The 59,097-nt window shown below is 45.1% G+C and overlaps 1 protein-coding gene across 1 annotated transcript; it reads right to left on the bottom strand.

The window, feature by feature from the left end:
* Positions 1-14,307: 14,307 nt before the first annotated feature.
* Positions 14,308-37,378, bottom strand: SLC49A3 (solute carrier family 49 member 3). Its single transcript, XM_038125082.1, has 10 exons — positions 37,197-37,378; positions 29,146-29,304; positions 28,057-28,276; positions 22,263-22,339; positions 22,008-22,145; positions 21,370-21,486; positions 19,676-19,828; positions 17,725-17,882; positions 16,624-16,736; positions 14,308-15,179 (listed from the first exon to the last, which is right to left on the bottom strand). Exons 1-10 carry the CDS (start codon positions 37,323-37,325, stop codon positions 15,025-15,027), a joined length of 1,419 nt encoding a protein of 472 aa, XP_037981010.1. The 5' UTR covers positions 37,326-37,378; the 3' UTR covers positions 14,308-15,024.
* Positions 37,379-59,097: the final 21,719 nt, after the last annotated feature.

The raw sequence follows: 59,097 nt of genomic DNA, 5'->3' as shown, positions 1-59,097 counted from the left end.
TTTTGATGCTTTCATTTTCTTTTAATAAATTTTAAATAGATTTGGAAGGCTGAGACCACAAGGGGCTGGTGTATTCTCCAGCTGCAGCCTGGACTGATTTAGCTGTATCTTAATGCCCTCTCAACCCTGTCACTAGATGGTAGGTTGTGTTCCTGGGGGTGTGGGAAGGGTCCTCAGAGCTGCTGGCCCTCCCTTTGCAGGCTTGCTGGTGTGCCTCACGTGAGCTTTCATTGACCAGCTGCATGTGGAACAACTGGGCACAGCCTCCTCTGGGTTCTCCCAGTCCACTTCCTACTCCCCATCAGTAGGAATGGGGACAGAATAGAACTTGCTGCTGGGACCCCATGAAGGCTGGCCTGGGAGACACCCCTGGGTGGCATCAGGGCCAGGGACCATAGAGGGACTGTCCACCCACTCTCCAGCTGCACTGCTGACCTCCAGTCCCATTTTATATTGGGCTTTCCCACTGAGCTTGTGTGTGATGGTGTCAACAGGCCGGTGGGCAAAGCTCCTTGTGTGCCTGCGCAGGGAGGCCCATAGAAGCTGGAACAAAGCCTCATTTGGGCCAAAGTAGTGCAGGCTGGATGGGACAAGGCACCATACTGTTGCTGCTTCCTACCATCCTCAAAGAGCTGCCCCAGCTCCCGATGCAACTATGACAGCAGGTGGTGGAGAAGAGCAAGGTAGAGGAGGGATGCTGAGACATAGTGCAGGAGACGCTCACTGACCCCAGGGCAGTGGCCACATGGCTGACGGCAGGACTATTGCATGCTGTGGGAACTAGGGGCAGCAGGAGGTCCTACTCTCAGATCTGATAGTGCTGGAGGGCAATGGAGACTGGGGCAGCTAAGTGCTTAGGAGATCATGCATCAGATTTTCTGTGAGTTTGATACATGACCACAGCTCCCTGCAGGGGAGAACACTTGAGCAGAGCCCATTGCAGAGTGTGGGAAATGGATTTGTAGAGTCCTCAGGGCCTGACAGAAAGCCCACACAGTATGCATCTGTATGCAAACTTTGAGACAAGAAATGCGGACTTAGAAATGCCGAGGAATAGGACAGATATCGTTGAGAGAGAAATGGAGCTAGAAAAAAGTTTCAAAGGATGGCCTTGCAAATAAGACTAGACACTTTGGAGAAATAGAACTATGAAAGATGCATTGTAGTAGGACCCACAAGGGGTAGTTTTAGATGATTTGCTTTAAGGCAACTACAGCATGGTGTGGCAAAAAGCTGATAGGCCAAGAAATGCTTATAGTGTATTGCAATTGGAAAATCGTCAGCTTCCAATTGTGATGGCATGAATTATAACATCTGTATTGTCACAACCTTTTCATGAGACTAAAAATCAAATAAAAGTTCTCCCATCTATGGGTCAGGAAAAAGGCACTGTCCAACAGCAGAGATACCTGTTCCTGCAGCCAATTGTGCTGACTGGGGTCCACTTGTACCAAAACTTCTCCTTTTTCTCCTTCTGTACTCCCTGCATATCCCCACAGCAGAACAACATGGAGCATAGTTTTGTCCATTATTTTTGGTTTATAATCAGGTTTTTCTTAAATTTCTCTAAAAATGAAAGCTTTAATCAGAGTACAACTTCACACATATTGCAGTTCCGGTCGCTGTACTCACCTTCAGCTACTGGAGATGGCTGTCTTCCCATTGATGGATAGAGCGTGGGGACTGGGAGCAGCTGGGTATGCGGGACCGCCTCCTCTCAGATGGAACATATCCCATGGTGCCCTGTGGGCTGGAATGACATGCTCCTCAAAGCTGCCATCCCCCCACATACCAAGTACAGGATGGAGGTCACCCGCCTCTTGCAGAGGGGACACTCAGGCTTGCTCCCAGCCCACTGCAGAAGGCACACTTAGCAGAAGCAGAGCAGCCAGGCAGTGCATAGCTGGCCTCCTCCCAGCTGTCCAGGCAGATGGGACAGCAGTTGTCCAGCTCCATGGCCATGCTTGCCATGTGCGGTGGGGTCTGAAGACAGCTGGGGATGACAAACCACTTCACTGCCTGTCAGGGACACTGCAGCAGCAATTGTTGTGCTACAAAAGTGAGGCCACAGTTGTTGTCTGGCCTAAGGATGGATGGAAGTAACACCCATGTCGCTCAGGAAAGAAACCTTCCCTGCTCCCCAGATGGAGTTTTCCCCTCCCAGATAATTTCTGCTGCTGCAAGAACGACTCCTGAGAGCCCCGGCTGCCTCAACTGAGAGCTCCATCTTGCAAATGACACACAGGGGCACAGGCTGAAAGTCACTGACCTCATGAGGCTGGAAAATCCACACATATTATGCCTCTCTCCAAGTAGGAGACCTGGTGCTGCAATATCCCACTTTGAGCATGCAAATGCAGAGAGGCAGAAACCAGGGGCTTTGCAGTCCAGCTCCTTTTCTGCACTCCTCAGCTCTTAATCGCATCTCCAAATCAGGCTACGAGTGAATTCTTCGAAATGCCTGTGTTGCTTTGCTCCACAGACAGCCATTTAACCATGTCATCTGGCAAAAGCAAGTATGTCTGACAACCACATATACACCACGGAGTCTAGAAAACATAACTTATTGTACTACTGAGCTGCAACCAGGTTCGTTGTTGGGATCACTGCTCACATGGGTTTCATCATCAGTGCAGGGACCTGAAGGTGTATTTCTCTCACAGGCCGTTGTCAAAGAAGAATACAGCAAGAACAAAATTATTGTGCACGTCTGTTGTGCTCCTCCTCTCCCATGTCCACCTGAACTGTGCTGCCACTGCAAAAGGCTTCCCCACCGAAGATAAAACCAGCCATTCTGGCTGAGATCCTATAGTAAGGATGTACACCTGGCCCTCAGCTTTGGATGTTTTCATTGTTCAGTTCCCATCACCTACAGAAGCAGATGACATGAATACAGAAACCAGGATTTTTCACCAAAGAGCTGGGAGGCAGACATTTTCTCTCACTGCCATTTCCCTGTGAAACGTGGGATGGACTGCTGTAGACTGGGGCTTATAGACAAGGTCCATGTCAAAGCTCTGTCTAGTGGTTCAGGCTGTGTTCTGACCTTGTGAAGTTACGTGATTTGTTCCTCTTCTTCTTGAGGTTTTGTCTCCTCTGGGTCACATCGGTATGACTCAGCAAGTTTGCAGCTGGGCATCCTTCCTCTGTGGATGGGTTTGTCTCCGGGTGAGATAGCTTTTTTTCTACCACCTTTCACCATACTTGCTGCTGAGTTTGCCCAGTCAGCCCTTCTAGCACTGACTTGACTTCCAAGCCAAACTAAGCACCTTATGCTGTCAGTGAACAGAGATAAAGGACAACTGGCCACGGTCACACTTTTAACAGCTGAGCAAGAAGAAACGAGGATGAAGAAAACACTTATAATGCAGGAAGTGCTAGAAAGTGCTTTATCCCAGGAGTGGTTTGGATGAGTTATGAGTGATTCGGGGAAGTCTGATAAAGGTATCAAGTGCTGGAGAGAATACAGTGCTTTGTTCAGAAGTTACATCACTAGGGTTTCACCATGCATTTCAAGTTGCAGGAGACAACTCAGTGGGTTCAGCTCCTCTCCAAGGAAGGCAGATGACACCAGGCCACACATACACAGGCCAAGTGACCTTGCTGGTGAGGCTTGGGATGCTGGAGAATAGGAAAGTACGGCAGGATGTGAATATACCTGGCTGGTTAAGCAGGGAGCTGGGCTGGGGTGATCTGGGTGCTAGGATGAGGAAGCCAAGGAAGTGAGCTATGGAGGGGTCCACTCCTATTGCTGGTGCAAAGGGAGGTAGATGGTGGCAGGAGGGTCTGCATGAACTAGGGATCTCATGGCTTCCCATTCTTGCAGACAGCAGATGCCTTGTGGGTGAGCTGAGGTGACAGTGGAGCTGCCACCTGAACTCTGCATGCTCCAATGGCACATGGAAAGAGCTGCACAACAAAAGCAAGGTGCAAGGAACTCCAGCCCTGCCAGGCTGGCCTGCAGTAGCCTCTCATCCCCAAAGGCTCAAGCTCTGATTCTTCAGCCCCTGCTCTGTCCTTTCCCCACACAAGAGGAAGAGAATCATAGAGGCGTAGGGCACCGCACCAGAGCTCAGCTGAGAGGGTGATTTCCCCTCCTCGGGTGCTGGGGTCTGCACCACCGGGCATGGTGGATGATCAGCTGGTGAGGGAGCAATGCCAGCTCCTGGCCCTGCTGACAGGGACCCCAAGAGGGGGTCTGTGCTCACGTGCAGTGCTTCTGGAGTCAGCCTGCACCCTTGAGACCAGCAGATCTTCTTATCTCTTATATTTCCCATCTCTACATTTCTTATCCCAAATCAGTTTCCACCTCCCTCTTTCCAGCTGTGCCTCCTTCCTGCTTCCCATCCCTTTTCTTCTTTGTTTCTACCCCACTTCTGGTTTTTCCACTTTGGCCCTCTCTTTCCCAATTTCTTTTCCTCCTACTGACAGGCCCTCAGGCTCGTTTCTGTATCCTTTCTATATATTTTCTAAGCCCTTCACTTCCCTGTCCACAGACTTCTTTCTTTATCCCTGTCTCCCTTTTGCTCTCTCTCCCTTCTCCTCCTCCTCCTCCTCCTCCCTTCCTTGTTCCTATTTCATTCTCTCTATCCCCACTCGTCTCACCGTCCCTTTTCCTCTCCCGGTCCCCTCCTTCCACTCTCGTACACATCCCCACTCCTCGCTCCCTACCCTTCTCCCTCTCTCCCTCTTGTCGAGGCGACAGCGTCCCTCCACCGTCCCTGCCTCTCCCCGTGCCCGGCACACGCCCGCTGTCCCCCCGGCGCCCGCGCCGCTGCGGGCACAGCGGGGCCGTGTGCGCGGCCTGCGGAGCCCCGGCGCCATGGTAGCGGCCGCTCCTGCGCGCTGCCCGCTGCAGCGGGGCCTCCGCCTCCCTCGCTGCTCCCGGCGCGGCCCGCGCCGCAGCGCTGCCCCTCCGTGGCGGCCGCCGGCACCCTGGGCACGGCCTGAGGCGGGAGCGCGCCCGCCTGAGGCGACACCGTGGGGAGCCGGCGCTGCTGCGGCGGGAGACGCTGAGGCGGGAGGCGCTGAGGCGCTGAGGGACGGGGGCGGGATGTCCTCTGCTGGCGGGAGCCGGGGAAGCGGCAGAGACGCTCCTGGAGCGTGTCCCTGCAGCGTTGATCCAGCTCATCGCCACACGTACCCTCAGTTTAAAAAGGCTCCCCACACTAACTGGGGGCTCTTGGTTATGGCTGGGCACATGCAAACCGACTCTGGTGCCCCCGGGAAAGCCCGAACCAGCCCCACAGCCTCAAACACCAGGAGCTCTGCTTGAGGCCCCCAAGACTCAGCCTCACATAATCACAGAAACACAAAATGTTCTGAGTTAGAAGGGACCCACGAGGATCATCCAGCCGAGATCCTGGCCCTGCACAGCACTGTCCCAGAGAATCACACCATGTGCTTGAGAGGGTGGTCCAAATTCTTCTTGAACTCTGTCAGGCTTGGTGCTGTGACTATTTCACTGTGGAGCCTGTTCCAGTGCCCAAACACCCTCTGGGTGAAGAAACGTTTCCTGACATCCTAAACATCCCCTGACACAAGTTCACCCTGTTCCCTCAGCTCCTGTCACTGGTCACCAGGAAGATCGGTGCCTGCCTCTCCACCTTCTCTCACAAGGAAGCTGAACAATGGGATGAGGTTTTCCTTTAGTCTCCTCCAAGCTGAACAGAGCAAGTGACCTCAGGCACTCCTCATATGGCCTCTCCTCAAGGCTCTTCAACCATCTTTGTATCCTTCCTTTGGATGCAAGAGCTTCAGGACCCCAAATCCCTGCCTGACTAAACCCTGCCTGAGTTGTCCTACGGCCCCAAAACATCCCTAACCCTACTCTAGTCCCCTCCCTCTGAACCTTGCTCAGCAGCTTCCCCCCCCCCCTACCTAAATGTCCCCAAACACCCCCATTCCCATGCCAGCAGTTCAAAACCGTCTTAAGTCCATCTCCAGGGTACCTCCACTTATCCCCACAGCCTACCTGAATATCTCTGGTATTCTCCAATCTTGTCAGAGTACACTCCCAAAACTGCTTTCAAGGCCAAATACTTCTGAATGGTTCTCTGAATGGGACCTGGAAAATGTCATCTACGTGTCATGAATACCTGCAAACCCTACCCAAGTACCCTCAGAACCCCCCAAACCTGCCTCTCAGCTCCCAAAGTTCCCAACCCCTGCTTCTGAACCCCTGAAAGTCCTTCTTCAAAGACCCACAAACCATAATTTCCTTTAAACACCCCATAAACCTTTTTTGTAGTCCACAAAACATCCATAAGTCCCTTCTAGGAGTGACCAAACAAACCGCAAGCTTGTCTATGGCCCCCAAAAGTTCCTATACCCTGTGTCCAGGGCTGCAACCACTAAACACCCTGAAACCTTTCTGTTCGGCCAGGAATACACCTGAAATCACATCCAACTGCCCCCAAAGACTCATCTAAAATGTCTGCAAACAACCTAAACCCTAAACCCTCCCAAGACTTTCTCAGACTTCTCCAAGATCATGCCAAAAGTTCCATACATGTCTCACCAAACCCGAAATATACCATGATGTGCTGTAGCTCCTGCTGGCTCCACAAGATTCCATATCCTGCCCAATTCTACTGAAAGCACCCAAAATTTGGGTTCTTTTCTACAAGGGGAAAGGAGTCTACAAGTCTGAATGGACTGCTTTAAACACTGAGGTGTGCTGCTTTCCCACAAAATAGACTCACAATGGCCATAAAGTTTTACAACTACTTGGCAGGTTCTTTTCAACTTTTCTGTTGTAACTAAGATGCAAGCTTCAAACCAAAGGATTTTGCGCAATGCCTGGCTCCCCCAGGACAGCTCCTCTGCCTCCCCACTCACTACAGTTTTATTCACTAGCCAAGAAAAGGAAAGGTTAACAAAGGTTGAATGAATTATATTCATCATTTGGGCCTTTCTTTTCTCATTTGCCTGTTCTAAACATTCACCCACTTCTCTTTCATTACAAACTGCACTTCTCCTTGTTGAATTTCTTGGGGCTTCTGCCTTGACAGGGTACAACCCTGGGCCAACACAGCAGCAAGTCATGACTCCAGGCAAGAGAAGGGATTCAGGTAGTGAGGCTGCAGCAGGCAGTGCAAGCTGGTAGGAGAGCCGAGCCCTGGGATGTGGGGCACAGGATCAGCTGAGGAGAATTTGCAAGGTTGAGTGGTGGGGAATGGGCTGACCGTGGAGTTGCCCTGGCTGGAAACATATGCCCTGGGATCAACTGCAGAAATGCAAACCTGGAGCAGAGTCCATTATTTTTATGTTAGATTTGTTTGGGTTTTGTGGGTTTTATTTGTTTGTTTTGGGGGTTGGTTGTTTGTTGATTTGGTTTTGTTTTGTTTTTCAAATTTCTCTTTAAATGAAGGCATTTGCCAGTGAGTACAACTTCACACATATTGTAGTTCGGGTCGCTGTACTCATCTTCAGCTACTGTAAGTGGCTGTCTTCCCACTGATGGCCAGGGTGTTGCAGGGCTATGCAGATGCAGCTAGGTACCGGAGAACGCCTCCTCTCAGATGGAACATATCCCATGGTGCCCTGTGGGCTGGAATGACATGCTCCTCAAAGCTGCCATCCCCCCACATACCAAGTACAGGATGGAGGTCACCCGCCTCTTGCAGAGGGGACACTCAGGCTTGCTCCCAGCCCACTGCAGAAGGCACACTTAGCAGAAGCAGAGCAGCCAGGCAGTGCGTAGCTGGCCTCCTCCCAGCTGTCCAGGCAGATGGGACCAAGCACTGAGAGCAATACCACTAACTAAAAACAGCTTTGCATGTCATTCCTTTCTGGCTGTGGCAGCAATGCTGTTGGCTTTATAAAAGCCTTTGGGAATCTCTCTCTAGCCCACAGGCAGCTACAAAAAGATCTTGAAATTACTGTGGAATGTCAAAGTGATAGACTTGGGCAAGGGATGCTTATGCTTCAACTATTTGATTTTTGGATGTGTAATCTTCTCAGTTCTATGTTCTTTTCTTTCTCCTCCAAGCAGGGGAGGAGCACTCATTTGTGGGTTGCCCAGGCTACGAACTCCCTGAGCTGCATTATCATCCCCCATTCCTGCCACATCTGGAGGATCAGCAGGATTGTGCTGGGCATGCACAGTCTGTGTTCCTGGTGCAAACAGTAAGCACCCAGTCAAAACAGGTAGGACGTGCTGTCTTCCCTCACTGTACACAAGAAGGGTCCATGGGAGTGAAGACTGCTGGACTAAGAGCTGAGGACACCTTCAAGACACTTCTAAGCTCCTGAATCCATGTGGAGTTAGCACTCCAGGGATGAAGATGTCTTTGGGAAGCAGAGCCCCTCTGCCCAACTGAAGACTCTGTCCTGTTGCAGGGTGGACAGCCCAGTCATCCCAGATGACACTGGTAGAATGAAGCCTGCCTCTGTCAATACACTAGCTGACCTAAGCAGCCTGAGTGCTTTTGTCTTGTCTGTGCTGACACCAAGCACTGCCCATCAGTACTTCCTCAGCCCCTCCATGTCTCCCCATTGCATACCGCATGCTTCCAGAAACAGCAGCCCCTGAGTGGGACCTCCACTTTTCCACTCACAACTTCCTTTGCAAGGAAAAAGTGGCTTAGGATCAGGTTGCATGATAGGTCTCTTACAGCAGCATCTCTTATAGGTTCTTGTCCTCTGTGTTTCCTCAGTGCAAGACAAGGCTCAATGAAGGCTGTCAGGTTTCTCAAACTTTTCTGAGAATCTGTCCTGCAGGAGCCTGCAAAGGGAAGTGGCTTGGTGACCTGTTGAAGAAGGCTTGGAGTCAACAAAGCAACTCAGACCAGGACTGATACCTGAATATATGTGTATTTATCTATCAGCTGGGGAATTGCAGATCTATTCTGTAACAACACAGTTCTTGCTAATGATTCATTCTTGCATGCTGTTCATCATACCTTGATGATGCTATAGAGGGTGTGAGACAAGAGGGCTCTTGCAGAATGCAACTGGACCCAAAAGTGCCCACCCCCGACTCACCTAAAGATATTCTGTGAAGTTTCATATCTGATAGTGGGGCACATACAACTAGATATCCTCCACAGAACATGTGGCATGTTTGAACTGCTTGACATCATTTGGAAACTGTAAATAGTGATCCTGGAAGTCTGGGTCCCATGGTGCTTGAGTTTCTAGAGGGGATTTGAGGTACATACCACCCACCTGTTTTCTTTACCTGAATGTGGACTTACAGCTATGCTGCTGGCAGAACATTTTCAGTCCAGCCTCCTTCTCACATCAGGATCATTCCCAGCAATGGGTCTGTCACCATGCCTTTGCCAGTGCCAAAACAGCTGTTACTTGACAGTGACTGAGACAGCCTAGCTACAGTACCTATACAGTATACCTACAATAATTTCTTGTTGTCCTTGTTGTCCCTGCCCAGATTTACATCTATGAGGACTTGTGGTTTGACACTGGCCAAATGCCAGGCACCCATGAAAGCCACTCACTCACCCTCCTCTGCTACAGCTGGGCAGAGGAGAGAAAAACTTAACTAGGGTTCATGAGCTAAGGACCAGGAGAAAATACTCCAAGGGCAAAACAGGCTCAGCTTAGAGACACAAGGTGAGTTTATTACTCAAACAATGAGAGACAGATAATAAGAAGTAATATAAGCCCTTAAAACCAGATTTTCTTCTCCCAACCACTCCCTCCTTCCCACAGAGAGCACAGGGAGACAGGGCACAGGGGTTTTGGTCAGTTAATCACCTGAGGTTTTCTTCTGCTGCACAGGGAGTGGAGTCCTTCCCCTGTGAGACTGTGGGGTCCCTTCCCACAGGAGACAGGTCTCCGTGAACTTTTCCAGCGTGGCTCCAAATCTCAGGAGCAGCAGTCCTCCCAAAACTGCTACAGCGTTGAGTCCCTCCCCAAACTGCTGCAGTGTGGGTCACTCTTCCACAGGGTGCAGTTCTCCATGGACAGGTGGCTGCTTCACCCTGGTATCAGGGCTCCCTCTCTCCATTGGGTCTCCCTAAGCTTCCTCCAGGGATCCAACTGCTCTGGCATCGGCATCTCCCCCATGGGCTGTGGGTGGATCTCTGCATCCCCTGTGGATCCCAATGGGCTCCCCCCATGCAGGGATCCCCCTGGGATCCCCCCATGCAGGGGCACAGCTGCTTCACCATGGTTTCACCACAGTCTGCAGGGGAGTCTTGGCTCCAGTGCCTGGAGCAGCTCCTCCCACTTCTTCTTCATTGACCTTGGTACCTCACATGTTCTCACTTCCTCCTCTTCTCTGGCTGGAATTAAAACTGTGCCCCTACCTTTGTTTTGGCTTCTTCTTAAAGATGCTATCACAGAGGCATTACCATCATCTCTAGCCTTGGCCAGTTGTCGGGTCTCCTGCCCACCCAGGGACGCTAGATGTGGGGTTTCCAGCCCCTGGATTGTGGTGACCCCAAAAGATGGAAAAGTCTCTCCTCCATCCCGTGCCTTTAAAGAAAGACTCAGTAGTCTTCTGTTGTCTGTTCTCAAGGTAGTTTATTGTTGGTTATCTAAAAGATTCTTCTCTCTGAACTGCTGTGGCCCGTTCAGCAGGTCAGACAAAGGCACACTGCCCTCCCAGGGGGCTGGTGCCATCTTTTATATCATATATTACGTACTACATGTTATACCTTTTCTCCAATACCTACTATCTACATTGAATAGTGACTTTCTACTCTAGACCAATCTGTGAGTGCCAACATCACCAAAGACATGGAGGTTAGGAAGGAGAAAGAAAGAGGACAGGGCACACCCAAATCCCTCCATCTTAGAACTCCTTACCCCCATGTACAAAACCTGCACCCCTGCGTACAAGGCTTAAAACCCCCTTGTACAGCGCTCAAAAATCTTTCTTTTCACTTCGTGATTACTTCTACTATGCTATCTAACTTGTGTGTGTGGCTTGTAATTCTTCATACAGAGTTAGTAATTTTTTCCACGGGCTAAGATCAAAACCCCACATGTGTCTTTGGCTGCATGCCAGGGTCTCAGAGCCCCCTGCCAGCAGCTCTGGCCATCCAGGGCACCCAGAGGGATGTTCTGGATTCCGACAGCCAGTGACACGTTCATCTTCAGAGCCATCAGGGATTGGCTCTGCCAGACATGGTGGAAGTTCCAGCAGTTTCTCACAGAAGCCACCACTGTGGTCTCCCCTGCTACCAAGAACCAACCCAAAAACCAGCTTTCCTAACTTGAATCCTGGCAGTTCGGACAATCTGTCTGCACCTCTCTCAGGCTACCTCTGCTTGCCTCCATCCTCTGTGTGTTTCCTTGTTGTGTCTGAGTTTGTCCAGGGGTTCCTGGCATCTATGTAGACCTCCTGGCATTTTTTGCCTGAGTTCCTCCTTGCTGGGGTGAATTGCTGCCGAGCTTGAAGGAGGTGATCCTTAATATCAACCAGCTTTCCTTGGCTTCTTTTCCCTCCAGGACTTTATCCCCAAACACCCCAGAAGAAGCCAAGATCTCCTGTCCTGAAGTCCAGGGTAGTGAGCTTGCTGTGCACCTTCGTCATTGCCCTGAAGATCTCAAACTCCACCATTTCATCGTCACTGCAGCCAAGACTGCTCCTGGGCTTTACATTCCCCACTAGCTTCTCCTTGGTGAGAACAAGGTCCTGCATAACACGTCTCCTTCTTGTCTATCACTTGGAGATGTGTTTGTCATTGTGTTCCAGAAACCCCCCAGATTGCTTATGTCCTGCTTTGTTCTCCCCTAAACTGCTCTCAGGGTGGTTCAAGTCCCCTCTGTGGACCTGCCTTCTGAATGTGAGGCTGCTCCTATCTGTCTACAGAGGGACTCATCTGCTCAATGTTCCTGGTCAGGCAGCCTGTAGTGAGCCCCTGCAGTAATGTCACCTGTCCCTGCCCTGCCTTTAATCCAGATCCATGAGCTCTCAGTTGCTTCCTCATCCATCCCAGAGGAGAACTCCATCCACTTCAGCATGTTCTTGGCACAGAGAGCAACACTCTTTCCTCATCTCTCCTGCCTGTTTACAAAAGAGTCTGTAACCTCTCATTCCAACACTTCATAGGAGCGTTGGCTCATAGGACCCACCCCACCTTATCTCTGTGGTGTCTCTTAGCCCATCTCTAACTCCTCTTGTTCATTGCCTGTGGTGTGTGTGTTGGCAGAAAGGCATTTAAGTTCAGTCCCTGATGAAGCCGACTTACTGGCTGAAGTGTCAGTAACTCCTTCATGACTTTTCATGTATTCTCCTCCTGACCTGCTCCAAGCTTGGCCCTCTCTTGTTGACTTGCCATCAGACTGGAAGGACTAAGAGGGACTGAGGTTTCCATCTCCTGGCACCTTGAATTTAAAGCCCTCTTCACCAGCCTGGCAAGCCTATGGCTGAAGATGCTCTTCCCCTTCTCTTACAGACGGACCCCATGTGCCCTCAGTACACCCAGTTTCCCAAGCTGAGTCATGTGGTCCAAGAAGCTGAAATCCGGACTGTGGTACCAGCCTGTAACCATTTGTTGATTTACCTGCCTGAGTGGCCCTTTCAAACACCTTCCCTTTGAGGGGGGGAATTAATCAAACAGCAGTGTGTAATACTCAGTGGACTGTACAAGGCTCAGCAGCCTATCAGTGACATCCCTGCTATGACTGCCCAATAAGCAGCACCACTCTAGAGTATGTGTCAGGTCTCTCAGTACCTCTGAACCTCTCAGAAGTCACCTACTGCTATCACCCCTTGCCTTTTCTTAGTTGTGCTGGCTGTGGTATGGGACCAGATGGGGCTGCCTTACTGGTTGTTATACAGGGAGCAGATGGGGCTGCCTTACTCAGCTCCAGTGCCTCTCATGATGTGACAGGTCTTTCCTCTTCAGTCCGCAGGGAAACAAAGTGGTTATGCAAGAGCACTTCAGGCTTCAGGGAAGTCTCTTCCCCCTGTGGTCCTTGCCATTGCAAGCTTCCATTCTTCTGCATTATTAGCCGCTCCCTTCCGTATGTGCTAGTGAGGGACTTTTTCTGGCTGTTTCGTCATCGGCTTATGGGGCTACTGCAGGCTGAGCTTGGGACCAGCTAGCTAACACCTTCCCAGTCTCCCTGATGTTATGCAGCCTTCTCACTGCCTTCTGCAGCTCAGCCACCTGCTGCAGGAGTTGCACCACCTGAGCATGTGTTCTGCATGCAGGTTTGCTGCCTGTCCCTGCCCCAGAAGAAACATGTCTCTTCCTGCAATCTGAGATCTGTCCTATCTATCCTGGTGGTGTCTGCTGTAAGACAGAACTGCTGTAAGGAGAGGCTGCACTGCAGATCTCAAACTGCAGCCACAGCAAGATTGTGTACCCTTGCCTTTCTCAGAAGGCTTCTCCCTGATTCACTGCTTAGTGGGACCAGTGACATGACTGTCCCATCTCCTCTCCTTTGTCTTCACAAAAACAGAAGGGCTCTAGTGAGACTCAACCACAGCCAGGACTGTTCACCTTTGCAGGAGGCTTTCTGCAGTTTTCCAGTGACACCTACAGACCTAATTGTACAGGTCTCTGCTGGGGTCATGGAAAGGACACAGGTCCCCCATACCTGGCCCATGCCTTAACATCAAAATCCCTCTGTTCTGCTAAGATTTCAGCTTCACATTTTCCATAGGTTTTCCAAGGAAAGGCATGTCTATAAGTGAGATGTGAGATAGATCAGTTATACAGTCTTGAAGAGAAGAGTACACAGCAGAAAGTCTCCTTCAGCTGTGGTGGAAATTACTAGCATGGACACTCAAGCCTCTTTTGTTCTAAACATGAAATGTGAAGTTAGCTGAGCCAGCAGGAGCAGCTGATGCTGCAAAGCAGGTACCTGCATGAGCTGTCTGGCCTCACTGCTTGGCAGTGCCATCACGCCTTTATGGCACGCTGTCAGGGTATGACAAATCATAGAGTGAGGGAGCAACTACTCATCAGGAATCCAAAAAGAGCCTCACACACCTTTATGTCTCATGCATTAGTAAACAGAAAAGTCTCCCCTTTTTATCATCTCTTTTCTGTGCTTGGATAAAGATAATAGTGTCTCAGCTGGTGCAAGGCAGACTCTCTCACCAGGGCAACAGCAGATTTTGCAGACAGCTGCTAACAGTATTTCCTTACTCCTTTAACCTATCCTTGAAAACAGAGCTAACCATAGTTTATCCTAATTTCACATGGTCATTTTAAGAATCTGAGATTAATCTGAGATTTTTACTTCACACATTGTCAGTGTAAGCACACTGTGCACACAATGCAGCACTTTGCTTTGTGCTGCACAGCAGATCCAACACACCCTTGCTATTTTATTTTAAAAATAAAATACTTTTTAAAAGATGATACAGTGAGAAGTTAATCCTTTCTTAAACCACCCTTTATTAAAAAAACATAAACATTTGTAAATATATAAAATTATAAAGTATCAAGTGCTTCTTGCTTCCCAGTACAGTGGAATTCAGAAGTGGAAGGTAAATTTAGCGTTAATCTGTTTGGTGTGTTAGTTCCAGGGCTGCTGAACCGACCAGCTACTATTGCAAAAGACAGCTATCTCATTCTTCTGACAGGTTTAAACAATCTTGTTTCACTTTGGTTTCAGACTTCTTTCCTGCTCCTTTTGACAAACATCAGTGCTTACTAGTGAGAGCACAGCTGGAGCTGTAGGAACAAGCAAACTCCTTAGAAGGATGCAAAGTTTTCCACTGGGTTTGTGGTAGGCACAGCTTTTATCTTTTTGAAACCTTCACCCTTGATCCACATACATGAAAATTTAAAAATGGCTGAAATACAATGCTACCCTCCACAGTGGCATTTCTTTAGGTTGAATCAAGTCAGCTAAAAATTTTAGTTGCGAGCATAGCTGTCCATTGCCACTTTGACCTTTCTGGCAGGACAGCCTTTCTTAACAGCCCAGATCCCCAAATAAACACAAGACTGAGAGATGCACAGCAGAGGTGCTGTATGCTCTAGTCCTTGCTTATTGTGCAACATGACACAGATATCCCAGTGTACCAGCTCAGGATTGGTCCATGCCTACTATCTGAGTCCTGGCCCTTGGCATCCCCTTTTGGCCTGTTTAGGATTCAGGAACATGTGCTGTTGTTGCATCTTCTGCCTTGACCAAATCAGCACTGATTGTCTCAGCATGGAGCCGCTTGTAGTCAGTGTGGAAGAAGATGACGTAGAAACAAGCCATACCACTGCAGAGGCCAGCCAGCACCAGGACTGGAGCTGTGAGAGAGACACATTTTTAGGCAATGAATCCAAAACTCCCCATGGGTGCCGAAATTTACAGGTCAGCTTCCCAGAATGACACATTCTGTCTGACCTCCTGCCAAGGGATACCCCTGAGGACAGGGTGCAGACCACAGTGGGACATTACCAGTTTGGTAACAGACAAATCTTGCTTTACCTAACACTGGCATAGGAAGAGTATTTAAGTAATGTGGAAGGCTTCCAGAACTCTGTATCCTGCATGAACCCCCAGGTTGGAGGTCTTACATCAGAGCACATGTTGTACTTGTAGGAGTGTGCATCTTTCTGTAAGTGTACACATTTGTGTCTTGGGGGGTTAGTGAAAAACATTACAAAAAAGATTGAATCAAATCACTTGAGCTCCACAAGGGAACAGGTCCTCACAGGTAGTGCTTCTTGTAATATCATCTGAGAGCAACGTGTAGAAAAGTACGCTTAACATGAACTTTTATTAATGACAAATTTGTGTTTAAAGAATCTTTTCTGAAGGGAAAGAAAAAGTATATCTAAAAGACTATGCAGCAAAACCTGGAATTAGTTCTAATTTCACCAGTGTTCCAAATGAACATCTTCATCCCCTTCTCCACAGGTTTTCCTGTATGTATCAGACCACAAAAGGAATATGAATGGGTACCTAATCCCAAGATCCTGCTCTGATATGATTAAATGGCAAATTGCAGGCTTTCAGAGATGAAGCAGTCAAATTGCTTTTCAGGGACAGTTATTATGAAGCCTTAATCCCTTACAGCTAGTAGACCTTATTCTGGGGAGTTTCTGCTCAGCCAAGTAGCATATATTTAATAGGTGATGGTCAGCCTTTGCTTATGGTATCTCCAGGTGTCAGTATTTCACAAACATGAACCAGCTGAGAGATCACGATTAGGGTTTAGCCTGCACTGAAAACACTTATGTGATCTCAGTTGCTGTCTTTTCTGACCAGCTGGGAAAGGAAGGGAAATCTCGAGTAAGTGAGAACTAAGCTATATGAGTATGTTACAAATACAGGCAGCTGTGTGTGCAGAATAAAGGGATGTAGCTTTCAGTCAAAGCATTTGTTCTCTTGGCCTCCAATATGAAAATCAGCCCTGGACAATCAGCTACATGGACAGTGTTTTCCCCTCAGAACAGCTGCTTTCTAGTTTTAAGAAACTCAAGTTTTCTGCAGGGTACGCAAGAGGAATTTCAACCCAGAGCCAGCAGTGGCATTCATGGCACCTTACATTTCTTTCTATTTCAATCTTGCAGGATTGGCTTAGCAGGAGCAGCAAGGAGTGCACCATCAGATTCAGAAAGGGGGTTAGAAGATATTCTACAATAGGAATCAGACTTGCAGGGTTCCTTACACTGAGACCTGGAGGAGAGTGGGAAGTACATGGGGTGTAACCGAGTGTCCAGCATAATTTCCTAAGGACATACTTACTTGTCCAGTCCAGGGCTCCATCCTGGTCAAGGGCACAGGTAGAAAATGGATCCTCAGAAACACGGACTGTGAGAGCTTGTAGAAGAATCATTAAAATCACACCCTCAATCTGGCTGTGGGGAGAAGCCAACATGCAGTTATGTTACCTGAGGTACCAGTGCTGCAGACAGGGCCCCCTTCACCAGCTGGAAGAGAATGATGTCTCTTTCTGCAGCACAGTCCTTCTAGCAGAGAAAGCTACTGCTGGATTCCTCTGACCCAGGCATTTGGTTAACTGGTTCTGCCCCACAGGGCGTCCAGGTCAATTTCAGACACAGGGCCAGTGTGGCAGGATCACTATATACTCCTCTGAAGGTGAGCAGGTGTTGAACTACACCCTGTCAAAAACCTCAGGCATATTCACTGGGCAGAGACTTGGAAACACTTCTCACTGCAGGACTGAGGATACAAAAAAGGCTATGGCTTCAGCCTCCTCCTCTTTCACAGCTGTCTGGCAGCAATCACTAAGTCCACAACCAGTAAGAGACAACAGCCTTCAAAGGCAATGTCTGATGCCCCTCACTGACGTTTCTTGCTGCTGCACCTCCTCCTGACACAAACACATGGCATCAGATCACTGGTGTCACTGCTTAGAGCTCCAGCAAGTCATTCCTGCTGAAGTCCAGAGCCAGCCCTAGGCAGGTAAATTGGTAACTGGAAGGACAGTCATTGTCCCTCAACAGAGCACCGGGAACTGACTTGTCCCTGTACTGTTGTGGGAATGGGTGCCTCTATCTGGCATGCAGCCCCCATCTACTTCAAAGGCAGGCGGTGCTGGGCATGATTAAATCATGCTTTGTGCCAACCAAGGGAGACCTTCATCTTCCTTACTGCTTTTCTTGCACCTCTTCCACATAGTCCTCCCTGTTTTAAAACATCTAGCTCTTCAACTCTGTGGCTCAGCCAGCCAGCTCCCCTTGCCAGGGGCATGTGCACAGACACCAGAAAGACATTCAGCAGGATGGCAAGCACTGATGTCTGTATCTGCACCCACACCCCTGTGTGTGTGTGAGTGTTGGAACCCAAGCTCATGTGTCAATTGGATTTAATCTGCCTGCTTACCTTGCAACAAAAATCAGGCCTGTAGATGTGCCCTCTCCTACGGGGTAGGAGCACTCCACAGCCAGCTCCATGGCAATGGGGTAGATGGCAAAACCAAAGAAACCAAAGAGCGAACTGGTGATGGCCAACGTGATGGCCTGATGTCTGAACCGAGAAGTCTGCAGGCAAAAAAAAAAAACAATACCAAAGTCTCAATGTCAGCACTGTTGTGCAGAAAGTCTCTGAACCTTTAACCTGCAGGAAGTCTCTGGGGGTGACTCATCAGTATATTCCCTACCTTTTCCTGAAATGAATTTTTAACTTTCAGCCCTCTAGAGTCAACAGAAGGCTATGAAATGGAATTGAAGTTTGTTGAATTGAAGTCTGGAAAGGATCAGCAGAATTATCTGAAAAGCACTGGTGTCGTTGTCCTACAGTAACTTCACCGGTCAGTCATTTACCAGTAGTATGTTCAACATCTCTCTGGGGCCAAGTGAAACACACACCATTGTCCCAAAGCAAAATAACAATTTGGAAATTATGTTTGCATTAGGTTACTTGTGAGAATTCTGGGTTGCTGCAGCTCAATGATAGGGAAAATCAGTCAGACACACATTTGTAACACTAGGATTTTAACATCAAAAGATCCAAACAAAAAAGCAAACAAAAAAACACCTGAAATATTTACAAAACCTGGAGATTAGATTAGTGCCTAGAACAGCCTTGTCCCTAACTCTGGAGGAAAGAGCATGACCTTGTTCAGCCAATGCTACTAAAGACGAAGTACTTTGCAGGCATGCTGCTAGTACCTCCTTCCTTGACCATGTAAAAAATTCCCACAGAAGAACATAAGGTGTCTGTCCTGGGATGGCAGCAAACCTGGCCTAGCTAAACTGGTTAAGTCAAGGAAAACTCTATGTGTCTGGAATCTAAGTTCGAAGCACAAAGGGATCAAACAGATTTGAATGGGTGATTTTTGTTCTACTTCTTTGAACTAACAGTTCAGCTGTATGGGATGAAGGTGAGGAGGGAAGGGCGGGAGGAATAGGTTTGCTTATTGCTCCCAACATAGCCTTTTAGCTATTCAGTGCTTCACCTGAGTCCAGGCAAGCTGGCTTGTATTCAGATCATCCTCAAAAAAAAAAAAAGCCAGAATACGAAAGGGGAAAATTCAAGGTGTGCTTTAGGCACCTTGTCCTACATTGACAAAAGCATTATATTTGTCTGTGTCTTCCAAATGGAGGGAAGTGTGATCACCCTCTAGTGAAAGTCTGGATTTTTTATCACACAAGAGAAATGCCCAGAATAAGACTACTAGGAAAGCAGAAACCTGCACCATTTTGGGTCCTGTGTGGTGCTGTGTGTTGTGATCAGATTCCTGCTGTGTGATGGCTCCCACTGGCAATGGCTGTGCTTGAGTGCAGTACTTGTAGCCTGCCCCCATGGGTGTAAAGTCTCCAGGTTGTGCATTCCTCTCCTGGCTAAATTCAAATGTTTTCCTCTTCTGCCTCTCTTGTCCCCCTCAAGGAACTACTTCACAACTAGAATATAACTTGGTCCTTTCCACCAATGTTACAACCCTAACATTCACCACTGTTAAAGGCAGGAGTTGGAAAAACATGACACTCTTGTTCATTTTTGTGATATAAATACTTAGCAATTCCCTTTCTTTTTTTGTTTGAAACAATGGTCTCAGGAGTAAGTAAGCAAATACAGTGATCCAGTATGGAGAAGTAAAATTATGCCTGTTTATCCCAAATCAGTCTGTCTCAGGGTCCACAGTGACTGTCAAATCCTCAGTAAAGGGTTTTTCTTTAAAACAAGAAACTCCTAGCCCAAAGAGATAATCCCAAAGCGTAACACAGGGCTTAAAAACCACTATGACACAAATGACCTTGGTTTAAGTTGATGATTTATCAGGCAGCAACAGAGATAAGCCCATGGGAATGGCACAATGCAAGAGAGAACTCACCACTGCGAACATGATGCTGGCAAGTGCACTCAGACAGAAACTGATCTTGGTGGACTCTATGAACTTCCTTGTCCGGTCAACATACATGCCTAGCAGGAAAGCACCCAACAAACCACAGACCGTAAACAGTGCACCATTCAGGCCAGCAAAATCCTGGAGGGCAGAAGAACAAGTAATGAGAAACTAGAGCAGTTAGGAAAGAGGTTTTAATGTCACTGACCCATCTGCCAGCTACCAGTGGTCCACTTACTGAGGTAGGAAAAGCTTCCTTGCCCATTGCAGTAGCTGAGGCCTTCAGAGGGCTCTGAATAACAAATGACAGAGTCCAGATGCTTTTACAAGTGTGTGGGGACAGCAGGGTGACAGCACTCCCAAAGGATGACAAGTCTCTGTACACCTGTCAAGGGAGGCTGGATGCAGAGCCATAGCAGGTCCCTGGCAATAAATACTCCAGCCTGGAGCCACTGGGCTCTTCCAGGGGCAGTCAGGTGCTTTGTCCACACAGGTGGCAACTGGCCCAACTGCCTTGGTACCTGCTGATGTCTATAATTACCCTCCTGGCCCTTTTCTTGCCAGGGACCTGCACTGGCACACCCAAAGCATGTTAGAGGAGACACTGGCTGTGTCTAACTAGAGAGGCAGTGAGCAGTGGCTAGGATAGGGTACATGCTCTGTTGCCTGCAGTGACTGCCCTTTGCTTGTAGCACTTCTTCAGCTCCATAAGAATTCAAATGCAGACAGCAATCCTGAAAGCAGAGAAGCTTTTAACAGACTTGGAAAAACATTTTTTGGGACCCTCAGGGGCACTGGAAGGAAAGGGTATATGGAATAGCTTCTCTGGCTAAAAGGCTAGGACAAGTCAGTCACACAGAGACACAATCAGGATGCACAGAAAGCAAGGCTGCAAAGTTTAAGAGATTTCCAGTTAAAATGGAGTGTGCAAAATGTGACCTGGCTATGGAGCCCTGAACCAGATATCAGATCTGGGAGCATGTCTGGACAGAGACCAGACATATTAATGTACATATGTAACAGCTGGAGAGGTGATTTAAGAGGACTCCCATGGCAATACAAACACCAGGACTTAAGTGCAGCCTGCTGAGAGGAAACACCTGAACTGGGCAGGGGGGGGCTCCTAATATTCAGGAGGGAGAGAGCAGCAGGAACCAGCTGTGCACATACTGTGATGAACTGTAAAAGCAGCACCTGCTGGTGTCATGAGAAGGATGAAGAAACAGCTGTCACAGTACCACTGACCTCTTCTCCTGCCCTGGCTTCATGTAAATATGTGCAGAGAAAAAAGGTGCTTGCTCAGCAGTCAGCTTCACTCTAGGGCGTGGTGCCGGGGCACCATTCTACTCTGGAGTAGGTGACAGAAGGCTGCATAAAGAGCAGTGCTCTAGAGTGGCTTAGAAAAATCACAATATTCTTTTTTCCTAAAAAGTTTTTTGTTTGCAAGTGGGAGCCTGGCCATGGGCAGTAATGAAAATGCAGGTCATCTATTATACTAAGAGTCTGACTGTGTTCTGGATTAATCTGCTGCTTAATCTATATTAGATAACATGAGCAAATAAGATATGAGACTGCAGCATATTCAATTGTCTTCATTCTCCTGTGAGTCCTTTATGAGGGAATATCAGTCTGATTGTTTCACAGACAATGTGGACAATGGGGAGAAAAGGAAGAAGACTCACATTTGAATACCCCTTTTCACAAAGGATCTGTTCTAGCAGAGCTGAAAAGCAGGTGAACATCCCAATTCCTCCTCCAAAACACACTGCCAGAATGATGTATGGCTTGTTTCTCAGGAGCTAAAAAAAGAAATTAATGTAAATGAGTGGAGGAGTAAAAAGGGTTGTCTGTGACAGCAGACTTAAGGGTCAGTGGCTCTGACTCCTCAGTTGAAATTGCTGACAAGGTAACCCCGTGATCATTGACGAAGGTGTGGCTTTGTCCTGGCAGTTCAGCCAGAGGACAAGATACAATGGGGACCATGTTAGGGAGGAAGAAACTCTTCAGTGCTCAAATTCTTCTTTTGCTTTGCCGTGTGCTATCCTAACTGTTACCACATGTGTTCAGAAGATTCAGGTTGTATGCTCCTCTTGGATAAGCCCAAGTATGCCTGTACATAGCATCTGTTGCAGCTTTGCTGTGAGCAGCTTCCACTGCCTGACGAAGGAAGGGATACTGATCTCCTTCAAGGGGCTTCCATGGCAGGTTTGGAGGAGAGGCATTCAGAGTCTGTTTTGTAAGCTGATTGTTCAGCATATCCCTGCCTTGCAGGGCTGCATCCCTCACTCCAGCATGGCAGTCCCTATGCTGCAACACTTACCATTTTGAGCCCTGTGAAGAATGGCTGTGAGTTGGAGTTGGTGGCACTGGCTGATGGAGGCGTTGGCGGGACCTTCTCGTGAATCCCCAGAGTTGCAAGAGCACAGGCTGTTACTGCTGGGACAGCATAAATACCCAGCTATGCAACAGAAGGACAAGACAAGTTACCAGTCTTTCCAGCTTCACCACCTCCAAACAAATAAATCAGCTGGACATAAATCAGCCCAGCTGACTGATTAAAGCAGTTTTCATTTACCATCAATGGAATGTGCTTTCCTTCAGGAACTAGTGCAGGGGACAACAAGTTTGCTATAAGAATGCCCAAGGGGTTGGCTGGAAGGAAATAGAAGAGAAATATTTTTTCATGCAAGCAGTCAGAATCATGTATCCACCCCTACTGCCTGCCAGCATCACAGCTGCAGTTTGCAGCACTGTAATGAACAAGGACAATACAAGGCATATATAGGGAGAAGCAGGAGGGGAACATTTGGAAAAGTTGACTGTGTGATCTTACTCTTGCCACATCTGTTGTCTCACCCCCACGAAATTCATTCTATAAAACGATCTCTCTTCAACTCCTAACTCGTGTAAACTGTTTTTCAACTATGGACTATGATGTCCTCACTCTCACAAGGCTGCCTCAGTAAATGTCTAGCTGAAGGAACAAAATTAAAATGGGTGAATCTGTATCATCTGTCCTGGTGTTACATAGCAGGAGTTACAGAGGTATTTTTCTTTCTGTATTCCCCTATGCTATTAGGCATGTATTTATTGTGTAGAGGATTCCTCTGCTCAAGGGTGAACAGCCACAACTCTCTTAGCCTCTGCTGCCATGACAGATGCTCTTTTCCCCTAATTGTCTTAGTGGCTTCTTAACTGAACTTACACTAATATGTCCATATCCTTCTTATATATAGGAATCTACAACCAGACACAGTTCTTCAGATGTGGACCTCCCTCAAACTGCTGGCAATGCTCTTTATAAGCGTCACCAGGAAGCCATTACTTTTCTTTGTCAAAAGGCCATGAACAAAAAAGTGACACTAGGTCATTCCTGAGACCTTTCAAGCCTTTATACTTCCTTTGCAAAGTCTAGGCAGGTATACAACTTGATCTCTGCTACTTATCTAGTACAAAAATTACATGGCAGCAGAGAATCTTGCAGATTTTTTACAGGAGGAGGCAGTTGCATTATTATGGGGCTGGAGCTGAGCAGTGTGTGAAGCAGCACTCCTGGGACTCAGCTTGGGAACATCCAAAGTTGCAGGCAACAATTTTTTAATGTTAAGGCAACGTTCTGCAAATAGTCGAATAAGTAAAACTGCTTTTCTACTAGTGTGCAGGGATGGGGTTAGGAAAGCCAAAGCCAGCCCGGTGAGTCTGGTGAAGGGCAATGAGAAAGGTCCCCTTACGTACGTTTGCGGCAAAAAGAAAGAGAAATGTGGGCCTGTTGCTGGATGGGGCAGGAGACTCAGTGATTAAGGACACAGAAAACATCAATGTATTCAATGCCTTCTTCACCTCTTCTGTGATTGGTAAGACTGATCTTCAGCCCTGGGATCAGAGGTAAAGTTTGAAGCAATAAAGATTTACCCTCAATGGAGAAAGACTAGGTTGGAGAACATTAAGTAAACCAGACACACAAATCCACGGGACTGAGGATACATCAGTGCTGAAGTAAGAGATTGTTTCCATTGTAAGGCCATTCTTGGTTACCTTTAAAAGGCCACAGCAATTCTAAGAGGCTCCTGAGGACTGGAAGAGAGCAAATGTCACTCCTGTCTTCAAGAACAAGAAGGACAATCCAGGGAACTTCAGGCTTTTCAGTTTTACTTTGTTCCCTGGGAAGGTCATGAAACAATCAATCCTTGCCACCATTTCCAGGCACATGAGGGATGATAAGGTGAAAAGGAAAAATGCTTAACTAACCTGGAAGCTTTTATACAGTGAAACAACTGCTGGATGGATGAGGAAAGAGCAATTGACACTGTCTCTGTAACAACCTTGCAGACAAGCTGATGAAGTACTGTCTAGACAAGTGAGCAGTGAGATGAACTGAAATCTACCTGAATGGCTGGGCCCAGAGGATTGTCATCACTGACATGAAGACCAGCTGGAGGCCCATCATCAGTGATGCACCACAGGGGTTGATACTGGGGCCATACAGTTTACCTGGATGACAGGACAGAATGCACCCACAGCTAGTTTGCAGGAGGAGTGACTTGCAGAAGAGATGGCCATACTGCCACTCAGAGGCCACTGCAATAGACTGGAGAAATAGGCAGAGGGAAACCTTGTGAAGTTTGACTAAAGGAAATACAATATGCTGTACCTCAGGAAGAATAATAACTCATTCACCAGTACCCCCTGAGACTCACCAACTGGAAAGCAACTATGCAGAGAAGGACCAGAGGAGGAGTGGGCAGGCGCACACCAACTTGACCACAAGCCAGCAACACAGCCTTCTGATAAAGAAAGCCACCACTATCCTGGGCTCAGCATTAGGCAGTGTTGTCAGTGGGAGCTGGTCTTTACCCTCTACTCAGCACTAACAAGTCCATATCTGGAGAACTGTGAGCAGTTCTCAGGTTCCCAGTGTAAGAGACATGAATTTACCGGTCCAGAAAAGAGAAAAGATGATTAGAGGACTGGAGCTTCTGTCATGTGAGGAGCCACTAAAAGAGGTGGGACTCATCAGCCTGGAGAAGCTCCTGGAAAGCAGTTTTGCCGAGAAGGATGTGGGGTCCTGGTGGATTGCAAGTTGACTATAAGCCAGCAATGAATCCTTGCAGAAAGCTGTCCAATAGCAAGCTGGGCTGCATCAGGAAGAACAGGAGGAAGATCATGATCCTCCTCTGCTAAGCCCTGGTGAGAAACATACAGAGTGCCAAGTCCAATGCTGGGTTCCTTGATACAAGGTACCAAGTTAGTGGAGCAGTCCAGTCAAGGGCCAAAGACATGACTACAGATCTGGAACATCTCTTATACCTAAGGAGGCTGGGACAGCTGGGACTGGAGAAAAGAACATTGATCAGCAATTATAAAGATGGAACCAGGCTTTTCTCAGTGGTGTACAAAGCGTAACACAGAAAACTCTACCTGAATATAAACTTCTTTACTCAGACAGCTGTTCAGCACTGAAAACAAGATGCTCATATAAGTTGCTACACCTCCATCCATGGAGATGATCAAAACCTCACTCAACATAAACCTGGGCAACCTGGTCTAGACAACGCTGGTTGAGCAGGGTATTGCACAAGATGATCCCAAGAGGTGACTTCCACCCCTGTCTGTTTTATAATGATTCTGAGGCATCATTAATAATCCTATAGCACACAACTGTAGCATTTCTACTCTGTGCTTGTGAAAGTACTAGCTTATGATGCTAGTGAAATATTATGTACTTCTAAGTACATGGAAACAATTAAACTGCTGTTTAATTATTCCAAGGAGATGGATTACATCTCTGTTGGGGTAAAATGCAACAATGTTGGGGCATTGTAGGGGACTGCCTGTAACTAGTCAGCTGTTTCCATGACCTATCAACATGCGCAAGCAGCTCCAGAAAATGTAGATGAGGGTTGGAAAGGTATAGGTGAGCATTGGGCTAAATTTGAAAGGACTGAGACCACTTGAGTAATTACGTGGTTTTAGTTGTCTTTTTTTCCTGGGAAGAGCTATTACATGGCCTAGATTATGAATGGAAAGGAGGCCACCGAGTTAATCAACTATACATTATGATCGAGGGGTCCTGGTGGACTAGCTTGCAGTACTCTGCAGTGGGGCTGTGTGTTTTGTGGTCAGGAATCCCAATGCACTGGGACTCTTCAGGGTGAAGAAAATGCTATACCAACAGACTTCAGTAAATGAAGACTCCTATGAATGAAGCAGAGGCCACTTCACTGGACTCAGACAACTCTTTGTCCTTCTGACACAGAAGAATTTCTTGTGATCTTCAGGGGGGATGAGGTCTTGGCCCTGCACTGCTTCTCTCTGAGTAAGTCTCTACAAGTGATGGGTAGAACAAACACTTGAGCTGAGTCATTAATCATTACATGACACCTGAGTCATAGTAATTTCAGCTGCTCAGCAGGATCCTGGGCACAAGGTTCATATTTATCACAAAAGCCCACGGAAGCCTACCCACAGCATTAACAGCAGGAGGCCGTAGAGCCAGTTTCTGTATGCAGCACTGATACTGACAGTACTGCAATGCTGAGTGCTGCTCAGCATTATTACACAGGAAGTGGGCACTGATAAATTGGAGCAAGATGACACAAAAAGCTCACATCAGCAACAGGAAGAATGGAGACAAGTTTGAAGAAGCAAAGGGAAATTTGGCTGTTAAGTGGCTGGGTGGGAGCCATTCAGTCTTTCAAGACAAAGTAGAGAAGAGCTGATACCTACCTGACAGACAGGTGCAACAAGACTGAACACATAGGGCATAAAGAGCATCGAGATGTTGACATTTGCCATGGATTAATTAAGCACTGGATTAAAAGACTGGGGCTGTGGTAGGTGCTCCTTCCAGACAGTATTTAAATTTTCTTGAAATTAAATCCTGATATTGTATAGCAGGAATTATGGATGTAACCAGGCTTTATTAATGGACGCCTTCCATAGAGCAACATGCAGGTGTTGCAAAAGACAACAATCACAGGCCATTCAGCCTGCACTCTGAACAGCTTCAGGTCTTGGGATTCCACTGTTCCTTGCTCTTCAGGTTTGTTCTTTGTCATAGTTAGATTCATTTGGTTCTGTAAAGACTGAGGATGCTGTGTGAACAAAATGCTCTTTAGCTTCTCTGGCTGCTCTCTCACTTAAAAGAGCCCTTTGTTTGCAGGCTGCAGTCCTTTGGGGCAGTAAAGCACTGAGTGCCCAGTGGTCCTTGGTAATGCTTGTATTGTGCCACACTGACAACAGAGCTCCTTCTCCAGCAGCAAAGGTGAAGGTCTGTGTCAGCACTGGAAAACCAGGTGAGTCATCATATCCACCCTATTCTAGGAAAAGCAGTGCAAAAGTAATTTATTCATTCTGACACCATAGATCCATTCTTGCTAAACAACAGCGCCCATGCTCTAGTCCAGTAGCAGCATTAGAAAAGCTGCATAGGGGTGCTCTTCTTTCCCCATGCCTAACCCTTCCTTACAGCTTCAAAGCAATGGGGAAGGAAGGCAGCTGCTGGCTGTTTTGAGGGAAGGACAGATGGGGCTGCCACACACATACAGGTACTATGAGACTTCACAGCTGGAGCCAGTGAACCAGCCTAATTTCTGGAGCACTTCTCAAGTCCTTGGAGAAAAGAGGAAGAGATTTCTTTGGCTGCTGGGTAAAGCATCACATGAAGGGAGGAAACAGGTCTATCAAGTGCAGTATCCTGTCTCTATCTGTGCCCAAAGGAGCCAAGAGAGGAATGTGACTAGAGCAAGCTTATCTGCTTATCCAGTTTCCCAGATTCCAGGCACTTAGCAAGGCAGGTGTGATTTCGGCATGGATAGTCCTGCCATTTAGCATCCCCAACATATTTGTGCAGACAGACAAGTATATTTTGTTTGTGTGCGCATACATACCAATTAGGAATACATGCTCAGCCTTCCTACTGGATGAACTAGTGGGCAAAATTGCCACAGGAGCCTCACCTCACCTCACCTCTATCCAGTTGCAGAACTTGGCAACTGTGACCACTTGCACAACAATGCAATTTAAGACACCTTCCTAGAAACTGCAAAGTTAAGGCCACTAAAGTCTTAGTAACATTAAGGGCTGTCGTCAACCTATGTGATAGTTAGGCAAAGATGACAACCTGGTCCTGGAAGAGAGGAAGAAGGTTAGGAGTCTGGGTGGTGAGCACTGCACCTGAATGTGGCTTATATCCACTTCTTGTTCATCTGTGTTGTTGCACATCACTACAAGACTTTTGGGTGAAGATGTATTTGCAAGGGCAAATGGCTGAAGTACGAAGGACTTCCTCTGCCTGCTGCCTCTGAAAGGCAAATAAATTGCTAGCAAGTTCTGTGAGGCAGCAATGTTACTTTGCAGCTATCACTTACACATTGATGCAATCATATTTGCTGTTGCTCTCTGGTGATCTGGGAACCATAGTGCTGCCAGCTTTGTTGGTGAAAAGATGATAAGAGGCTGTGCTAATGCAGAGAAGCATTGTCCAACAAACAGGTACCAGTAACTCTGGGAACCCAAGCTCAGGAACTTCAGTACGCTGAACATCCGGGTGATGCTACCAACCATGTTCAGCCATGCACTCAGGACCACCTGCAGTGAGTAGAAACAAACAGGGTTGCTGAAGCCTGAAGGGCAGAACTTAATACAATAGATTAGCATGAGCAAGGTCTCAAATGCACTACAGGAGACGCTGGGTATCAGTAATGACTGCCTGCAGACTATCCCCACCCCTCTGGGCCACTGCAAGATGCTCCCAATCCTACCTGCCTCCTTAGGGAGTGTCTCGGTGTGACAGGGAGCAAGGTGGCTGTCTCAGCCCCATATAAGAACCACACTGATGAGAAATTTGAAGTTCACTAATTACACCTTGTTATCAAGTTTGCACCATCACCCATATTTTGTGTGACGATCCAAAGATAATGGCAATGAATCATCCAGCTTATGGATCCTGCAAATGTTCTTCTATTCTATTAGCATGCTAGCATTTCACTGCTGCATTCCACAACACAGTTCTGGGATTGTGTACAGATCACAAGCTGGCTTAGCAGAGGCCAAGCTCAAACCTGACAGAGGTCTCTTGCTTGCACTCTGTCCTGCTATTCCTTAAACTTGCCCAGACAACAAAATTGTGGTGCTAAGACTTTTCCACAGCAAATCTGACCCAATTACAGAAAGCTCTTCACAGAGTCAGTTCACAGTATCTGTCCCTGTTAGTTGGCTACGACAATGAAAGCTAAAGCTGGAAAAGGCAAGCATGCAACTTTATTCTGACTTTTCCCACTGCTCTCTCCACCACCATCACAGAGGTGATGTTACTGGTCTAGGATAGAGCTTTCAATGTGCTTATTCTCTGCAGCATTTGGCAAGACTCCTATTCAAAGCATGTACATTACTGCTTTGTGCTTCTACTGCTACCTCTAGGTGAAACTTCCTCAGGGAAGCAGAAAACTTCAACTCACAGCACAGCGGAGCCCCACGCTGTCAAGGACCCATGTTGCCACCAGACCAAATGGGATCGAGATGAGGAGGTACACCATTGAGAGCCAGTTGACTGTCTCCAGGGAAATGTGGAAGTAAGCAGCTGTCTTATCAGCCACAGGAGCAAACGTCAGCCACAGCTGCCGAACAAAGACCAAAAATCGGTAAGCATGAACACCCTCAACAGAACAGTAATTCAGCATTCCCTCAAACTGAGTTGTGAGGAGGCTTGCTGTCTTAGTCTCTCCTTGAAATTGTGATGTTAAGGCTGGTAATAAAAGTTCAAACCTTCAGTGTCTGCAGTTACTTGGCCCAGAGCACCACATACATTTCACTGCTTCATCCCCAATCCCCTAGTCCTGATGCTGGAGCCTGGCAAAAGTAGAAGTCAGTACTTTTTCCTGTCCCCATGTTGAATAGGTTGGCTCTGATGCTCTTACTTAACTGATGGAAACCACATGGACTCATTCTGAGTAGATTTCAAAATCTGAGTAGAGTTCATTCAAAACAGAATCTGCCACCTCCTCTCTGCAGCTAAGATCCCCTTAAATTTGGACTGGTATTTTCAGTTCCATTTTAACACCTGGATGTGGCCTTGTAAGAACAACTTTACTATGTGTCAGCCAAGAGATACATTATTCCCTGCCTTCCTAGACATACTCAACAGATATAAAATTACCTAGAGATTTCATTGTTTAATGTATTAGAACACCTAACAGGGAGGTACACACAAAAGAGGTACTTCAACAACTATCCACATTTTTCTTCCAGTGCCATATCTGAACACAGCTCCCAAAACTTTATTTTAGACACTGATTTCATGGTTCCTATCTGCTTCTTGTTTCTTATGAGAATTACAAGAACTACTTGATCCTAAAATCAGGTTCTGAGATCACATCCACAAGAAAGAAAATGAGACAGTACAAGTTAGAGGATGTTTCTGTAGATTCTTTGCCAAGATGCATCCTGGTGTTTTTCAAAAAAAGACTGGTCTAACCTGTCAAATGGCCTAACCATTCAATAATGTCAATTACAGACTACTTCACTGTTAGAAGATAATCTTGCTGCTGCTGAATGCTCAAGGTTATCAAGTTTGCAGAAAAGTGACCAAAAACTTCAGTTATAGCTTTCTACAAAACAACTACAGCCACAGTTGCTTTCCAGGTTCTCCCCTCTTTCATCACAAACTTCCTCTTCACAGCCTGCATCCTGCAACCAGCATCAGATGTGGCGTGTAACTGAGAAAGGCTTGGATAATCTCAGATGAAGGTGTGCTCCTACAAACTGCTTCTTGTTATTTCCAGTGTTCCTGGGGTTTTTTTCTTACATTATAGGGACCATAAAAACTATCACATTAGACAGGAGCAGAGGGGAGATGGGTTTTTCTTCTCCTTAGAGTCACTGTGTGACCATAGCCACATTCAAATGATTCTTCAGCTTGGCTTTTCACCTATCAGGGATGCAATGAGTAAATGGTAGTAACAGAGAAGTTTTGAATACACTCTCAGCAGCCTTGCAAGGACTCCTAGCATCAGCCTTTTCTTCTTTTCTGAAAGGAGCTGCCATGCTGTACCTCCTGTATTCAATTCAAAGTTCACATCAGCATGCTGGGCTCAGACACACCTATGTGACATCATTTAAAGGTCTGGTCTCAGCTTCTACAGCCTGGTGAAGGAAGATGTTAGGTGTTGAAGGAAACCATACTCTTAGACAACAAGGTGACGAAGCCAGGTCACTTTCCAGACTTCCATCAGACTGAGATGAGAGTTTAATTGTTTAATGCTAATGTAACTATTTAGATGTTACAAGCATTACTAAGGCATGAGCATTAGTTTGCTTATGGGATGCTAAAATGCTGGTAAACAAATCCCAGCTGTGCACTTCCAACAATAGCACTTCTTGGTTCCTCAATGCTTTCTATGCAGGGATGGTGGTGATGAAACATTCTAGAGGAAACAATTAAAGAGATGATACATTTTGTAAGCCAGCTTCAGGTGCATTTTCACCCCTCTTGCTCCTCTACACAACATGCTCAACCATGCATTTTATCATTAGAAAAGTGATGCTACAAGCCAAAGCACAGCATTTTCTGTTCAGTGACTGTATGCATCTAGGTGATCTGGGACCAAGCACTGGCACAATTCCATTAGATCTAGTAAAACCATTTCATGCAGAAAACCAAGCATAGGGGCTGCCCCATATTCCTATCCTAAGCAAAAGCTCCAGTCCTAACATATCCATGTGAGAGCATGGAGGGTGGAAAGTTGCAGCTTGATCAAGAATGACCTTGTCCCTCAAAAGAGGAAGTGGGCCTATTTATGGGTCTGGAGAGAAAAAGTATGTTTCATTGTTTACCATGGTTGCTCTAATACAGATATTCAGAACTGGGTAATGGAGCTCAAGATGCAACTGTAGACAAAGAGGCCACCAAATGCCCCTGCAACAAAGAGATGACATTGTGGAGTTTTGCCTACACAGGAAAATATAGAGTCAGTATGCCACCTTCTGCTTTTGGTTTTCCCAGTTATGGTAACTTCACCCACAGCAGTTAATAAGCTCTTCTGTTGGAAGCTAGAGCCCTTACCCAACATGCTTTTCTGAAACTTCGCATTGCCAAGGCTGGCACCTACACAGGAGCTGCCCTGAGGTAAGCTCCCTCAGGTAGAACAGGTAAAGAAGATGAAGCTCTCCCTTGGTGAGGTCAAAGTCCTGTAAGCTCCAAGGATGCAGAACAGAGACAGAGAGAGATTCTGCTCTCCACCACTCCCCAAGGGCCATTTTCTTCACTCATCTTTGGCACCAAAACCACAGAATCACAGAATGACAGAATGTTCTGAATTGGAAGGGTTCCGCAAGGATCATCAAGTCCAAGTCTTAATTGAATGGCCTGTATCAAAACTTACCACGCCAGGGCACTGACACTCAAACTATCTGACTAATACTGATGTTGGGAATGGTTCTGGGTCCACTTTCAGCTCTCTTAACCTCTGCTTTAATCTTCTTCTAGCTGGCATTTTAATTCTCCTGCACCTGCCAGAGACTGCTTAGTCCCTTCCCCATTAACTGAGATTTAATCTTCATTAAAGGTGGCTGAAAGGAAGGATGGAGAGGGACTTTTCACAAGGCATATAGTGGTAGAATCACAGGGAATGGCCTTAAATTAAGGGAGGGTAGATTTAGATTAGGTAGTAGGAAACTTACTTCAAGGTTAACAGGGCACTGGAATAGGTTGCACAGAGAGGCTATGGACTCTCCATGTCTGCAGGTGTTCAAGGTCAAGCTGGATGAACAACTCAGTCTAGTGGAAGGTGTCTCTGCTCACGGCAGAGGGGTGGAAATAGGTGATCTTTGATGTCCCTTCTAACTTACATGATTCTATGATTCTATGCTCATGATCTTATGACAACTGCAGGCCTGCATTGGCATTCCTGTAATCAAAACAGGTTACAGCTGTTCTCATCCTGATTCCATTTTTAAGTTTTTATGCTGTCCTTTCTGATATCCTTGTAAACCCTTAACTGATAGGTGAAGGTTTACAAGTATGCCACTCTTTTCCTCCCAGAATCAGCCCAACTCCTTTTGTTTTTCTCCTGCACTCATTCCCCTTATAATTCCGTTTTCTACTGGTTCAGTTCTTCCACCCTACTGCATTCACTGTTTCCACTCCCACACAGACTCTCCAGGACCAATGGACCAATGTCACCTGCAGGATCTGGTTTCCCTCCACCCATATGAAGGGAACCCAGTGTTTGTCCTTCTTCCTGTTTCTGTAGGAGGTAAGCTGTGAGACACCCATTCTCTGTCTGCAACGGTAGCAAGGTGATGGATGAAGGCAGGACTCCATACAGGCTCTACTTTGGACAGCTCCACTCTGCTTACTTTGGTAAGCAACAGCTGTGAGCTGTCATGTATGCTGAAAACAGCATACATGACAGATACGAGATTTTTGTATCTCAAAGATGCATTACACATATAACCAGGTACAACCCTGCCAAGTGCAGTGCCAAACATGTTCTTCACAAATGGCAAGCTGGTAATCAAGCCCTACTTTCCTCATGAACAAATCAAGATTCTAAAAGTGGAAAGCAAAATATTTGCAGAAAGGCAAGTATATTCAATCAGGCAGGGTAGGAATCAGGCCACTTTGCCATGTCAGTGGTGGTATCGGCTAGCAAAGGTTTCTATTTGGAGTGCTTTTCATTGTCTAGCATACTGTATTGCTGACCATAGAAAGGGACTGTATAAATGCCCCTGCAGTACCTTTTATGTACAGTTTTAAAAGGAGGAGCCAAGGGGGTTGTCTTGCACAAAATGGGAATTTCTGCTTCAGAACAGGCACCAGCACAGCTCACCAGTCCCCACACAGGCTTTTCCTACAGCAATTCTGCCAACTCCAGCATGCTTTCTTTCATTCACCTGAAGGCAGCTTAGAAGGTGATGTAAGAGGTCCTTCAGATGCCTCCTTCTCCCCTGCAACTGGACGATGAAGCCCTTACACCAGAGTCCTCATCTTCAAGGTTAAAATCGCCACACAGATTGGAAGCAAATAGCCCCTGTGCCCACCTGAAAGCACCCATGCTAACACAGGAGTTTAGGACATTAGGACAGAGGCATGATCTTCAGAAAAGGCCAGATCCTAGCCAAAATGTCTCTTTTAGTCTCTACAGCTCTCAAGAGAAGTAGCAGAAAAAAAGAGCAGCAGCTGTGTGCACATGCGTATCTACAGGGGCACTGCTGGAGCAGACAGGTGTGGGTGAGGAGCGTGTGCACCCTGCCCTGGAGCATGCCAGGCTCCACTTGTGCAGCTCTCCTTCCTCTCCCAAGTACACTGAGTGGTGGTGTAAGTCCTCCACTTAGTGAGTCAGGAGCCACTTGGCCAAGTGTGAGCTAGCGCCAACCCTCTGCTCCCCTGCTCCTTCACAGATTGCCCAAGCTGGTGAGCGCAGAACTGGGCAGTAAACACTCCTGGTTTCATTCTTCTGTCTTTTTCTGTGTCCCCAGTGCTAAAGCAAGAGAAAGTCCCTCCTGTGAAACACAAAGTTCCCACCTGCTCACCTTCACAGGAAGGAGGAAAAAAGTGAGGAGCTATGTGCTACAGCAGCTGCAAGCAAAACATGAATACCCTTAAACATTAAGCCTTCAGATGAAAAAAATCATACTCAAAACCACAGCATAAGTTTGGCAAAACAAATCTGGGGAGAAACCACAGGCAGAGTTATTTCAACCCCCCATCACCAGTGCTGCAAGAGACAGCTGGGGATAAATCATCTAAGCTCAGCTGTGGTCACAGCATCCTCTCTGCACACGACTTCAGGCAGCAAGATATTATGCTAATGTCTGCTTACAGCCTTCCTAAGATAAGGCGGGAGTTTCTTACACTCTATTATCAGCTAGGAATTCCCATATTAGCCCTATTTAGGAAATGATAACAAATTCCTGCTAAGGTAGTACCCACTTTGTACAGCAGGGAGAGACAGAGGCTTTTAAACTCAGGTCAGTAATAGAAGCATAAGTAAGGGGCTATATTTATTGTTGGTGTAAAAGCCTCTATATCATATTAACTCCACTCTGTTCCAGTTAATGAAAGGATTTCACACAATGAAATGGAGCAGGAGGATATAGAGAAGAGTGCCTCTTCTGTCACCACATGGTCTGGTACGGCTTTGCTCAATCATACTCTAAACCAGACTAAGAAATATTCCTTTCTCAGCCCATGCTTGCTGCATGACCAAATGTGCTGCCCTGCAGTTAAGTTGCTTCTACCTTGTCTTCTTGACACTGAAAGTCTCCCCCACTCAGTACTGTCTCTCAATTGCCACTGCTAGTGGCACCAAAGGTCACTAATAGAAAACTGCATGTCTATGGACAAGAGTGAGGAACACAAGGCATCATTCTGGAAGCTTGATCCAGCAAATGTGGTCCAAGTTAGACAATTCAAAATTCATGTGTCCTTACTACATGCATTTGCAGAGAGCCTGACACAGATGTACATAGAACAAAGTGTTGCATGCAACATCTGCACAGGAGTTGAGGACACAACTTGCAGGGCAATTTTTCATATCACAGAACTGGCTAATTAATCTTTTCATCTGTAACTTTTAAATTGTAACCAACCACTTTGATTTCATAGACTTTCAACTACTTTGCCCATTTTAATGGGATTTTTATCAGGAACATTTAGAAGAAACTTTAGCATCAGGAAATGTTTACTTACAACTTTATATGTTAGCATAGTTGCCATTCCAGATCCTTGCAATGGCTTAGAAACAGTAATTCCACTCTAGAATATTTATTAGGTGCCCAGTTTCGAAGTTGTAAAGTTTTGGCCTAATTTCATACCATGGAAAAATAATACAATGGGCAGTCAGGAAGTTGTCAAGATACAAAGGAGACAGAACAGGTCAATCTTCCAGGGCTACAAAGTTTTCAGCAACAGACTGAGGACACAGTAATACTTGCAGATATACTGAAAAGATCTGTTTAAGAAATCCTTCGGTTTCACCTTTAAGATTTCAGCAAAGTCAAAATCTGACAAGACATCCTGAAAAAGGCTTGGTTCAGTTTCCTTCAGCCATGCTGTCACCGTCCACTTCTAGCAGGGTGGGTTTACTTCTTGTCACATAATGTTCTTCTGCTGTGCCAATTTAACTGCAAGCAAGCAGTGGGGCTTTTCTGCCATACACATTTTTACACTCTTAAAGGATATACTGATTTTCCATTGAGAAGGTGCATTCATTTTTTTTTTTCCCATATACAGCCAAATTCTCACTAGGTTTTTTTATTTCTCTACTCCACCACTCTTGCATCACGGAACACCTAATCTTCCTTCAAAGCATTTAAATGTTTGCAAGTTGCAGCGCCTGATCTTGTCTGCCAGACAGCCCGCATTCACAGCATGGTAATCCTCAAGAACATGAATAATTCTACATCGGTCTGATAATTATCAACAATGTCCTCAATGACTTGATGAGCAAAGATCTGGGCTTCTTTCTCATATACTAAGCCTTGATAAGAGGAAACTTTATGGGTTTATCGCCATAACTACTGAATTTAAATCTGTTCAACAGGTGGGGTATGATCTGACATCCAATTTTTTCAAGTCTCTCAGAATAAGGCAGAGTAAGCAAAAAGAAGTTCATACAACCATCTGTTCAGTGCATAATCACTCCTATAGTGTTCTGTATATGCAACAGACTCTGAAAGGAAGCTTGCTTCTTTTCCTGACCAGATAAATCTGCTGTCACAGGCAAGCAATGCAGCTGACTTAACTCCTGCTCCTCTCCCATGGTGTTTCAACACTGCTCCACTATTCTTAGGCTAGAAACATGTGACCCTCAGAGACGATGAATACTTTCTCTGTCTCCCCATGGCATACGAAGTGTACTCGGCAGCAACTTTTGCTGTGCTCCAGGACGCATCATCGCTTCATCCCAGTCTGACTTGACGCGGCGGTACTTCCTGCTGTGCTCTTGGAGATCCCACACACCCTCCCGCCCCATCCTGCCCTTCCCCCGTCACTACTCGTCTGTGTCCCGGATCCCACTGGTCAGAAAGGAAAGCGTGAAGGCCTAGGTCATAACCAGAACGACAATGTTCAAAACTAAAAGCCTGTTATTCCGTCCATAAGGTACGGCCAGGCTGACGCTTCTGCGAACTGCTCGCGTACAACTGATTCCGGTGCTCCAAGGATGAGGGGGTGGATCTGAGACAGGGCACTGGGGCAGAGCCCTGAGGATTGCCTGGCTGCTTCTAGGAAGAAACAGGAGGTGCTTTTGGCTCTGGCGAGCCATGTCAGCCCGTCTTCACTCCGCACCAGCAGCCGCAGAAGTGGCCAGAATTGCTCTCCAGATCTGCTGCACAGCGAGGCGGCAGGGAAGGGCTGTGCGCCCTGCGTGCTCTGCGCCTCCGCCTGCTGCTCGGGCACCCGGCGCTGCCGGCGGCCGCCCCCTTCCCCATCACCCCAGAGGAGGTTCCCAGCCCCAGGCTGGCTGCGGGGAGCGGCTCCCGCGCCGGGAGAGGCGGCCGCACTCACCATGGCGTTGGAGCAGTTCAGCAGGCACACGACGGCCAGCAGGAACCACCGCCGCCGGTACGTCTTGAAGCGGGCCGGCGGCCCCAGGCTGCGCTCCCCCAGCAGGCTGGCCCTCTCGGCGCCCTCCATCGCAGCTCGGCGCGGCGCGCTTCGCTCAGCTCGGCACGGCCCCGTCCGGCCCCGCCCCGCCGCCCTCCCCGGCCTCCCCGGGGCGGCCCCGGCCCCGCCGCCGCCCGCCTCGGCGCGCTGGGCTGCGCTGCGGGCGGGCCCTCGCTGCGGTGCCGCCCCTGGCCGGGCGCCAGCCCTTCCCCGCGGAGCCGGGTCCGGACTGCCGCGCTCCTCGGCGGGGGAACGCCCGGCGCTCTGCACAGGGGCTGCTGAAGTGCGCGGAAGGAGGTTGCCCTGGCGAGGAGATGCCTGTCCTGCTCGTGTGTCGCTAAAAAAGAAAAAACAACATCAGCGTCGCCACCATCACTAATGCCCGCTGACGGCTCCGCGTTCCCGTGGGAGTCACTGTTAGCTGTCGCCTCCGGGTAGCACCCGAGCGGCATCTGCCGCAGCTGGGGGTGCTGGTGGCGGCATGAGTCAGGAGCAGCCCTATCAGAGGGGTGATCGCTTACTGGAGTAGAAAAAAGACTAGAGAAGAATAAGGGGAGAATGGTAAGACCCACAGGGGTCCAGCAGCCGCAGGATATATGGTTTGGTTATGGATTTTTATGACTGGTTTTGCTGCTGTCTTCCCCCGATGTAGAGACACACATCCCCTACTAGATGTTATCTCCTACCCAAAAACTCACCAAGGGAAAAAATGAAAAGGAACGCCAAAGAAAAGTCTCCACTCGTTCCAAACAAGACCTGTGACCAGATCACATGAACACTGGTAGTGCCTTGGCATCTTTATGTCAATTCTGAGATGTAATCACCCTCACACACCCAGCACACACCAAAGCTCGGCCTCAGCAGTACTGAGCTGACAGGCTGATGGATTCCAGAAATGGCCCCAAAATACTAACATCCACCATGTCACCTCTTGCTCAGGTCTTTGAAATCCTTGTGCCATTCCTCACCACAACCTGCTAAGACCATATCACCCTCTCAGGTAAGAGGCTGAGGTCACTTACTGTTTGAAGGACTTTATGCCAAATGCACTGAGCATATTTGAAAGAGTGGGTATCCTGCATGCCAGTATTCTCTCATGAACAATTTTAGCTAAAATTTTCTGGGGTGGGAGAGCAGTGGGGAATGGAGAGAGGAAAATGAAGAAGAAGAAACCATTTCTAGCCCATGTGAAGCCTGTTATTTCATGGTAGAGAGAAGCATGTGTTATTTGTGCTAGTGAGCTTTACTGCTAGTCAGTAAAGTTTACAGCTAGTCAGCTTTATTGACTGATAGATTGTGCCTTCTAGTCTCTCTTAGCTGGAATTAGGGGTCGACATTTAGTAATACCAGTTGACACAATGTAATAGCAAGTGGGAATATTAAGGTAATATTATTGATTGACATGTTCATCTGTCGACAAATGCCTGACCTGGTTTGCCTGGTGTGTGAGTTGCTGACAAATGTGCACTGTTGTTCGTATGTTGCAGGCTGATGCACAGCAGCTTCTGCCCAGCTCTGGAAAGACATGCTGTGATCTGAGTTGTGTGCATGAGTGAACTGCCCTCCGGACTCAGCAGTGCTGTCACGTGCAGAGAAACTTATCCACCAACATGCTAGAAAGAGCTCAGGTGTGTGGGACAGCAGAAAGGCACAGTGGCCAGTTCTCACCAGGAGAATGGTCATTCCCTCCTCTCCCTGGTCTTTCCTGGCAGACAAGCCATGTGTGAAAATCAACTTCACTAAGACTCTGTGTAGATGAACATCACCATGCTCACACCTTCTTCTGCTTAAAATCTCTATTATCATTAAAGTTATCTGAACAATGCTGTCAGAAGCATAGGTCCCATGTGAAATTCCCTTACTGATTAATTTTGTTAGTAAAATACGCTAGAAGCTCAAATTGCACATATTTGTAGGACAGATCAGAATAAAATCTGCCCTGTTTAGTCCCTTTCTATATTATTTATGGCAAGAAAAGATGTGCTGTTTACTTGAAATAGGGTCCCAGAAAAAATTGGAGCTGGATGGTGAGAGAGATACTTAATGTGAGAGCTCTGCCATTGAGGTACAGATATCAGAAATCCTGTGGCAAACAGTGCTACAGAAAGGGAAAAGGACAATGCAGCAGAAGAGAACTGCTTTGATGTTTGGAGCAGAACAATTTACTCCCACACCTGGAAGTAAAATGAATCCTATTCTCCACTTATCCTTCTAGATGTATTGCCTTACTGTATGCATCCTGTAAGGACCTGTCTGGGGCTGCAGAAAGGTAGGAGTACTTCGAGTACTCTATGCAACCTCATTCCTCTGCTCTACACCACATCCCCTATGAACAGGCATAACCTGGCAGCACAACCCCCTTGGCAGCACAACCAGGACATCAATAGGATTAGTGTTGAAGGAGAATGGCTTCATCTGCCCTGCATCTTCTCATTCTTTCCTGGCGCTTTGTTTGTTCCTAATGTATTTCTATCAGTCTCTTTGTCCCCTGTCACCCTCTCTTTCCCATGCCCAAGCACATCCTATCCCTATTTTCATCCTCGTTCTTGTTTCTATGAACTAGAAGGATAAGCCAGATTTCTGCTTCTTAGTTAAGCAGTTTCCTGTTTTGTAGGAACATGTACCTACAAAGTGGGATACCTGTAGTTTCTGATGTGTGAGCATATCTAAGATACACTGAACAGTGTATCTATGATACTATGCAATTGATACAGTAAGTAAAGGAAAGAAAGTTTTCAGCAGTGGAGTAGTTGAACTCTCTGTACCTTGGCTGAAAAATGGATGTGAAATAACTTCATGTCAGAAGAGAATTCCACATCCATAGCACTTCTCAAGTATTCAGCCCCCATGATAGTAATTACAGGATCATCCAGGTTCAAAGCAGGGTCAGAAATTGTGGCTTAAGGGGGAGGGGAGTACCCAAGATTTGTAGATGCTCATGGTTGAAAGAAATTACAAGTCAGAGGGGCCGCAAAAGCTTACCAAGTTTTATTAGTAAATGACACTCTTGGTCTGTAAATTGGTATAAGCACATGGCACTGGGTTTGGGTAAAGGAATAAGTTGAATGAGAACAGAGGCATGAATTGGAGAGGAGGAGACAGAGTGAAAGGAAAAAAAAAAGGGAGAAGGTGAGATCACCAGTCCTGGCTCCAGCGCTGATCCAGCTGATGGTATGTTTAGGGTTCTGGGAGCACCTGTGCCCCCAGGCTTTGTGGTGGTACCTTCTACAGATAAATCTCCCCTTACTGCAGGTAAGTTTCTCACTTTCTATGCAAATTACTAGTCCTGTGCAGTCCATTCCTCTAGACTTTTCTGGAAATGGGTTGGGGATGGCTTTGGGGATCTTTGGTGGTCTCAATCCCCTCTTACAGTCCATGCCCACTTCTCAGTCTTATCCCTGCCCTTGTGCGGTGTTGTGCTCATCTCCAGGAGCCAGAACAAGGACGTTTGTCCCAGAAATGTGCTGCCCTACCCCCTCATGGCCTCTTCTCCAGCCACATCCTCTTCTTTCTCAGTGTATTATTACCAATAATTCTTGGCTGTTATCACCAACAATCCATGGCTGGCTCCACAGCCATCTGGCTATCAGTGTTTGAGACATACAAATTAACCCTCTTGTCTCCTGGGATTCTACAGCAATGAAGTCCGACCGGTTTGCTTTGGACTTAATCTGGTCTTGAAAACCCTCAGCAAGGGAGACTACACAACCTCTTTGGGCAATTGATTCTCCTGCTGGATTAGTCCTAGGATAGATGCCACAACACAGCCCTCAGATAGAGTACAACTCATTAAGCACAACCCTCTGACCTCATCCAAAGTTGGATCAGTTGGCTACACATCCAGACCATAATGTTTTAGCTTAAATACAAACACAGGTAGACAGAGTTGAAAATGTTGCTACATTGAAGGCAAATAACATCCATTGCTCTCACCCATCCACAAATCCCATTCTTTTATCAAAAAAGGGCAGTAACGTTCACTGTTATGACTTATCCGTGGTGAACCTGTGCTGATTATTCACAATTGCCTATTTCTCTTTCATGCATTCAGAAATATCATGCAAGAGAACTTGTTTTGTGGTCTTTTTTGCCAGGGATTGAAGTGTTCCTTGGGCTGTTCCTTGGGCTGTTCTTTGAGTTCTTTTGAAGTATAAGTGCAACATTTCTACTATTGGCAGGGATATCCACAGCTCCTCAAAGATGATTGAAATCTTGTGCTGGCATGAGATATCTCTCACAGCATCCTTGGACACAGCCCTTGTATTTCCATGGACTTGTATAAGCCAAGTTTTCTCCAGCAACTCCTAATTCATCCACTCATGGTCGTCTCTCCCCTCCATTAATACTAGGCCTGAAGCCCTAGGAGACCTTCCTGTGTAAAGAAGGCATTGAGTTCCTCAGGTTTGATTGTGTCCACTTAGGGTAAAACACCCAGCCTACTCAGTGACTAGATGCCATTTTCCTTGTTCAGCTGCTTACCATTTATCAGCTGAAGCTCTATTTGTTACTATTGACATGCAAGTTAAAATTCCAGCTGAGCTTTTTCTTTCCTGACACCATTCCTACATGCCCAGGCAATGTTTGTAAATTCCTCCTTTGTAACCCATCCCTGCTTTCATCTTCTGTATATTCTTTTTTTTTGCATTGGAGTTCTGCCACCATTCCGTATTTACCCAAACCAATCTGCTTATGTATCTCTTTTTTTCCTGAACACTAAGATGGCCCATTCTTACACTTGGTTGTAGCTTCAGAGATCTCCTCACTGCTGGAAAGAGTGACAGAGTGAAAAGCAGCTATGCAAGAGGTGGGGAACAAGATGTCCGGAGCTGCAGAACTAAGGAGTCAGATACCTTAGGGCTGCACCTTTGGGTTGACTAGCACTGAGTAAGTTGCAGCCCTTTCATCATGGTTGGGGCATTAGTAATAGCCGCCTGAATGGATCATCTGCTTGCTGCTGACACTGCAGGTTTCTGTGCTGCACTGCTAATAGGTTCTTGTCTCTCCTTAGCCACAGGCTTTCAGGAAACTGTAGGGACTTCTGTGATGTTAGGAATGCTGCCTCTCTGCCATGTATCATTAAAACTTGGCAACATTAAAAAAATAAAGAAAGGAGAAGGAAGTATGCAAACTTACTAGTTCTGTGCATTCTGTACTATCTAAGGAGCCCACATGGTACCTGAAAGTGTAATTAAAGGCCATGAAAGCTCATTAAATACAGAATGTGTATATGCGGGTGGAGGTGGAATGAGGATTGCTCAAGCAATTTTTCTTCTGGCATTTCCTAATGTTTTAATGTTTAAATTAGCAAGTCTTAATTAATTTTCATTACACAAAAATACGGTGAAAAGTGTGCTGTTGTTACATAAATGGATCCACTGTCTATTGCTTTTTTTCTTGGTAGATCTCAGAAGCAAAAGGAGGTTTCCCCAGGGAATCCTGAATTTTGTTTAATCTGGATGATTTAATGCTAATTAAAGTATGTCTTTGGTATTTAGCAGGGGGGGCTCTGAAGACTCATTCTGCAGACCTGGAGGCCAGCAAGCATACTGTTTGTTTCCACAGTGCGCAGTGTGGAAGGTGACTTGAAAGAAACTAGTTAAATCTTTATGTCAAAGACTGCCATGATACAAGTCTAAGACCCTTCATGGAGGAGATCATGAATTAAAAACAACAGCAACAACAAAAGATTTCAGGAGGGAGAGCAATTGTTGAGTGCACAGAGCAAAACAGCAGCACAGTATCTCCCAGACTGCAAGAAAGTATTGCATCTGGCAAGTTCCGCATTACTGGCAGGTATGGAGAGGAAACAGGAATGCAGAAACTGCACTGGCATGTTTGCAGACTGCTGAACCAGACACTTTCCTCCAGACATAGATTAGCCGCTTGCTTCAACAAACAGAGCAAAACAGGCCAGTCAAGTCACAAAAAATATTATAGAGACAGCAGAACACATGCCCAACACTCTGGGTAGCAAACCAGTTGTCCAGTGGCTGAATCTCTTCACAGTGAGGCAGATCCTGGGAATGATTCCTTGTGTTGCCATCATTGTCCGTTGTGAGCCTGGAAAACCAGCTGTAAGGGAATTGCGAGCAGCTGCCAAAAGCATGGGAAGCTGTGTCACCTCTGCTTCTCTAAGTGCCAGTGAAAGACAAGTCCATTATGCAGTCTCATCTTGGAATAATTTTCTGCAGGGTAAGTTTAAAGACTTGTCTACACTTTGTCTCGCTCCTACTTGTGGAGATGTTCCTTCTCCCAAAGCTGAGTACAGATTTGTCTTTGTAGCTACAACCACTCCTTCAAATGGGGAGATCCAGTCTCACAACAGGTCATTTTTGGCAAAAATAAATTACATATGCCTTAGAAAGTGGATCCTATGAATGTGAAGTAAAACACACTCCTGACTGCTGTATTTCTGCTGCCAGTCTTTTCTGAAGCCTAAGATTACTCAATGGAAGATGTAAAAATTTCCTAATATTTCAAAGTGTTTTCTTATTTCATATTTTGTTCTTCTTGAGCTATTTTATTTCCATTTATAGTTGTACCAATTTTTCCCACTAATACAAGACAAGCAAGTGGAATTATAATTTATCTAAAAATCTGTCCTAAAAATGTGAACTCACAGCTTCCTTAGTGCCTTGTTGAATAAATTTTTCAAGAACAGAAATGGAAATAATACTTTAGTTTACTATTTTATTTTATTTTATTTTATTTTATTTTATTTTATTTTTATGTAGAAAGACATAATAATTTTAATTTTAATGTCTTTGCAAACATGCCTAGCTGAAACTATTTCCAGAATCATTATATTGGACCATATTTCATGCTTCATTTAAAATAAGCGAATGCAAAATCCAAACAAAATAGGTCCAATTTACATTTTGAAGTAAAAGGAAATTTTAACGATTAGCTTTCCAGAGGCAACATTGTCTCTGCTCTTCTTTTTTCTTTTTTTTTTCTTACTTCTTTGTCAGCACAAAGGTGGCTCACTAGGTCAGCAGTGTGTGGGCCTTGTCCCCCTGTAGGGCAAGACAAGACAGGCTTTTGCTCAGAAATCATTCCAGATTTGTCCTTTGTTCTCTGCACAAAGAAATGTGTTAAATGGGAGCTAACGAGTGAAGTAAGGATCCACATATTGCAAACACAATTAGATGCCTGATGGTCCCAGAAAGCAAGAGCTACAGTTCCAGGTGCACTGCAACAAAGATGAAAATGAGAAGAGATGGTCGGTGCTATCCAGGTGGAGCACACAAGGCACTAAATCTGCTTTAAGGATACTGTGCAAAGGCCATACCATTATAATTTTTAAATACCACAAGACATTATTGTTCATTTTCCCAGAAAGCAGTGACACCTGTGGACAGTAGCTCCCTGTTCTGCCTTTTTATCTTCTTCTCTCTCTTTCTCCTCTTCCTCTTTACTTTTCCTTCTCTCTGAAAAGCAAAAAAAGGTCGGGTGATTTATCTAGGCCTTTTCTACATCTTGGCCATCTCAGTTCAATTTCTAGTGTTTGGAAAACCTATTTTGTGGTATTTTCAGTTCTCTTCAGTGAACTTTACCATGCTCCTTCAGCTGGAGATTTTTCTGGAATGGAATTCCCTTCCTAAACCTAATTTAAAACACCAAAGAGCATGTTGACTGCTAATAACGTCAGAGTTCTTAAAAACCTTTTTCAGTTTTTCCTTTCAGTAGTCAAATGCACTAGTGTACTCCTCGTGCTTTATACGAATTTGCAGATGTAGAGAGCAGCTCAATTATACAGGCTGGGTGAGGCATATATAGGCTGGCAGAGGATTTTGGACAACAAAGTGCAAAGGTCTACAAGGTTACTTCTCTCCTCTTCTGTTTTGCCTGTATCTGTGCATGCCAGAAATCCCCAGCAGGGGACTTCTTAATCTCTTTGCAGGAGGACACACAGTATGTTCTCACACCCACAACAGTGGAGGCATGCATGCTTGCTTTGCTCCCGGTCTTCTGCTGTCAGTTTGTGTAATTTTGTATAAGTTTGTGTAATTGGAAAAGAGCAAATCAATATTTTTATTACACAGGCGGTGGCAGAAAGTGGCATGTGAAAACTTCACAGAAATCCAGAATTAACCAGTTAATTTCAGTCCTTCTTTTGTTTCTGATATAGCTGCTGACCAGTAAATACAAAACAAACCAACTGGGCCTAAACCAGCCCAGAAGGATGAGAAATGGAAAAGTAATTATGTTTGTCATGCATGTAGTCAGTGTTACTGAAAATGAGAGCTAGCAAGTATTTGTGAAAGAAGGACAATTCACTTCGTGCTTCACTAGAAGTCCCATCCTTTTGCCAAGGGAAAAGTCTGTGATCTGTATAAGTAACTTTTTGTGTGTGTTGACCTGTTTCAGTCATGCTGGAAATCCCAATGGCTTTTATGTCATATAAATTTCGTAGAAATTGGTGTCTAGGAAGACAAGAAGGAAGACACAGTGATGTGCATAAGGGAACACAGAGAAGGGTCAGATGTTCTGTCTTCTGGTGAGCTCCCCAAAAGCTCAGGAGCAGAGTTAAGCTGGGCAGTTGGCACCTTGTCTCCTGTTCCAAACCAGCCAAGGCACATACTGTCCCTTGGCCCGCTGTCCAATCAACCAAAAAGAGCTCAGGGTCATGAGAGACACTCGTAAGTCTGGAAGACCAAAAGAAAATATTCATGTGGTAGAGTGAATACTGGGAAGAAATGCATGAAAAATACATGGTTTCTGCAGAAAGACCAATTTGTTTAGATTTTCATTATACCAGCCCAGAAAGAAATAACTAGCTAGTTAAAAACCATGCCTATTTTCCTGATGCTTTTTTCAGCTTTAATGATTTTTTTTTCCACAGTATCACAGAGTTGTTAGGAAAATATGTAGGGTATGGTTTAGTTCTGTCTTCAAATTTGTTAGACTAGAATAGTATTTCACAAAGAACCTCTTCTGTGTTCTTGTGCTGAATTTCACAGTGGCTTCCACCTTGAGCAAATACCCAGGTCTTGTTTCCATGTATAACTAACAGATCTGAAGACAGAATTATTTAATACAGATACCAATTGTTATGATTTTAAGTTCTCTTTATGGCCCTGCAGAATTACTGTAATGCTTTAAAGCTCAACTCCTGATAGAACTTTATCCACGGGAGGCCGATTTGTTCTGTGTCTTGTGCTGTCACACGTGCTAATATATCTGAAAATGTAATTGCACCATTTAAATGTTCTCAGCAGCACAAATTTTTAAAATCAAAATTGTTACAGAAAATTTTAAGTACTTTTAGGGAATAATTAGCCTCTGCATAAGTGATGGGGTGATCACATCCTGTGGCTTGAGACTACGAAGCTGGAATTATCATTTGATTTTGAAAAACTCATAGACTGCATGAAAAGTAAAGCTTCCGTGAGACAGACCCGAAGAATTTTTATTCCTGCAGAAATAATGAGATTGATATTTGATTGTCCTTGTGGCCTTTGCACATGCTGAAGAGAGACACTGTAATGTGTTACCCAGTGGAGTTGTTCATACAAAGAGCATGGGATAAATTACATACTACAGAGGCCAGCGAAGGTAACCTGTGTAGAACTGGTTGCTTGTAAAACAAAGGTCAACTGTGATAGCAGAGCCAATGCAGTCAACCATTCAGGCTGGTGCTGCAGTATATTATGCTGGCTCATCACTAATGTAAAGGGAAAAAACTACACAAAACCAATTTATTTTACCATATTAATGCTCTAAAATCCAGCTGTTCATTTCCACATTGAACACATCATCAACTTCATGAGCTTCCTTGTAGACTGAAAGGTTTCATGTAAGAGGGGAAGTGTGAGCGCTCATTTCATAAAGGTGAGGTTGCTTACTTTTCACCTATGCACTCAGAAAATAACACTGTTGTGAAAAAAGCATGCCCTTACCTTTCTCATGTCAGAAGTACTGTGAATTGCAGCAGGAGCTGCCGTTGCCTCCTCAGACACCACATTCCCTCACTGGAAAAAGCAGCTTCCTGCTGACAATAAATCAAGCTGCTCTCCTCTGCTTTGTCTCCAAGTACAGTCAGCATGAGCTCAACTGTTTAGTCTGTCTAGTTAACAGTCAACATGGTACAAGGAAATTTTATTTGTTGAGGTAAGCTTCTGATTTGGCACTGAAAGAATCTAGAAAGAGGACCAACAAAAAAAAGTTGAGTGAAGAAAGCTGTGTCTTAAAATTAAATTTTTCTTACATGACTTCTTGGGCAGAGAAACTGTCTGAAATGGGCTGTGAGCTACAAGAGACTTAGAGGCTGCCTGGCTCTTGTGCTTCACCAGAGTATGCTTACAAGCTTTCCTTGCAGTCAGCTGCTATACACTCATCACTTCTGACACTGGTGCAATTTATTTATATTCCTGAATTCCCCTTGGGGCAGGGATAAGACTGTAGCTTCTGATAGCTTTTCATAAAAACATATAGGCCAGGTTTTCTCCTCTGACCCATCTAAATCTTTAGCAGTCTGCATTTCATTTAAAAGATAAGGCTTCCCTCTATATTGGAGTAAGTATTTCAAACTCTTTTGAAAAAGCAAACAGCCATCTCTCTGCATTTTAGCTATACAACCTTTCTCCCACATTTTCATTTTCCTAAGGACAAGTATTTTGCATAAGACTTATTGATAACATTCTTAAAAACAAGGCCATTCATACATTAAAACTTAACTAATTTTTGACCCCTGACTATCTTATTTAAGTATTGGCAGACTCAAAGGTTGACCTATTATGCTAATTATATTGTAAAAAGTATAAATAAGTTTCCTTTATTTAGGTCTGACATCTAGGTTCACTGCAATAAAAATACTTTATAATAAAATAATCACTGAAGATCTAAGGGAGTTTTTCAAGCATATATTTAGGTCCTACATTAATAGTTCATGTTCTGTTCTTTATTCTGGTTTTAACTGGGTGAAGTAACACCATTTCAAGTAACAGCATATTAACTAATTAAGGAAATAAAAAATTAAGTAGAATTATATCACTCAACAGTAACCATGCTAAATAATGTTCATTGCTTAAACTAGGGTAAGTATCTGCAAGCCAATAGTGAAGAAACTGCAAATGGAGACACCTATTATAATGAAGAGTACTGGTAGTGGAAGGAAGAGAAATCATAAAAGCATGGACATTCTCTTGCCAAGAATGTGCACGTGGAGCAACAAACATCACTCAACAAACACCACTCAAACCAAAGCTTCTCTGCTCTATGACACTGGCAAATTTTTTGCCTTTCTTTTTTGAAAGCCTTCTCCTTCTGTGGATTGTTTTGGATCACAGGGTAAAATACACGAATTGTCTGCCTTGGAAACATGGTTGAAGAGCTGTGGAATAAGAACCAGTCACGTACTGGCTATCAATTCCCCTTTGACCTGTAGCTCACAGGCACATCAGAGATGCAATCTCATTAATAATGTGATGAAACCCACACCACGCACATTGGAGGGCAACTGTTAAGCCAAAACTAATTTGCATTAAATTGTAGGGTTTTCGATAGTCTGAGTGGAGAAAGAAGTACTCTTTTAGCATGTTTGTCATATGTTGCTGATGTCAAATGTCTGAAAAAAGTATTTGATGTAATGTGCCAAATTTTCAAGATGAAAACATCTGACACAGGCATGTTGGTTGTAATTAAGCCATAGAGGATTCTGATGTGAAGTTGCCTCCCTCTTTGCAGGATTAGTTCCCATCTATCTGTCTACACAGATATAACGTCTCTTGAGCATGTGTGAAGGCCACAATCAAAGTAAAATCTTAGTGAGATTTCTGCTGGAATAAAAAAACATTCAGATCTATCTCTTAGAAGTCTGCACAGGCAGATGGAAACAAACTAAGGTCTCTAGGCTGCTGAAGCGTTACTGCTTGAGAAAATGAAGAAAAGCTTTCCAAATCTGCTGCTGTATCCCCTCTGAAGAGCATGCAGAAAGCCTGGCTTTCATTTGAAACAAGTAGCAAAGGCATATCATAGTAATGAATCCTTTCGTGCAACAAAGTACCTATGTCTACCAAATCCTTTTAAAAAAGACTTCTAACAAGATTATTTACAGGCCTGGCCTAAGTGGGAAAATGCCTATTATGAAAGTCTGCTCTGTCCTGAGCAAATGGGAAAAGAGCAACTTTTGGGCAATAGCACATCGGGTATGGCAATGTGGTTTATAATTTCCTTCTTCAGATAACGCCTTAATAGCAAAACATGAACATGTCTAGTGGTTAGCCCCACATCTGTCTGACCTAAACATTCAGTAATGAAGATAAGATAATCCCTATGGTTTCCATTTTCCCTAATGCTACTCAGATGGTAAATCACTCATTTAAGATAAATAAAATGTGAATTTTAGCATTGTCTCCTAGTCATCAAGCTTTTAGGTTCTCTCATTTGATTTTGACATTTTTTCCAGAAGTCTGGAATTTCACTTATGCATTCAAGAGGTCTTTTTGGTAAAAATGTTACATTCATATGCAGTCATACATAACATGAGAACTAATTCTCGCTGCAGAGAGATCTGGACTGCAACAGGGTGAAGAAACCTCAATGCCCATTTGCAGCAATGTTCGCATTGTCCAATGTGTTTTCTCTTATGGGTGTTATTACTGAGACTCATGCTTGGCAGAAAATTTGACAATGTATTGTTACCCTACCCATATCTCTAAATCATTCCAAGTTCAGGAATTTTTTCTCTTGCTTCTATTTAATGAGTCAGCAGTTGAATTATATCTGTTTAATTTATGTCCAGCAAGAATGACTTGTTAGGCTATTTTTTAGCATCCTTTTGTATAGGGTTCATTGTACAGAGGAGAACAACAAGATTGTTTTTGTTGCAAGTACATTAAAGAACATAACAAATTAGATCAGCCATGCCCAGGTAACTTGTGCTTATAATCTGCAAAATTGCTCTTTAAAGTAATTTCAGGGCAGGAATGTATTTGTTCAGATTAACAATGTCTTAAAGGATATGGAAAATAAACTTAATGTCAGCTCCTCCTATCCCAACAAATGTTCTACCTCTGATGTGCAGCCTGTTTTTCCTGCTGGTAGTTTGCTGTGGGTGGGTATGGGAGGATGTTTGGAGCATGGAAATGTTATTACAAAGGCAAGTCAGGACTCCAGAAGCCAGGGCTCCTAAGGTCTATGGTATTTGTGAGGGTTTCTCATGTTTATCACTCTGGCTGCACTTGGGTCTCCTGTTCATGACCCTGCCAGCACAGTGCAGCTCCAACCCATGACTGATGCTGCCTGTGAGCCTGTGCACTTCTGTTTTCCCTGTCTCACCACTATGTCCCAGAGACTGATCATAGCTTTTTCATCGAGGCCAGATGGTGGCCCAGTCTCTGCAAAGGCCTTCCTCCCACAGGCAGGGACAGCAAACAAGAAATTCCTCAAGATCTGCCCCACCACCACCAAGCAGTTTCTCTTCTTTCATAACAATGTAAAGCTACCCTCAGCACCAGCACCGGCCTTCCGAGAAGCAGCCTGTGTCACCTGAAAGAAACCTTTCCCAACTCAGCCGGGAGTCTATGCGTTCTGGGCTTCTAAGCTTTGGGATGTCTTTGATGCCTCAGGTCAGGCCAGGAAATGCATGCGCCTTCAGCTCTGGTGGGGCAGCTCTGCTCTGCAGTTCAGCCAGCATTCCATGCTGAGGTAAGCACCTCACCATTACCACCCCACCCCACCCCCCAATCTTTCTTCTGAGCGTGAGCTCCTACCAAGTGACTCCAGCCTGTCAGGAAATGCTTCATCTTGCCCTCACCCTGCCATTGCAGCGGGTAAGGGGTCTTGATGGGCTGTGGCATAGAGCAGGAATAAGGAGCTGAGACCTCCTGACCTGGGGTTTGACCGGGGCGCTGTTCTGCACGGGGAGGAGGGCTGTCTCAAGGTGGCTGCTGACCACACCTCCTCATTGCTGTTGGGGGGGATCACAGCCTCAAAGGGCGGAAAAACAGCTGAGGGTGGTAGGGGTCTCTGGAGGTCCTGGTCCAGTCCAACCCCCCCTTCTCCAGCAAGGTCACTGAGGGTCAGTTGCTCAGATGAGATGTGAGTGAGCTGGATTTAATTGCAGAGAGAATTTACATTAGACAGACTCTGCAAACTCTCTGCAATTAAAGGCAGCTAGTGGCTCCAAGAGTGCAGACAGTAATTATATGTGGTTTCTCACTTCCCCATCATATGAGAACAGACGCTGTGGGTTTGCAACAATAAGCCCTTGCCACTCCAAGGAAAGAGCTGATCTTGTTTTCTCCACTCCTAGGGTTGTTTGTAAATACTTTTTATCTAAAATGATTACAGAAGAGCTGAGTTTGAACCATGGGATTTAGTCTGCTAAAGTGATTGATTTTAGTTTCTCAAATTTAAATCTTAGTCAAGCTACTTAGAATACAAAAATAACCAATCATTTTTGAAGTCCAGCTCCAAACTGAACAGTTTACTTAAAGAATATACAATTATTTCTATGGATTTTTGTGCCTGAAATTATTTCTGTCTTTTGGGGAAAAGAAGTTTCAGAGACAATTTTAGATTAATTCTTTAGTCCTGAAAATAATTTGTTTCAATGGAACAGGATAGCATTTAGATCATTGTACAAAGACAAATCTTTGAGCAGTTTCTGAAAAGTACTTACAAAAAATTTAATTAAAATACTTTTATCAATGTTTAAGTGTTAGTATGGAGTGTGTAGCTATTCCACATAAAGGCTAGGGAGACTTTCAGTGGTTTTCTGACAGACAAGAAATCCCTCTGCCCTGGGCAGACAGGGAGTGGGACAGTATTCATTTTATTGTGCTAGACTCTGGATGACTGTTTCACACATCAGCATCTGCCAGAAATGAAAACCAAAATTAATAAGTACAATTATTTAAGGGGTCTCATGGCATAAAATAGATTGCAATCTAAAACTTGTCACTTTTTTACCTCTTTTGAGGCCAAAGAAAATCAGGTACAAGGACTTAAGGCACAAGACAGTGGAAAGAAACACACCTAGTCCAGCATCCCTTGAGGACAGTTTTAAACAGTGTTTTAAACCCTGCAGGGCTGGCCCAGTGTTAAGGAACTGTTCTATACACCTGATTCTGTGCCACTCACATTTAGATGTCTCCTCCTGGAAAAATCAGTATCTGGTAGACAAAAACTTCTCACCCAAGAATTCCCCTGTCAAGTTCAGGAGAGCACCAAGACCAGTGCTTCAGATGACTCTAATAGACTCAGCTGCCTGAATTTGCTTCTGTGTCACTTCATCTCAAATTTAGATGTTTTCTTCTTGTAGTATCACCAGTGAGCCTGGCTGCAACTGGAGACCTGTGCCCAGTTTTGCCTCCTTGGAACTCGGCAGCCACTGACCCCATGGAAAAAGCCCAGCAGATGTCACAGACATAAACAAGGTGCTGGAGCACAGTACATCTGGAAAGGGATGGAGAAAAGACTTTAATACAATCTGGAGACAAGAAGGAAGAGGAGGACTCTTTTGGATGTCTTCAACTTCTTTCTGGTGGGAAAACAGAAAGGAAAGAGACAGACCTCTTCTCTGAGGTACAGAGGGACAGCACCAAGGACACTTGCCAGAGACAAAAGCAGGCCCTTTATTCCCCAGAAAGATGCTTGATTGAGGAAGAGAGGTACAGAGAAGCCATGGGATCTCCATTCCTGCAGATCTTCCCTGCTGTACTGAACAAGTCCTGAGGCACCCTGGTTCAGCTGGTGTTCCTTTAAACATGGAGCTTAAAGGTGTGATGGGGCAAGTGGTGGATCACAGACCTTCAGAGCTCTCTTGTGAAAAAAATAGTCTACAATACTATGTCACAGCTTCCTGAGCTCTGTTTCAGCTCATTTTCCTGAAATATCCTCTGCAATCTGTTAGCATTCCAGAACTAACAGGAGCAGTACTCAGTGTGTTGGATGAATCCTTGTCTTGGAGGACAAATACAGACAATAGGAGATAATTTGTTGTGAGGCTTCTTTGTCCAGAAGCTGTAATATTGGTGGCAAACCATCAAGTATATTTCTACTGCCCGTTCCTCATGAAACTATGATGCCTTGATTTATCCTAATTTCAAAAGTTACTAGTGTTTTAAAAAAAGAGACTTTTAATGTGTCATGTTACAGCCAGGCAAATAAGCTGGGCTTGTTACATGTAAAGATTTAAGAAAGCTTTACAGGAATAAAGGGAGTCAGAGGATTCTGTAAGTCAAGCTAGATGATGGCTACTGTAGAGGGCTACGGAAAGTTGGTGGTAGAATCTGTAGTAGCAGCACTAGGTGCAAGCAGGTACAAGAAAAGACTAATGGCCTAATCCGGGATGAAAGTAGCAGAATAAGACTGAAGAAATTTATGAACATATTACTGGAGAAAACAAAGCAAAACAAAACAAAGACCAGCTCAGCAAGGAACAGGGTAGACCTGAAGTCTAACACAGGTATATGCTTTTAGCTTATCACAAAGATGGAATACTATTTGTTTGGTATGCTCAAAATATGAGTTTTTCAGAGGAAAATTATCACAAAGCTACAGGACAACATGTTTCCCTTTAGAGACAGCTCTTATAAAAATAATTTGTGATTTATAGCTAGATATGGACTTTGGGATTATTTTGTATTTCCTGGGTCTGAGCCTTGTATCCCATGATTTGCCCTGGCTTCCTTAGCAACAAAACATCAATGTGCAAGCTGAAAACAACTGAGCTGTGATGTTTTCCTCATAAGAAGCTAAAAATACAGTCTTTGTATTCCTCTGGTATCCAGCTTCACAGATGCACCCATTGTTTCTGCTTGTTTTCTGCCTGTTGCACTAGAAATACTGAAAAAGTAGTGCTGTGGTCTCAGAGCTGTACTTGGGAATCCAAGAGCCCTCATATCTCAGCTCCAAACTTCTGCATGGCTAGGACAGTGTTTCTGTCTGTGTTTTTGCTTTGTTTTCTCTGGGAAACACCTTCATCCTCCTTTTAAAGTGTGCTCAGCTCCCCTAAAGGTCTGGCTGCTTCAGGAGCCAGGATTCTGCCATCAACATCTCTTTTCACTGTAGTCTAAATATGATGCTGCACTGGTCACCATAGTAATACCCTGTCTCTGTGAGTCTTTCATGCATTTCTCATCATGCAAATACGTTTTCAATTTTCTTTTTAAAATCTGAACTGCAGTAAGCTAACCCACATATGTCTTGGCATGATCACACTATTAATCACTGACATAGCTTTTTAGAAGCCTGGCATCTTGTTTCATCCTGTGTTTGCAGTTTGCTCTTTGATATTAAAGCTGACTTGTGAGAAGGGAAGAAAGGTGGGATGGCAGCTTTACTGCCCTCCAACTCCTTACCCACTCAGGGCTGCAAAAGCTTATGGAAGTTCTATGCCACTGAAATAAACCTGCAGCCTGCAGATCCTCCTCCACATGCTTGGAAATGTGGCACAGATGGAGCTGTACTGTCTGTGGGGATTACATACTGGGGAGAGTGGCTGTGCACAAGAACCCTGTCAGTATTTAAACCCACTCACTGGAGGCTCATGGGGTGAGTGGGTAGAAAAGAACATGGAGAAGAGTTATGATATCCCAGTATTGGGCTGGGTCCTGTCCTGTGCAGGGAAGCACAGATTGAGAGGTTTTCTTCTGACCAGAGAGAGAGAAGAACGTCAGGAGAACCACAGTGGAAATGGATTCCCTAGCAGCTCTAGGAAGGCCATAACTGAGGCTGAAAAGTAGATTTTTAATGGGAAAAAGACAGAAAAAAAATCAAACTGTGTATGTTTTCTGTTTGTACATAATGTGAGTTACAATCCAGGGACTTAGAAGGATCAGACCAAGTCACATGGAAGTAATGTCTGTCTTCTGCTACTGTTCTCTGCAGGGCTGCTTCTCCTCAGCTTCTATTTTGAGGACACAGTAACTCTTCCATGTTGCACCACTCGAAGGCTACACATATTACCAAATCAGGAACTGCTTAAAATTGTTTTTGAAATAATTTCTCCTCCTCAAAGGAGAATCATGTGCTGTTTTGTATTCAGGAGAGTTTCAGGTTGTTCAGTGTCCATCTGGTGTTAGACATGGGGCTAATGAGGAGGAATTACTTCTGAGGCCACTTACTTAAGTGCAGGTCTCTGAGCTCTTGCAGATTTTTTGATTGCTGTGCTTTTGTAACGATAGTTGAGCATTACATGTATTTCAGATAACATGGTAATTGAGCTGGTACTGTTGACCGAAGAGGCTGTTGTAATGAAGTAGTGGATGGCTGCTCGGTATGCAAATGTCATAATGACACTGAACTCCGGAAAGCGAAAAGCACCCATTTGGGAACTGTTTGCTGTGGCATGCAACAAATCTTTAAGCTGCCCAGTGTTACCTGAGCCAAGCTGAATCTTTAAATAAATGGGTGTAGATTAACCATTAGATTATTATCTTCAGGAATTGATTGAATTCTAACCCACAGCACTCAACAGAATTCTCTTTGACAGAAATTTGGACTCCCCAGGAGAATGCCCTCCCTCTTTCACACATCCCATCCCAAAGAGAAAGGTCGTCCTGTAAGAATCTGCTAAGGGATTTGTTAATCTCTAAATGAGGAGCATAGAACTGCTGCAACCCCAGCCAAAATGGCCCAAACATTGTTCTCAGTTCATGCCACAGCCTATTGAGCAGATTGACCACTTCATTAAACTGGAGATAAATGTGAAGATTTGACTGTCTTTACATATAATGAAAATTTAATTTAAATGTCTTAGGCATAAATTTAAATGCAAAACTTTGTATCCATAAACTTGGTTAGTTGACATTAGGAGCTGGATCTGATTTCAGAGAGCACTAGCTAAAGGAGCCATATAATTGGTTTTGCCCTGTTAACTGCTCACCTTCTCCAAAGTCCTTTACTGTCAGCCTAGTTTTCTCCCAGGTTAACAGTGAGGACTAGCTCTCAAACCCACCAAAAAGCTCTCTCAAGCTCTCCAAAACTACCAAAACAGTGCTAATAAGGTAGCATTTGAGGTACAAATAAGGAAGAAAAATGTTAATTAAAAAAAATCCAGATTTCAAAGCAGGCTAGTACCATGGTTGGTACTTCAGCAGTGCTTGTAGTTTTCTTTTTTGTTCTCATAGAAACATGGCACACTTTCGTTCATGCCAAAAACCTGAAGGAACCTAAAAGGATTTCAGAATGGAAGTGAAGTTCTAACTCAATTTTGCTTTTTATTAAAAAAAATAGTTAAAGGCCAATATATTTCAAAAGGGACTAAAGGTATTTGTTGGTATTTGTTTAAGAAACCAAAACGAGATGCCTGACTTCTGGAGTGATTATGCAATGCTTCTTATACTGCACCAATTTGAAATACCCCAAGTTGTTAATCACTGGTGAGTAACATAAACTTCAGAGTTCATAGAAGGAATAATTGTGTTGCTGTCCATGACTGGGAGCCTTTGCAGACTAAGATCCATTAATCAGAGCTGCCTTTTCCTCAAGAAAAATGACAGCTCTTATAAATTTTATCTGTAGTTTTCATACGTGTGGGTGATTTGGCTGACTCATTAATCCAGGCAGAGATTGTTAATCAGTGGATGACTGCTTTGCATGCAACAAAATCATGATTCAGATTTGCTCCTTTATGGAAATGCCTGATTGAAATAATAGTATGTCTTACATTAAGCTGTAGCCTTCTAATTTTGATCTTTGTTCTCCTAAGAAAAATGGCTTATGTCTGCCTCCTCTATATCTTTGCTTTCCTTTGCAATCTCCAAGACATTCAGCAATAAAGTGCCAACCTCGGTCTCTAGCTGTCATGAGGTTTATGATAGCAGGTGGCTGGGTCAAGAGACACTACATCACTGTAGGCCTCTTGATGGAAAGAGCTGCAGTCCTTACTAAATCTGGGAGGAAGAAGGGGTACAGGAGCCAGGCCTTCACTTCCTTTGTTAGGCTCAGTGAGTGTGTAATTGTGGGAAACTCCTTTGTGGCCAATGCAGAAGGAGTTTTAGATAGGTAATTACAGACTTCCTGCTGAAATGCTTGCCCTTTTTCCACTCAGAGAGCTGATTTATTTCTTTGGTTTTGAGTGAACTAGTTCTTCTGCAGTTGTGTAGAAAAACTATCCATGTGTGCAGTTACAGAATGGGATAGATACTGTAGAAGTGAAGAGGACTTAGAGGAGGTAGTTAGTTTTCAAATCTTAGGATTCTCCAGTATAAACTACTGTTAAAAGGTTAGTCATCAGCCTGAAAGTGTTGCAGGCTTTGGTACATGTTGCTGGACAAAGGCTAACCGCCTCAATTCAGCAATTCCTTTACTAAAGCTGTTTAAAAGAAATATGAAAAAAAAAACTCAACCCGAAATTCCTGGGCTTTATAGTGACTACATTTTAGAAGAAGGCCTTCATTCTAAATGTCTTTTCAAAACCTCTCATAAAGTCACAGCTTCCATTATATTGTAGTTCAGCATACCTTGTTATGAAAGTAAGAGGAATGCACTAGTGTTGATTTGAAAATGCAATAAATCTAACAAGCCAGGTGGCTTTAGGTCATGGAATATAACCTTGAGACATTGCCACATAACCTATTAGGCTCAATAACAAAAGCGGGGACACCCAAAGAGGGGAACACAAACAGAAGGGAGGACACTAATTTCATTTTCCCTACCAATGCTTTCAAATTTCTTGCAAAAAAGAAGTGTGTTTGCAGAATATCTGAAAGTTATTAATGGGGAGTTAGCTTTTACATACACTTACCACATTTTCTGTAAAACTTAAGAAAAAACAAATCCAAACTTCATATGCTCTTTCCTTCACTTTCTCTCTTTGCCCTCTTTCTCCCCTCCTACAGACTTTCAAAGTTTATTTTATTTTTTTTCCTCCACTGCAGTATTCTTCTCTCCCTTAGTATTAATTTGTGCTTAATTTTTCCCCTGTTTAGTTAACTTAGCAGATCAGGGTGCCTATCTCCCAGTCTCCTTTCATTCCTCTTGCACAGCCTATTGCTTTGCTCCTTGGCCATTCTTGTAGACAAAAAGGAAAAATACTATGCAGTATCAGATGATGGAGGAGTGGAGGAACCAGGTAAAGATTTATGGGTAGGTTCTGTGATTATAAAGAGGAATACAGTCCAAACACCTCCAGTGTCAATATCTAGAAGAGATTTGCCTTCAATTTGAGATGTCTAAGACTGTCTTTGGACAATTATCCCACAAAACTGTATCAGTATCTCATCCAAAATAAATAGCTACTTTGGGGACTTTCACTCATTAAACATTTCTCTTTGTCCAAGGTTCTATCTGTTCTCCTTCCTGGTATAAACTCTTTCAGGTATATATTACAGAAGCAGGAAACTTGTTCCCCTGTGAGACAAGGTCACAAAGATCAACCAGAAAAAAAACTGATTTATAGTAAAGGGCCTTGCTTTGCCAAGTGCCTAACAAAGGTGGCTATTTTTCACTGAATCACATCATCTAATTGAATGTTAAATTATAAAAGGTAGTTCCTAGGTGTGGGCACAGCTCTTGAAAGGTCCAGGTCACTAACAAACTGGTTTAATCAAACAGCTTTAGACATCCTGTTTGCCCTTCATATATACAAATATATATACACATTTGAATCCTTTTCAGTCCTGGGAGTCTGCCTAAAGTTGAGTAGCTCACATGCTTCTATGGAGCTTCATGATAATTAGATGATGGTGTTAGTAGTTCCTGCTTTAAGAAAGGCTGTGAGAATCACCTACATGATGCAGATCCAGGTATTTCATGGGATGGTTTGTGTCACTTAGCACAGAAGGTCATGCAGGTTCTCCCCTGCAGCTCTTTGAACACAGTCACAATAGAAAGTCCCATGAAGTCCCAT

Source organism: Motacilla alba, chromosome Z (assembly GCF_015832195.1).
Source record: "Motacilla alba alba isolate MOTALB_02 chromosome Z, Motacilla_alba_V1.0_pri, whole genome shotgun sequence".
Lineage (NCBI taxonomy): Eukaryota > Metazoa > Chordata > Aves > Passeriformes > Motacillidae > Motacilla > Motacilla alba.
The sequence above is the reverse complement of the archived record's forward strand: the minus strand, read 5'-3'. Positions and strand labels throughout refer to the sequence as shown.

Bases quoted from the DNA above. Each gene is read 5' to 3' on its own strand.
- SLC49A3 (XM_038125082.1), bottom strand. From the start codon at position 37,325: ATGGAGGGCGCCGAGAGGGCCAGCCTGCTGGGGGAGCGCAGCCTGGGG. The intron at 28,277-29,145 runs GTGAGTTGAAGT...TACTCACTGCAG, and splicing joins GCGTGGGGCTCCGCTGTGCT to GTGGTCCTGAGTGCATGGCT. The intron at 22,146-22,262 runs GTAAATGAAAAC...TCTGTTGCATAG, and splicing joins GAAAGCACATTCCATTGATG to CTGGGTATTTATGCTGTCCC.